Source organism: Benincasa hispida, chromosome 12 (assembly GCF_027475165.1).
Source record: "Benincasa hispida cultivar pf3 chromosome 12, pf3_genome.v1.1, whole genome shotgun sequence".
NCBI lineage: Eukaryota > Viridiplantae > Streptophyta > Magnoliopsida > Cucurbitales > Cucurbitaceae > Benincasa > Benincasa hispida.
In genome coordinates, this window is record NC_143489.1 from 18,771,252 (window position 1) to 18,833,051 (window position 61,800).

The 61,800-nt window shown below is 34.4% G+C and overlaps 1 protein-coding gene, 1 long non-coding RNA gene and 1 other non-coding gene across 7 annotated transcripts; all 3 read left to right on the top strand.

Moving 5' to 3' along the window:
* Window positions 1–27,089: 27,089 nt before the first annotated feature.
* LOC120067791 (uncharacterized) lies at window positions 27,090–28,394 on the top strand. Its single transcript, XR_005479019.2, has 2 exons — window positions 27,090–27,451; window positions 28,031–28,394. It is a non-coding gene; the product is annotated as an uncharacterized LOC120067791 (long non-coding RNA).
* A 5,450-nt stretch (window positions 28,395–33,844) lies between these two features.
* On the top strand, window positions 33,845–39,042 carry LOC120066982 (LUC7 N terminus domain-containing protein). 5 transcript variants are annotated; one of them, XR_005478898.2, is made up of 10 exons: window positions 33,845–34,062; window positions 34,459–34,587; window positions 34,958–34,997; window positions 36,469–36,544; window positions 36,635–36,835; window positions 37,148–37,360; window positions 37,442–37,829; window positions 37,923–37,980; window positions 38,136–38,203; window positions 38,515–39,042. XR_005478898.2 is itself a non-coding variant. In XM_039018320.2 (8 exons), exons 1-7 carry the CDS (start codon window positions 34,020–34,022, stop codon window positions 37,781–37,783), a joined length of 1,044 nt encoding a protein of 347 aa, XP_038874248.1. In that variant the 5' UTR covers window positions 33,845–34,019; the 3' UTR covers window positions 37,784–37,829; window positions 37,923–39,042. The 5 variants fall into 5 exon arrangements, 1 of the variants encoding a protein (XP_038874248.1); XR_005478896.2 differs by having other exon boundaries at window positions 37,923–38,203; XR_005478897.2 differs by having other exon boundaries at window positions 38,136–39,042.
* A 2,665-nt stretch (window positions 39,043–41,707) lies between these two features.
* On the top strand, window positions 41,708–41,788 carry TRNAL-AAG (transfer RNA leucine (anticodon AAG)). The gene has a single exon. It is a non-coding gene; the product is annotated as a tRNA-Leu (tRNA).
* The last annotated feature ends 20,012 nt before the right edge of the window (window positions 41,789–61,800 follow it).

Consider the following 61,800-nt stretch of genomic DNA (forward strand, 5'->3'; position numbering starts at 1 on the left):
GATAACTGGCAGAAATGTTAGTTATTATAATCCTTTTATTTATAATCATGACGTGCTTGGTGCCTACTTGCATTGTCATCTCACCAGCCTCCAGCTATCGCCAAGATCTAATCCCCTGAAAAGAAGAACAAACGTGATTAGTGGCGCTCGAATCAATTATCCAGGCTAAATCATCATTATCTACTAAACATGTTTCTCATACAAGTAAATCATATTTACCTTTGTCTGCCTTGACCTTAGCCTTGGCAGCCTTCCTTTCTTTCAACCATTGAGGACAATTCCTCTTCAAGTGCCTGTCCTGGTTGCAGTGGAAACATTTTCCCTTTTCAATCAGTGGCAGACACCTCCTTAGGGCGACAGGTGGCGGGTTAGCAAGTGCTTTCTCTTTCCCCTTACCACCCTTCTTCTTCTTCCCCTTTGCAGAGTTAGAAGTAGAAGTGCAGACTTAGTTCCTAAGGTCGAACCTCGATGGAAAGTCCTAGAAGATGAAGTAATATTTGCCTCACCCCTTTTCCTCTCCTTACTTTTCTGTAAAGATTGGTATGTCTACAAGTCGTTGAGGAGAGTTGTAAGGATATATTTCACTTTGTTAAGAATCACATTGCTAACAAAGTGGAGAAAGCTCTCCGGCAATGAATGTAGGATTATGCTAACCTGACTGTCCTCATCGATTCTAGACCCATTCATCTCTGCCACATTGAAGTGGACCATCATATTAAACACATGTTCACGAACAGAGGTGCCTTCCTCCATTTTGGAGTTGAAGATGTATTTAAGAGCGTCGTACTTGAGTTGTTCAGACGGTTGTCCGAACATCCCCCGCAAGGACTCCATGATCTCACGCGCTTAGATTATGGGTTCATGCTTCTTGGCCAACACATCATTAAGAATGGCCAAGATATAGGCTCGGGCCTTCTTGTTTGCCCGTGTCCATCGCTCATATGCCTTTCGAACATTTCGAGTAGCGTTGGGAGTTAGAATAGAAGAACAGACCTTCGTAAGGGCAAACATGAGATCCTCGATGATGAGTATCGTCGTGATTATATGTTTCCAACTAGAAAAGTTGTCACCGATAAGTATGTTGGCGCTAAGCAAAGCTATTGTGGCTGTAGCCATTTTAAAACTTGTTGCTGAAAAACGAACAAACTTTTATAAGATCTTGCTAAACCGCATTTTAACAAATTAATTTTAGCAAAACAGTTTTCAAGTACCCTAAGTGTTTAAGACTTCTATTTTGCAATGATGCCCTAGCGAGGCAGGACAAACGTCACCGGTAGGGTGATCAGATGCCCTTTCACTGGGATGAGACATTCTCAACTATAAGACAGAACCAACTCTTCGAACTGAACATAACAGCCACTTGGTCCAAAACTATTAACCCTTAACAATTCCGCGTAAGTGTGACCCCTAGCTTTTGGCGCCAGAGTCCCGCTCTAATGAGCCCATCGTAAGGAAGAAGCAGATTAAGACAAAAGACTAAGTAACCTTATCCTCTTACAGGAGATTAAATAAAGAAATGCGCAAAACTGCCATCCTATAGGGGGACACTCCCAGGGTGCCTCGAGGCGATGCGCAGAAACTTTGTTCAATCTAACGAGGGAGGCCATGGGATATGCTGTCGCACTTCCCGCTCCCATTTACTAAGAACATTCTCTCCATCTACCTTAATACTGATCTACCCAAACACCATCCTTTAGGGAGACACTCCCAGGTGCCACGAGGCAGATGGTAGATCTCACGGTGTGAACTATAAGGGAGAAACATGAAAGGTTTAAATAAAGCATCATATGCCTCAACTACCTCTCACTGAATGTTCTTCCTAGAGGTTCATTAACCTAGACAATTCGACTACTGATTTTAGTCTAAGTCATCTTTTAAGTCGGCTCATAAATAACTTTTGTCTATGAAATAAACAAGTTCAAGTAGTCACATTTAAACAATTTAATGGACTGTTCTTAACTTGCATGCATGCATCAAATCTATCTAATTCACCTTTCCAGTAAGTTCCCAGGTAGGGGTGTTACGTTTCTGTTAACTTAAATACCCCAGCCTAGACAGAACCCGCGTTAGACAAAAGGTCCCTTATAGATAGATTTACTACACTTTAACCTTTGATTAATCAATTTAATCCTATTAAACTTATTAAAAGATTAAATTCTAAGGGTTGTTAATCATATTAGAACCGTGATCTTAGGTCTATGTCATCCAAGTTTTAAACATTTTAAGTGAGCATGCATATCTTTCTTGTTGCTTTTAGTTCTAATTTCTCTTTAACTTTTAAAAAGAAACAACTAAAACACATTGCCACATAACAAGGTATTTATAACGCTTATAAAGTAACCTATGTGTCATACTTCATGCCATGTCCAGTCATTACTATACATAACTTTTATATACAAGCAACAACCAAGCAAACATGTTTTCCATACACCCTTATACTATAACAATTATAATATAAAGATGATGCATGTCAATGCTTTATATGCATGCATAATATAACTCTTATGGTATATGATGCATAAGTATGCTCTTACGTAATTCAAATCATGCTTCTCTAAATCATAATATTTATAATAAAGAGATGATGCATGACCAATGCATAACCTAAGGTGGGATTTTTCTATACGTGCATACCATATGACATATTATTAAACATACATCTTATGTATTAAAACCACAAATTAATGGACCGGGATGAATCAACACAAAACCATAATGAAAAATTCTATCTATTACATTTTTTCATCGAGCAAATCGGTTTACAGACGAATCGGGTCTTGAACCGCCGAGTGAAGCTCCATCGTTTAGTAAACGCCTCCAGGTAAACGATCGTGTAGCGCACACTAGACTATAGCACAAAATGCTAAATGATCGCTTAGACGACAACGAGGCTGCAAAGCCTGATTGTCTAAAAGATCGCTTAACACATAAAAGGTAAACGATTTACCACGCCTTTACTCTGCGATTGTATAGTCAGTAACTAAGCGATGAGGCTTGTTGAGCTATACGATCATCTAGTGTGCACACACATTAAACGATACCCGACCATCCGATACTCAACGGTCATCTACCTTATCGTCTACACGACCCAACCAACACTTGGTCATCTTCTTCCTCGAAGAACGGAAACCCTTGCTCCGAACTTTTTCACGAACGACTCAAAACTCAAACTAACTTTGAAATTACAAACTCGATAGCAATTAATTATGCCCAAAAATGCAGGGGCCTACAATTAATTGGAAATGTAAAATAATTTAACAAACCGAGGTTTCATCCAAGAAAACTCCATTAATTTAACACATCCAAAAAAAATTAACAATTAAAATAGAGAGTAGACATGTTGCACCACCGAGAATGTAAATGCAATTCTTTAATGAAACTGGAATATCAGCAACCTGGCTCTGATACTAATTGAAAGAACTCTTATACAAGAGTACCTATGAGTGGAAGCAAATCTTTCCAATTCATTGTGATATAATTTCCATATATACATTCGAACAAACAGATATACATTGATAACGCTAAATTACTGGCATGCTTAAAAGATAAAAAACAAGAGACCAAGAGAACATACTAGTTGAAGACTTTTCTTCACTTGAAATCCCTCTCTCTCCGTGAATGAACTCCCTTCCCTCTCGCTAGTCTAGCAAGTAATTGCCTAACAACACCTCGGTCATCTACACGAACAGCTTCGCATGAGCAACAGGCCACGGGGATGACACCACCACTCGAAGCCCTTAGTATTCTCAGAGTGAGAATCCAAAGGGTGGGCTTTGATGGAATTGGTAGAGGTGAGGAGGAAAGGCTATGTGTACTAAGATAAAGCAAGTGGGAGAATGAAAAGGCTATCGTATAGTCGGGTGCTTGATCGTTTAGTGCAAGGTACACGATCATGTAATAAAAGCTAAGCGATCATCTATACGATCGTTTAGTTCAGCTCAAGCACTAAGTGATTGTTTAGTAAAGGTAAGCAATCGTTTAGGAAAGCACGGGCGCGGGTGTGCGATCGTTTAGTTAAGTTGGTGCTATCGTATAGGCACTAAAATCACTAAGCGATAGAATGTTAACACATCGTGAGCGATTATGCGTGTGTCTTGCAAAAATGAAAACTATTTTCATATTATTCTTCAGTTACTAGAACTGAATTGAACTTCCCACTAACGCACGAATTCAGAGAAAACATCGGCCAATATCTCACAATCGTCCAATTAATAAAATAATAGATATAATCATATTATATTCATAACCTATAGTTTGATATCATATATCAACTATAATGTTTTCTCCTCTACATGATATAAATCATATTTATATCAAATTTCCTCCAAAATAATGTATCTCATACATGTAGTCAATCATATCGTATATAATTAACCAGTTCAATTATATCATATATATTCGAACTCCCTCTTGTTAATTTGAACATTTCAAACTGACCTAAAAACTAATTCTCAACTTTTATCCAAGCTACCAAGTAGACCTGTGTGAACCTCGAATCCCAATTTTACACTTAAGTGTGTTTTCTTATTTAAATTGTCTTAATATTCCACTTAATTGTGTGTCCCTATTTAAATTTTTATAAATAAGTTGAGTAGGTTGATGAGAAAGTTAGTGTGAAATGATGAAAAAGGAATGGGGATTTGAAAAGAAAAATATGGACATTGAGTTTGGGAAATTTGGGAAAAATTGGCCAAGTATGAAAAAATTTTGTGAAATGCATGTTGTGCACAAAGCACTAGAAGGAAAGTGACTAGTGGCACAATCGTGTAAAAATTGCATGGAGACGAACAATATTCGCAGTAGCTAAGAGCGAGATCATTGAGATTGAGACCAGCGAGATCATTGAGAGCAAGACCAGCGAGAAAGTGGGAGAGAGCGAGAGTGGAGGGAAAAGTTGGAGAGAGCGAGAGTGGAGAGAAAAGTTGGAGAGAAACTGGGAGAGAGCAAGATTGGAGAGAAAATGGGAGAGAAAGTTGGAGACAGCGACACTGCCGAGAGTGGACAGAGCGACACTGTCGAGAGCGGAAAGAGCGAGAGCGCCTATGCATTAGCCTTGCTTTGTCCGATTCGAACGTCACGCCTACGCCTCGCCTATGCATTGAACGGCCGAGTAAGCTTCTAGGCGATGTATTTGGACACGTTGGGGTGGATTATGCATTAAAAACCCTAATTTGAATACAAACAAAGCTTGAAGATGTAAGGGCAAACGTCAATTAAAATTTAGGTGTCCGATTAAGAGAAATTCTTAAACCCTAAGAAATTGTGTTGGATGCGTTTGGGAAGAACACATTGAACCAAGGTGAAGTCAGTTTACGTTGATAAAGGGAGGATTAAACATTTGGCCATGCAGCCAAGTAGGTGTTATCAATCCCACGAGCAATTTGAACGCCTATAAATAGGGAGTTGGGATTTCATTTTCAAATCACACAAAAATCATAAATTTCGTAGAGAAAGTAGAGGGTTCAGAGGAATGTGTCAACTTTGGATGAGGAGATCTTCCAATCTACTCGTGCGTTTGGAGAGATTCCAAAGCCATCTGAAAGCTTTGGAAGTTTAGTTTTCAGAGTAGGGCTGCCGGAGGAAAAGGCTCAAAGGAACTGGGCTAGAGGTTGAGAAGAAGGCAGAAGGATCAGACTATCGGATCAGTCTGGGCCAATCTTGAAGATTTTGAGATTCCGGCCAAACCACGAGGAATTCTGAGCTGAAAGTTTAGGGTAAGATATTTTAGAATAAGTTTGTAGAAGGAAGTATTTCCAAATAAGGTTCAGAACTATGAGTAATCTAAGATGAAAATTGAATCTGGATTCTAGGGGTGAAAAAGGGACCCGAGGAGCTACTAGAGTGAAAAGTTCCTAAGAAATCGAGGTGAGTGGCTAAAATTTTTTCGAACTAAAACGTTTTTAAATTGTTTTGATTACAAACATTTTATAGAAAGCATGTTTGCAAAAATAATTCTCATGCCTACTAGTTTTATAAAGTGGTTTCCAAGCAAGATCTGAATTGTGTTGTGAACGCATGCCTATTGTTGAAAAACTATTTACATATGTTGATTTTATCCAGCATGCATTACCATCTTTAAAGCCATGTTGTATATGTGTTATACTGTACATGCTTTAAAGATAAAAGTTGTTTATAAATAGTTTTGGTAAAATGCGATGCCAAAGTACAAGGAGAAGGCATCCACCCAACTAGATACTAAAGTACAAGAAGAAGGTATCTATTGGTACTAAAGTACGTTTGAGAAGGTACCAAGCCAACGGGATACTGAAGTACGTTGGATAAGGTATCCTAGTAGCTCGATACTGAAGTACAAGGAGAAGGTATCTGAGCAGTAGTACCTAATGTGGCCACAGGTGAATAAAGTCAGAGATTAAGCAAAAGGGTTCTCTCTGGACTAGTAGTTGGTGTTGGGATTATTTTACCAGTTATAAACTACTTTAATTTGAGAAATGCTTTTATTGTTCTATGTTTAAAACAGCTTTACATGTTTTACGCTTGGAAAATGTTTATGCTGCAGTACAAGTACTGTAAAAGTTTATGTTTCAGTTAAAAACTCATTACTGAAATCATGCAAGAGAATTTACCATGTTTTCTTGGTCACTCACTGGGCGTAAGCTCACCCCGTTTTCAAATGTTTTGTTTTTCCCCCCCACAGGTAGCGGTCAAATCCTCTGAAGATAGCTCAGTATCTGCTCTGCCACTAAAAGACGAAAAGACTTGTAACCGTTTGCTAGGTGGTTACTGTTAATATTGTAGACTTACTATTGTTCATATAGGGACTAGGGTTTGTGGGTTTTGGGACTTGTAAATCTAATGTTGTAAATACTCTAAGCATATTAAGTTTCTAAGTTAATAAATTGTGGGCCTACAGCCGTCCCATTGCATATAATTTGTTTTTGGTATCAGAGTTATTCCGCAAGAGTTTTTAGGCAGTGAGTGTCAGCCTAAGGGTTGATAACTGCTGTAGTCACGCCCTTCTCTAGGATAAGAGGGTGATCTGAGGTGGGGTGTGACAACCTGATGAACCTATGGCTCGAAGTTCCAACAGTACGTGAATAGCTGAGTAAACTTTTAAGCTAAAAGATCCACCATTCGTTAACTACCGACATTTCATTAAAGACCGACAACTGAACTCTTTTTACCACAGATATATTTCTGTGTCCATTAATATAACCAATCATGAGTACGATAACCCTTCATAGATGCTCATAAGTACAACTGGGCCAATTTACTGTTTTGCCCATGTAGCTACATCTCACTCCTTAAGTACCACTGATCCCTCTAATGAAGAATACAACATAGTCTTACTATGTGTGAACACCTCTTGGGCCATGAGAAGGTGTGTGGCACTACATCGCTCATGCCTTGGAATCAGCCCTTAAGGGAGCTATCTATCTACTTACCCCTGCTTCGGGGAAGGAGTGAACTCCATCTTGTGCAGCTGAGTTTCCAGCTCCCAAATCAGACGAATCTCAAAGTGGTAGGTTTAAGTCGGCGGCCTAGCCAGTCGCACCTATGCAAATCAAAAGATCGCCCTCAATGGCAGAAGTTTCCAACTCACTCAGGATTGAGGTCATGTTACCTATGGTCATCTTACTGAAGTGAAGTCTCTGTCATGAACGGTGTTATATAATGAAACGTTAATACTTCGTGGTTAGGTCTTATACAAACTCTTTGTATAGGATGCCCCCGTTCACATGTCCCCTACACGAATGATTAGGATCAGACCATCTATGACAAGTCACGACACTTGTAACTATTCCACTAAGCAGGCCACATCCGTAGCGTTACAAGGATAAGGTTTCCCTCCTATATCCATATACTACAGACCATTTTGGTTATCACTTAAGACATGATCCACTTGTATGTCACCACATACATGCTTAAGTTACATAAAGACAACCAAGGATTTTAGTTTATTGGTTTGTGGTAAAGCAAATAAAACATCCAAATGAGCAAAAACAAGAAGTGAAGTAAATATCATATATTATACATCACAAGCGTTCGTACAAACTGTTTACAAACTACAAGATAGGAGACTTTAGGGCATCATCCCCAACAGTATTATACAAACTCCTTTGTATAAAATAACCATGCTCGCATGTATAATACATGAATGATGAGGATCAAATTATTTGTGGCACTTTACAACATTTGTAACCTACAAAGCAGGCCATACTCGTAGTGTCACCAAGATAAGGTACCCAACCTTATCCATATACTACAGACCATTTAGGTTATCACTTAAACATGATCCAACTGTATGTCTCCACATACATGTTTAAGTTACAATGATAACCATGGATGTTAGTTTATTGGTTTATGGTTAACGCAACTAAAATACCATATATTTCATAGACTAAAGTGAATAAAATAACAAATATTATTAATCACAAAATTTACAAACTATTAGACCTTATGATATTTAGGACATCAATCCCAACAATCTCCCACTTATCCTAAAGCTAGTGGGGTGTACAAGATAATCAAATTACAATTACATAAAACAATAAACGAGGGCACTACACACCCAGTACAAAATCTCCCACTTACTCTAGTCCAGCCGTGGTCTGTCCCATAGACCCATACTTTGTAGGTAACCCTCAAACACTGTAGCTATGAGGGCCTTCGTAAATGGATAAGCAACGTTATGCTCCAAAGCTATCTTTGTAACAATCACGTCCCCTCGATGCACAATCTCTCGGATGAGATGGTATTTCTGCTCAATGTGCTTGCCGCGCTTATGACTCCGAGGCTCACGGAAATTCGCCATAGCACCACTATTATTACAATAAAGTGTGATGGGTTTTGACATATCTAGAACACCTTTCAGATTAGTCAGGAATTTTTTAAGCCAAATGACCTCCTTAGCAACTTCACAAGCCACTACATACTCAGCCTCCATGGTGGAGTCCGTGATGCACCCCATGCTTGGTGCCTATAGCCCCTCCATTAAGAGTGAACACTGATTCTAAAGTGGATTTTCGAGAATCCTTATCAATATCCAATAAGGATTAAATCCTTAGAACCATACACAAGCATGTAGTCTCTTGTTCTCCGTAGATACTTGAGGATATTTTTTATGACTATCCAGTGATCATATCCTAGATTAGACTGATATCTACTGACTATCCCTATTGCATAGCAGATGTCAGGTCTAGTACATAACATCGCATACATCAAACTACCCACGGTAGATGCATTAGGGACCTGTCTCATTTCCTCAACCTCTTGAGGTGTCTTAGGACACTGTTCCTTAGACAAAGTAACTCTATGCCTAAAAGGCAACACGCTCCTCCTAGAGTTCTACATCGAATATTTGATCAACATCTTGTCAATATATGATGCCTGAGATAGTGCTAGCATTTTGTTCTTTCGATCCTGAAAGATCTGAATACCAAGAACAAACTGAGCCTCTCCCAAATCTTTCATTTGGAAATGGGTCACTAGCCAGTTCTTAACTAAATTCAGTAAGCCTACATCATTCCCAATGAGTAGAAGATCATCTATATAACACTAAAAAAAACTATTAAACTGTTGATGATCTTCTTATAGACACAAGGCTCATCAACGTTCTGATCAAAGCCATAAGATTTGATCGCAATATCAAACCTTATATTCCAAGATCGAAATGCCTGTTTCAGTCTATAAATTGACCAATTCAGCTTGCAAACCTTTTGCTCTTAACCTTGGACTATGAATCCCTCAGGCTGTAGCATATAAATAATCTCCTCAAGATTGCCATTCAGAAAAGAAATCTTGATATCCATTTGTCATATCTCATGGTCATAATATGAGGCAATGGATAGGAGGATTCGGATAGACTTCAGCATGGCAACAGACGATCTCCTCATAGTCAACTCCCTCTACCTAGGTATAACCCTTTGCCACCAGTCTAGCTTTGAAGGTTTGTACCTTTCCATCAGCACCCCTTTTCCTCTTGTAGATCCATTTACAACCTATAGATTTAACCCCATCTGGTTGATCTACAAGATCCCAAACTGAATTGAAGTACATAGACTCCATTTCGAGATCCATGGCTTTTATCCATTCATCTCTGTCAATATCCTCCATTGCCTTCTTGTAAGACAATGGATCCTCAACTTCGCCATCACTACCATAACTAGGATTTCAGTTAAACCAATATAACGAATAGGTGGGTTCGCAACCCTTCCACTACATCGAGGTTCCCTTAACACTTGAGGTGGATTTGACCTACTAGATGAACCTACGTCAACAACTCTTATTGAGGCAGCCGGCTCTTTAACAACTCTTGTTGAAGATTCAATAGTTTTTAGGGAAAGCTCATTCAACACGATTTTTCTTCTAGGTCTGTGCTCTCTAATATGATCCTTCTCAATAAAAGTAGCATTTGTCGATGCAAACACTTTGTTTTCTTTAGGTTCATAAAAGAAACCTCCTCTCGTTCGCTTGGGGTAGCTTACAAATAGGCATAACCTTGAACATGGTTCCAGTTTCTTAGAATTATCCTCAAGCACATGTGCTGGGCAAACCCAGATCCTAAAATGATGTAAACTAGCTTTATGACCATTCTATAACTCCAAAGGTGTTCTGACAACACTCTTAGAGGGAACACAGTTTAGGATATTAGCTACAGTCTCTACTGCATAACCCAAAAAAAAGTCAGGTAAGAAAGCGTAACTCATCATAGACCGAACCATGTCCAACAGAGTTCAATTTCTCCTCTCTGATACACTATTCTACTGAGGTGTACCGAGTGCTGAGAGTTGGAAAACTATTCCATGTTCTATCACATAGTTCTGAAAATCAGAATCCAAAAACTTTCCACCTCGATCATATCGAAGTGTTTTAATCGTTATATTTAATGCGTTTTCAACTTTAGCCTTGAACTCTTTGAACTTTTCAAAGGATTCAGACTTATGTTACATTAAATAAACGTACCCGTACCTTGAATAATCATCAGTAAAAGTGATGAAGTATTAATACCTCCTCTGGCTCGTACATTCATTAGACCACAAAGATCTGAATGCACTAGCTCTTGAGGCTTTTTGGCCCTATGTCCTTTTCCAGTAAAAGGCCTTTTAGTCATTTTTCCTTCAAGGAATGATTCACACACAGGTAAATATTTTTCTTGTAGCTTGCTTAGAGGTCCATTCTTCACCAACTTCTCAATCCTAGATTAATGTGTCATAATCTTAGATGCCAAAGTTGGTCGTTTTCTTTAGGAGAAATTTTAAGTCTTTTATTTTGAGTTACGATTATTTTAAACATCTTTATATTATGGAGGGCATTTGTTGCTAACGGTCTTAACACATATAAATTATTTTCCAGTTGAGCTAAACATACATTAACACCATTTTTTGAAATAAACACTTTATTTACAGAAAAATTAAGTTGATAATTACATTTGATTAAAGACTTTATAGAAATTAAGTTCCTTTTTAACTCAAGAACTACATTTACATCATTCAAAATGATAAACCTATTATGTAAAGTCAACCAGAGACCTCCCACTGCCATAGTTGAGACGACGTGGCCAGTTCCAACTTGTTGGGATTGGTGTCCTAATTCTCCCGGAGTGTCGTTATTTTGTAAAGATACACATTGTTTAATGAATAAAATAAATGTTATTTAATTCTGGCATTTACTTATATCCAATAAACAAAGCTCCTTGGTTATCTTATGTGAACTTAAGCATGTATATGTGATATACAAGTGGATCATGCCTTAAGTAATAACCTAAATAGATCTATAGTATAAGGATTAAGGAGGGATAGTAGGACTATGACTTATGTTCATTAGAGGGATAAGTGGTACTTAAGGAGTTAGATGTAACTACAGGAGCATAACAGCCCAACTGTACTTACGAGCGATCTGTGAAGGGTTGTCGCACTGCTGATTGGTTAAGATGGACACATAATATATCTGTGGTAAGGAGAGTTCAGTTGTCAGTCTTTAGTGGAGTGTCTGCCAGTTAATGGATGGTGGATCCCGTGAATAAAGAGTTTAGTCAGTTATTCACATACCGTTAGAGCTTCGAGCTACATGTCCATAAGGTCCCCTTGATAGCTCAATAGATTCAATTGAGGATCAGTTCTTGATGTTGATTTGAAGTGTTCAAATTGACAAGAGGTATTTTGATTATATATGATATAATCGGTATGATGTATGAGATACATCTAGTAAAGGATTAATGTAAATGAGATTTATATTAAGTATCATGGAATAGAAAAAGAATTATGGTTTATATGTTTCATAAGATGAAATATTAAAACTATAGGTTATAAATATAGTATGATAAGTTGGTTATCAATTATATTTATAATAATATTAATTATTGGATAATTAATTCTTTTTCTCTAATAACCAATTGAGTGGGAGGTTATTGGTGGTTCATGGTAATCGTGAGATAAAAGGAAAATTGTTTTCCTAATTTTAGTAAGTTTTTACAAAAGGTTGAAAAATTGTTTTGAGTTTTTCTCTCTCGCAAAAAGTAACTCACGGAAGCTTGTCAAGTAAATACAGATTTACTAAGCAACAGCTTAAGTGAAGTAAACGATCATGTAGTGTTTTGTAGGCGACAGACACTGAGCTAAACAATCGCTTACCTTTTGCTAGACGATCACTTAGCTTTTGCTAAACGATTGGGCATCGACCTATGCGATAAGTTTCTGTCTTCTCCCACTTGCCCAATCATGTACACGATTGTCCATTCCTCCTTCATCTACCTCATTCCAAGTCCACACAAAGCCCACCCTCTAGATTATCACACTGAGAATACCAAGGTAACCTTCTTGGTGGTGTCATACTCAATTCGACATCGTCGAGGTTTTGTAGAGGTCGTTCGTGTTACTGGAGTGTTCATGATTGAGGCAATCACTGAGGATGAGCGCGAAGCGTTCGTGCAGTGTTGCGGTCGTGTTGTTCGAGCGTTTGAGGTTGCTGTGTTCGAGCGTTCGTGAGCAAGGAGCATGGAGACTAGTTGACAAACGTTCGTAGCGTTCTCCTTGTTTATTTGATTGTTCATGCTGTAATTTTTGTATTGATTGCATTACTGTATTTTTTGTTTACGACTGTAATTTGTAATGTTCATTCATGATTGTAATTTGGAATGATCTTGTTTCCAATGCTCATGGAAATCTCGAGTTCGGTTTTCTTCACAACTCACATCGTCATCTCACTAGCACTAAGCTGCCATCAGGAACTAATTCCTTGAAATGAAAAACAAACATGGTTAGTGGCCCCATAGTCAATAATCCAGGCAAAATCATCATTCTCTACTAAAGAAGTTTCCAAAACTAGTAAATCGCATTTACCTTGTTTGGCCTTCTTCTTCTCAGCCAAATAACATGGGCAGTTCCGCTTCCAGTGCTCGTCCTAGTTGCAATGGAAACATTTTCCTTTGTCAACCCTCATTGGTTGCCTACCCCTTAGAGTAGCAAGTTGTAGGTTAGTGGGTGCCTTCCCCTTACCACCCTTCTTCTTCTTCCACTTTCCAGTGCCAAAAGTAGAAAGTGCAGACTTAGTTTCAGACGTCGAACCTTTATGGAACTTTTTGGAAGATGAGGCAACACTTGCCTCACCAACCTTATTCTCCTTGCTTTTCAGCAAAGATTGAAAAGTCTGCAACTCATTGAGTAGAATTGTAAGGTTGTAATCAACTTGGTTCAGAATAGTGTTGCTTACAAAGTGAAAGAAGCTTTCAGGTAACGACTCCAGAATGATGCTAACCTGGCTGACCTCATCGATGCTCGACCCGTTTATCGCTGTCATGTTGAAGTAAATCATCATGTTGAGAACATGTTCCCGAACAGATGTTCCCTCCTTCATGCGTGAGTTGAAGATGTACTTTAGAACGTCGTACCTGAGTTGCGCAGACAGTTGTCCGAATATTCCCCTCAGGGACTCCATGATCTCGCGTGCAGTGATCATGGGCTCATGCTTTTTGGCCAAAACTTCGTTAAGGCTGGCCAAGATATACGCTCGGGCCTTTCGTTCACCCGTGTCTAGTGCTCATACGCGTCTCAAACATTTCAAGCAGTAGGAGGAGGTGGAATAGGAGAACACTCCTCCGTAAGGATGAATCTTAGGTCATCAATGATTAATATCGTGTTAATAGTGTTTTTCCAACTAACATAATTTTTGCCAGTCAGTTTATCGGCGGCAAGTAAAGAAATAGTAGCGATAGCCATAATAAATTGCTAAAAAATCAACAAACTTAATAAGTCTACTTGCATTAACCACTTTTTAAAACCAATCAAGTTTTAGGGTGTACCCTAAGAGACATCTATTTTGCAATGATGTTCCAGTGAGGCAGGACAAAAGTCACCGTAGGGTGATCAAGTATCCCTTCATTGAAATGAGACAATCTCAACCATTAGACAGAAACAACTCCTTGTAAATGAATCTAATAGTCACCATTGTTCGATCTAGAATTTGTTAATATCCTTAACAATTCTGTGTAAATGTAACCCTTCATTTTAGGCCCTAGAGTTCCGCCCTAATGAGCCAACCTTAGGGAAAGGTCGATTAGGACAAGAGACTAAAGTAACCCTATCCATTTCTGAAGATCAAATAAAGAGTTTTGCAAAACTGCCATCCTTTAAGGGGACACTCCTAGGGTTCCACGAGGCGATGCACAAAAACTTTATCGAACCTAATGAGAGAGACCGAGGGATATGTTGTCACACATCCCACTCCAACTTACTATGAACATTCTCTCCATTCACCCTGGTATTGATCTACCTAAATGCCACCCGTAGAAGGACACTCTAGAGGTGCCTCAAGGCCAAGGATAGATCTTATGGTGTGAACTTTTAGGGAGAAACGTGTAGAAGTAAAGTGAAGTATCATATACCCCATTTACCTCCCACTGAGTGTTCTACCTAGGGTTCATTAACTTAGAAAATTCAACTACTGATTTTAACTAAGTGGTTTGTTTGATTTGCTAAAAAACAACACCTGCTTTTGATGATTAAACAAGTTTGATTCAAGTCTTATTAAAATCTTTAATAGACTTTCATCAAATTTGCATGCATGTAACAAATCTAATTAATTCACCTTTCCAGGTAGGTTCCCAGGTAGGGGTGCGACGTTTCCATCGATTTAAGTACCCAGCCTAGCCAAAAGGTCCCTTATAGATTCATTTGTTACATATTTAATCTTTTATTAGAATCAGTTTAATCCTATCAAACCGATTTAAAAGATTAAACTTAGATTTCTAATCTCAATAGAAGCATGATCTTAGGCCTATCTCAATCAAATTTTAAACACGCTTTTAAAAGATGATTAAAACCTAGGGTTTGCATGAAATTTTTTATTATTGATTTTAATTCTAATTTCATTAATTATAACTCTTATAGAACATGAAACAATTAAAACCATACAACATTGCAAGCTAGACATAAGGTATTTATAACACATAGAAATAAACCTAAGGTGTCATGCTTCATGCAATGTTTATTCATTACTAGTACATATAACTTTTATATAATAAAGTAATGAACTAAGCATACATTCCATACATACATACAACCTTATATTATAACATTATAATATAAATTATGCATAGATATGCTTTAATACATGCATATATTATAGTTCTTATATTATATGATGCATGAGCATGCTTTATGTAATTTAATCATGCATACTAATATATTATAACACTTATAATATAAAATGATGCATGAAAAAATGCATAACCTATGGTGGGTTTTAAAACTATATGACATACATTATGGTATATATAACAAATAAACATCACATTCATATTTAATAAAAGTTGATGGACCGGGATAGTATATCTCAAAAGCGGAAAGAAGAAAAACTAATCTATTACAAAAGGTTGAGCCCTCCGGTTCGAACAAGTGAATCGGGTCTTGAACCACTCGCCTTGAAGGCTCACAGCTGGATCGTGTAGCAAATGCTCTGATCGTCGAGTAACGCGAGTCGAGTGTAAATGATCGTGTAGCAATGATCGCGTAGCTTTGGACTATGTGATGAGCATGAAAGTCCATGCGATCGTGCAGCGTGCGTCGAGCAACACATGCCATGCGATCGTGTAGCTAACGACTATTCGATGAGCATGATAGTCTACACGATTGAGTAGCAAGCATTAAGTATCGTATACCATGTGATCGTGTAGCTATTGACTATGCGATGAGCATGTTAGTCTACACGATTGTTTAACGCGCATGCCTTGTGTCGAGTATCATATACTATGCGATCGTTTACACTTTGAGCGCCTACGTGATCATGCAACCAACGCAACACGATCGTATAAACCCTTTACACGATCGTGTAGCATTAGCTATCGATCGTTTATCAAATGCTACACGATCGTGCAAAAAACTCTACACGAACGCATAGTCAAATCTAAACGATCATCTAGCTTGAGTTACACAATGCGACCATCGTTTCGTCTTCTCCATCAAAACGAATTGCAACTCTAGCGTCTGCTGCTTCACGAACGACTCAAAACTCTAAATGAATACAGACTCTATTGCAAGATTTAATGCCCAAAAACGCATGGGGTCTTACAAATAACTTTTGTAAATGTAAACAGAAAGCCATAAAAGAGATATCCCGAAACATTCATCAACAACATCCACACACATTTAACAGTTAAATGCAATGCAGAAGTTAAAACCCACCAAACTGTAAACGAAATTCAATACAAAAAATGGAATTTGGAAATCAAAACACAACCTGGCTCTAATACCAATTGAAGGAACTCTTTTGACAGAGAACCTTTGAGCAAAAGCGGATCATTCAAATGCCATTTCGATTGAATGCAAACATTTACAGTAAAACAGACAGATTATGCATAAGACATACAACATGATTTTGAATAAATAAACAAATTTTAGAGATTATACCTTTGAATAACTTTTCTTCAAGTAAATCCCTCGAACTAAATCGTTCACGAACATGTCGAACAAGCACGATCTCTCCTCGAACAAGTAGCAACCAAACTCGAACCAAAAAGGGACACTACCACTTGGTTACCTTGGTATTCTTGATGTGAGAACCCAGAAATGGTGGGCTCTGGCTATTTTGGTTAGAGGGTGTTTTTGGAGTTGGAGGAAGAAGACGATCAAGGAGGCAAACTCTATATCGCATAGAAAGACAATCTCAATCATTTAGAGAAGCAGGTCTATCGCATAGGCTCTCCAAGAAATCATGTAGTAGAAAAAAAACGTGAATGCTTGTCGCTCTGGATAATAAAAATCATATTTCATTTATCCCATTTTTGTCATAAAACTAATTAACTTCCCACTAAGGGTGGCTAGAGAAAAAATGGAATAATTATCCAACAATTAATAATTATAAATAAATATGATAACCAACTTATCATATTATATTTATAACCTATAGTTTTAATATTGCATCATATACAATACATAAACCATAGTTCTTTTTCTCTATTTTATGGCATTTAATATAAATCATATTTATATTAAATTTAACATCTATGAATCTTATTCATAGAAAATATATTTGAATCATATTCAAATATTTTTTCATCCAATTAAACTATAATGTATCAAATACATTATATCAATTATATCATATATAATTGTATTAATTTAATTATATCATATATAACTAAATTCCCTCTTATTAATTTGAACATTTCAAATTAACCCAAAAACTAATTCTCAACTTAAATCGTTTGAGCTACCAATGGGACCTTATGGACCTGTAGCTTGAAGCTCCAACAGTATGTGAATAACTGATTAAATAGCTAATCCGGGTCTTGAACAATGTGGAACTTAATTTCTGTAAAGTTTTTACTCAAATGTAATAATCAACTTAATTTTTCTATAAATAAAGTGTTTATTTCAAAAAATGGTGTTGATGTATGTTAGGCTCAACTGGAAAATAATTTGTATGTGCTAAGGTCGTTAGCAACAAATTCCCTCTATAACATAGAGATTTTTAAAATTGCCGTAACTTAAAATAAACAACTTAAAGTTTTTCCTATAGAAAACGCCCAACTTTGGCACCTAAGATTAGGGCACATTAATCTCAATAGGATTTAGAGGTTGGTGAAAAATGAACTTCTAAGCGAGTTAGAAGAAAATTCTTTACTTGTGTACGAGTCATACCTTGAAGGCAAAATAACTAAAAGACCTTTTACTGAAAAAGGTTATAGAGCCAAAGAGCCTGTAGAGCTAGTGCATTCAGACCTTTGTGGTCTGATAAATGTATGAGCCAGGAGAGGCTATGAATATTTCATCACTTTTACTGATGATTATTCAAGGTTTGGATACGTTTATTTAATGCAACATAAGTCTGAGTCCTTTGAAAAGTTCAAAGAGTTCAAGGCTGAAGTTGAAAACACATTAAGTAAAGCAATTAAAACACTTCAATCTAATCGAGATGGATAGTTTTTGGATTCTGATTTCTAGAACTATATAATAGAATATGGAATAGTTTTCCAACTCTCAACACCTGGTACACCTCAGCAGAATGGTGTATCAGAGAGGAGAAATCGAATCCTGTTGGACATGGTTCGATCGATGATGAGTTACACTTCCTTACCTGACTCGTTTTGAGGTTTTGCAGTAGAGACTGCAGCTTATATCCTAAACTGTGTTCCCTCCAATAGTGTTGCCATAACACCTTTGGAGTTATGGAATGGTCATAAAGCTAGTTTCCGTCATTTTCGTATCTGGGGTTGCCCAGCACATGTGCTTGAGGCTAATTCTAAGAAATTGGAACTATATTCGAGGTTATGTCTATTTGTAGGCTACCCCAAGGGAACGAGATGAGGTTATTTTTATGATCCTAAAGAAAACAAAGTATTTGTATCAACAAATGCTACTTTTCTTGAGAAGGATCATATAAAGGAGCACAAACCTCGAAGCAAAATCGTGTTGAATGAACTTTCCAACGAAACTATTGAATCTTCAACGAGGGTTGTTGAAGAGCCTACTACCTCAATAAGAGTTGTTGACGTAGGTTCATCTAGTAGGTCAAATCCACCTCAAGTATTGAGGAAACCTCGACGTAGTGGGAGGGTTGCGAACCCACCTATTCACTATATGGGTTTAATTAAAATCCTAACTATGGTAGCTGATGGCGAGTTTGAGGATCCAATGTCTTATAAGAAGGCAATAGATGATGTTGACAAAGATAAATGGATCAAAGTCATGGATCTCAAAATGGAGTCTATGTACTTCCATTCAGTTTGAATCTTGTAGATCAACCTGATACAGTTAAACCTATAGGTTATAAATGGATCTACAAGAGGAAATGAGGCGCTGATGTGAAGGTGCAAACCTTCAAGGCTAGACTGGTGGTAAAGGGTTATACCCAGATAGAGGGAGTTGACTATAAGGAGACTTTCTCGCCTGTTGCCATGCTGAAGCATATCCCTATCCGCATCCTCCTATCCTTGCCTCATATTATGACTATGAGATATGGCAAATGGATGTCAAGACTGCGTTTCTGAATGGCAATCTTGAGGAGACCATTTATATGGTACAACCCGAGGGATTCATAGTCCAAGATCAAGAGCAAAAGGTTTACAAGCTGAATCGATCTATTTACAGATTGAAACAGGCATATCGATCTTGGAATATAAGGTTTGATACTGTGATCAAATCTTATTGATTTGATCAGAACATTGATGAACCTTGTGTCAACAAGATGATCATCAACAGTTCAGTAGTTTTTCTAGTGTTATATATAGATGATATCTTACTCATTGGGAATGATATAGGCTTATTGACTTCAGTTAAGAACTGGCTAGCGACCTAATTCCAAATGAAAGATTTAGGAAAGGCTCGGTTTGTTCTTGGTATCCAGATCTTTCGGGATCGTAAGTTCAAAATGCTAGCACTGTCTCAGGCATTGTACATTGACATGATATTGATTACTCACTACAAAACTTCAAGAGGGGCCTTTTTCCTTTTAGGCATGGAGTTACATTGTCTAAGAAACAGTGTCCTAAGACACCTCAAGAGGTTGAGAAAATGAGATGGGTCCCATATGCATCTGTCGTGGGTAATTTGATGTATGCAATGTTATGTACTAGACTTGACATCTGCTATGTAATGGGGATACTCAGTAGATATCAGTCTAATCCAGGATATGATCACTGGACAACCGTAAAAAACATCCTCAAGTATCTATGGAGAACGAGGGACTATATGCTTATGTATGGTTCTAAGGATTTGATTCTTACAAGATACACTAACTTTGATTTTCAAATTGATAGGGATTATCAGAAATCCACTTAAGGATTAGTGTTCACTCTTAACGAAAGGGTTGTAGTATGGCGAAGCACCAAGCAGGGGTGCATCGCGGACTTTACCATGGAGGTCAAGTATGTAGCGGCTTGTGAAGCTGCTAAGGAGTCCGTTTGGCTCAGAAAATTCCTGACTGATCTGTGAAGATCTTGTACTGGGCTTATTTGTGCCCTAGTTTATTATTTTGTGTACTTGTAATTTGATTATCTTGTACACTCTACATCATTTAATAATATATGATATTTTATTCACTTCTGTATATGAAATATATGATATTTTAGTTGCATTAACCACAAACCAATGAACTAAAATACATGATTATCATTATAACTTAAACATGTATGTGGAGACATATAAGTGGATCGTGTTTAAGTGATAACCTAAATGGTCTGTAGTATATGGATAAGATTGAGTATCTTATCCTAATGACACTACGAGTATGGCCCGCTTTTTAGGTGTTACAATTGTTGTAAAGTGCTATAAATGATCTGATCCTGATCATCATGTATTAGACATACGAGCGAGGATATTCTATATAAAGGAGTTTGTATAAGACCAAACCACGAAATGTTTAGTCTCGTTATATAACGTCGTTCATAATCGAGACTTTCATTTCACTAGGAAGACCATAGATAACATGACCTTAATCCTAAGTGAGTTGTGATCTCCTGCCTATGAAGACAGTCATTTGATTTGCATGGGTGAGAGTGGCCAAATCACCGACTCAACAAGCCTACCATTTTGGGGAATCGTCTGATTAGGGAGTTGGGAACTTAGCTACACAAGATGGAATTTACTCCTTCCCCGAAGCAGGGGTAAGTAGATAAATTGCTTCCTTAAGAGTTGATTCCGGATCTTGAACAATGTGGCGCCACACCCTCTCTTGGCCCGAGAGGGGTTTAGTCATAGTGGGACTATGATCTATTGTGTTAGGGTTGATGCCTTAAATCTCGTAAGGTTCTGTAGTTTGTAAACACATGTATGAACAAACATTTGTGATGTAATAATACGAGATATTTTCTTCACTATTGTCTATTAAATATGAGATTTTTTAGTTGCATTAACCACAAACCAATAAACTAAGATCCCTGGTTATCGTTGTAACTTAAGCATATACGTGGAGACATACTTATGAATCATGCCTTAAGTGATAACCTAAATGGTCTGTAGTATTTGGATAAAGGAAGGAAACCTTATCCTGGTGACACTACGGATATGATCCGCTTTGTAGATGTTACAAGTATTGTAAAGTGTTACAAAATTAGTCTGATCCTGATCGTTCATGTGGAGACATGCGAACGGGGATATCCTATATAAAGGAGTTCGTATAAGACCGAACCACGAAATGTTTAGTCTCGTTATATAACGTCATTCATGATAGAGACTTTCATTTCACTAGGATGACCATAGGTTACATGACCTTAATCCTGAGTGAGTAGGGAACTCCTGTCTATGAGGGCGATCCTTTGATTTGCATGGGTGCGAGAGGCCAGATTGCTGACTCAAATCTACCACTTTGGGGATTCGTCTGACTAGGGAGTTGGGAACTCAGCTACACAAGACGGAATTTACTCCTTCCTCGAAGTAGGGGTAAGTAGATAAATTGCTCCTTTAAGGGCTGATTCCGGGACTTGAACAATGTGGCGCCACACCTTCTCATGGCCCAAAAATTGTTCACTCATAGTAGAACTATGATATATTGTTCATTAGAGGATTCAGTGGTACCTAAGGAGTTAGATGTAACTACAGAGGCAAAACGATAAATTGGCCCAGTTGTACTTACGAGCGATTTGTGAAGGGTCATCGTATTGTTGATTGGTTATATCCAATGGACACAGAAATATATCTGTAGTGCGAAGAGTGCAGCTATCAGTCTTTAGTAGAGTGCCCAGTAGTTAAAGATGGTGGATAATGTGATTAAAGTGTTTAATCAGTTATTCACGTACCATTGGAGCTTCAAGCTACAGGTCCATGAGGTCCTCTTGGTAGCTTAATGGATTTAGGTTGAGAATCAGTTTTTGGGTTAATTTGAAATATTCAAATTAATAATTGATATAATGTATTTGATACATTATTGTTTAATTAACTATGAATCTAATTCATAGTTAATTTGTTTATATGTGATATAATTAAATTAATTCAATATATTTGATATTATTGATATAATGTATTTGATACATTATTGTTTAATTGGAGGAACAAATATTTGAATATGATTTAAATATATTTTCTATGAATTAGATTCATAGTTATTAAATTTAATATAAATATGATTTATATTAAATGTCATAAAATAGAGAAAAATAACTATGGTTTATATATTGTATATGCTGCAATATTAAAGTTATAGGCTATAATTATAATATGATAAGTTAGTTATCATATTTATTTATAATTATTAATTATTTGACAATTATCTTTTTTCTCTATAACCACTCTTAGTGGGTAGTTATTTAGTTTTATGGCAAAAGTGGGATAAATAAAAATTTATTTTTATTATTCCAGTGATAAGCTTTCACAACCGAGTAAGAGAAAGTTTTCTACACGATTACTTGAGAGACTAAACAATCGAGTAACATAGTCTACGCGACAGACTTCGTCATCTACATGACAACGTTGTTCTCTTCTCGATCGTCTTCTTCCTTTAACTCTAAACTTTCCTCTAACCAAAATTAGTCATAGCCCACCACTTTTGGATTCTCACACCGAGAATAGCAAGGTCACCAAGTGGTAGTGTCCTGTTTGGTTCGAGGATCAAGTTGTTGTTTGCTGCTGTTCGAGGGAGTTCGTGACTTGTTCGACACGTTCGTAAATGAGTACGATCGAGGGATTAACTTGAAGAACAGTTCTTCAAAGGTATAATATCTAAACTTTGTTTTTAATTTAGAAAGCATGTTGTAATTTATGACTTATGCATAATTTGTTCTTGTTGACTATAAATGTATGCTTTCAATCGAAATGGGATTTGGACGATCCGCTTCCGCTCAAAGGTTCTCTGTAAATAGAGTTTCTTTAGATTGTTGTGGCTGGTCTTCCTGCAAAATAGTCTTTTCTTTGTCATTGGCTTTGTAGCTGGAGATTGACTCGACTCAGTAGTTTCTCGAGCCTGTATTTGATCTTTTAAAATAGCGATTTCATGATCTCGCTCTTCTATAGCTTTCATTAGGAAATTTATCTCTCTCTATCTTTGCCATGACCGACTCAACCATTACATCAGTTACCATGACAGACACTGCATCAAAGTGCGATTCTTTATCTGATGGATCAGAAGTAGAAGCATAGCTGTCGAACAAGGAAGTTTCTCTGATGACGATCCCACTTTTAGGAGATTCCATCAGTTGTTCTGTTTTGACAGAGCTTATGTAAGTGTCGCTTGTGGCGGTAGCTTTAGATGCGGTTTTCTTTGGTGCCATTTGTAGATTTATTGACTTAGATGACGAGAGAGATGAGAGGTAGAGATGTCCCACTGGACGTGCCAATTTGTTCACATGAGATTTCAAGAGAAATTTACTTCCTGGAACTTGAACTTTGTATTTGTATTAATTTTGTGGAAAGTGAATACAATCTCTAATACATAATATTTTGATGATTCCAAAATGAAATATAGTCTTAAGTTGGTTGATCTTCTTGAATGATCGGCCTTTGGGCTTGTTGATCTTCTTGGATGATCGATCTTTGGGCTTGTTGATCTTCTTGGATAATCAGCCTTTGGGCTTGTTGGTCTTCTTGGATGATCGGGCTTTGGGCTTGATAATCTTCTTGGATGATCGGCCTTTGGGCTTGTTGATCTTCTTGGATGATCGGCCTTTGGGCTTGTTGATCTTCTTGGATGATCGGCCTTTAGGCGTGATGATCTTCTTGGACGATCGAATTTTGGGCTTGTTGATCTTCTTGGATGATCGACCTTTGGGCTTGATGATCTTCTTGGAGGATTAGTGTTCGCACAAGGCTTTCGTAGAAACTTGTTTCATGGAGTTGAACTTGAGTTGGTGTTGATGTTGATGTTGATTTGATGCAACGTGGTACAATCTCTAGTACTTGATCCTCTGATTCTCTCTCAGTTGAATGTGTACGCAAGATGTATAGAGGCAGAGTGTGTGGATATTCTTGAGCTTGGAGTCTTGGAAGAATGCTTGTATCTTCAAAGGACTTCAGTCTTTAAGCATGGTCAGAATGCATGTATCTTCAAAGGACTTCAGTCTTCAGAATATTTGTATCTTCAAAGAACTCCAGTCTTCGGAATACTTGTATATTCATAGGACTTCAGCCTTCAAACATGGTCAAAATGCTTGTATCTTCAAAGGACTTCGATTTTCAGAATGCTTGTATCTCCAAAAGACTTTATTCTTCAAGCGTGGTCAGCTTCAAGAGTCAAAGAGTCTTTTAATTGTAGAGAATTTCCTTTAAGCTCTCTAGAGTGTAGAATTGTTGACCCCTACAAATGAAGAGAACTCCTCTATTTATAGGACTAGCTTGGGCTTGGTTGATCTATGGGTCTGGCCTTTGGGCCTAATTAGTTGGACTTGGGCATTCTTTGGCAACAAATTAAGCCCATTTTTGGGCTAACTGGACTATAATCCAAATTATAATATCAAATTAGGCCAAATTAATTTTACTCAATCTAACGCTTGTGATAAAAACACATGGCATCATTTGAACTTGTCTTCAACTTCAATTTGGGACACATGTCAACTTCTAATTGGTCCCAAATTCGATTATTTGGAATTTTGTTATTAATTTTGAGAAATGACGTGGCAATTTGTGATCGACCAAAAATTTCTCATTCAACAACGAGTTTTCATGTTTTGAAACCGATCCATGATACTTCATTATCTAACTTATCAAATAAATCCTTTTCAATATAGGTTAGAAGACAATCATTCATCTATTGACCTCCCATTTGATTACGCAATCAAGTCTTCATAATATTTATAGTAGAAAATATTCTCTACACTAGTTGTGGCAACAGGTAAAATCAATGTCAAAGTGAGTAATTTGTAAACTAATGGATTTAGACATGTCACACAGAGAAGCAATTCAGTATTTATTTTTGTAAAATGATTATTCAGCTCTTGAAGTTGCATATCAATGATGACATAGAAAACTTCAACACGATAATGATGTAAATTTGTAACTAGCTGAGAATTTCGCCTTTGCCATCCTCAAATTAGAAATATGATATCTATTTTAAGAACTTCAATATCATGGCTATGACATAAATTATGAACCATACTCAACAACGAATCCTAATCAAATTCTTTTGTTTTTTGCAGTATTTCTTTACAAATTTTGACTAAATTCATTGCATTCACAATATCTTAGACCAAAATCTGTAGGTAGTTCTTCTAGATTTATTTCTGTATAAGATTGATCAGAATCCAAAACATTTTTTTCTTTGAAAACAATGCCTCTACAAATTTTTCTTTTATACTCTCTTCATATTAATTTTGAATTGACTCTACAAAAGTATTAATAATAAGAATATTACATTCTATTATATAGATTTAAAATCATCAAAACTTAAAGTCTAAGAATATTTTAAAACTTACTTGTCAAGCTTGTATATCCATACGAGTGACAACAGATAATCCTCTAGCTTGAACTTTGACATTAATTTTAAAAACTTATACGAGTAATGTGAATGTAAAAATAACATGGAAGCAAATGAAAATATATATAGCGTAATGTAAATATAAAAATTATGTAAAAAAAATGAAAAAATCTTTTTAATAAAATGTTCTTGAGAGTTGAGATTGAAAAATTAATTTCGAAAATAAAAAAAAAAGTTTATAAACTATTCGGTTTTGTTGCCGATAAAAAAGAAAATATTGTTTGACTATTTATTTATTAAAAAAAAAAAAGACACATTATATTTTAAAGAGCACATTGTTTGACCAACTTTCCTTTTATTAGGATTTACAAGAGTTTAAAATTTAAAAATCCATTAAAGATGATGGTAAAAAGTCATTTAAAATTCAAATAAAATGTTAATAAGGTATAGGAATTGAACCCTTACATTTCACCACACACTCCACACCAACAAGATAGCACCAATATTGTTATTTATGTTAAACTTATATATATATATATATATATATCACTTTATAATTTATACTAAAAATACAAAAGATGGATAAATTGAGGGGGTCACGTGCCTCCGACCTCTACGTAGCTCCGCCCATGTTTACATCCATACGAAGTTGCAAATGTGCAATGTCAAATTTTAATATATTGATAAAACATTCAAATAATTGGGATTCCAATTCACTTAAGTACCATAGATACAATCACCCAATTTTATGTTTAAAAAATAAATCAACAGGTGGAATGGGATTAAAAACGAAACAAAAACATAAAATAAAAAGTGGAGAACACACAAGAGAGAATTATCTTGAAGAATTTATTTCACCTAATCAACCAATACTTCTATTAATTAATTAAACAGTCGAGATTGATCATGTTAAAATCCCATAAGTTAAGAAGATAAAGATTATATAACTGCAATATTATGGAACCAACATCCTTATTTATAGCTTTTAATAACATGGGAGAAATTAAGAATAAATATGTCAAGGGCCTTGGAGCCAAAACTTACCGCTAAACGTTAATTTATAGCAACACGCCTGAAAATATGTCACAAAAAACAACTATTAGCGGCAAAGTCGAAATCAATGTTACTAAATTTTTTTGTGACATTTTATCGTATGTCACAAAATGTTTTGATCTTTAACAATATGTTACTTCGCCAATAAAGGTTTTTTTTTTTTTTTTTTTTTTTTTAAAAAAAAAGGGAAATAGTTAAAAACTAAAATGATATTTTACCTCATTAAATTTTCGTTTCCCTCCCCCTTTCCCCTCACATTGTCTTTTTCCCACCCTTTATCTATTTTTCCTCTCTCCCTTCCTCTCTATTGAAGAAAGAAAGAAAGAATCCAAACCCTCTCCCCCTCCCTCTCTATTGAAAGTTCCTATGTTATCCTCTTTGCTTAGTATCTTGTTCTCCATCAATCCCAGATTACTTGCAGATCGATGAACCTACGATGAGTTGCAGCAATGATTTACAAACTCTAGCAACCAATTTTTATGTGGCCTAGTCTACGCGTTGATGGTGTGCTTAACTAACCCACGAATCTCCCTCGCTTTCAGGAAGTGCGACAACAATGAAACCTCCAGATCTAACTTTTGACGCGAGTGCCCACTTCATTTAGGTTCGTAGCATGGTGTCCTTTCTTTTCAACGAGCTCTAGCATCTTCCATCGACGTTTTTAACCTTGGGTTCGACTTCCTGGTGCTACTCACACTCCAATTTCAGCTCAAATCAAATTACCCATAGCGTTTAAGGTTTAAATCTGTGAGTTTGGATGCTTTCGAATGCTAGCCAACAAGTTCGAAGTTGTTCTTAAGATTCAATGAGTATCATTACCCTTTCGCTCTTTCAAATTGGTTTTAAGCGTTCAAATTAGTTTATAAATACTTGCAATTCTTCTTTTGTTATGTTTCGGTCAATCCTGGAATATTTAGTTAAGGTTCTATAAGTATCTTACGTTTTTTATAAGTTTTTCAAGTGAATTTTTCGTTAAGTTTTTTCATGGTTTCCATTGAGTTGGATGTATTTATAAGTTTTTTGGTTTATGTTTATATATTTTACAAAATTCTAGTTATTGTGTTTTAATTTCATGAGAATCATTAACTTGTTGAGTTTATGTTAAGTTGTTTATGTGTGCCTTTGTGTTTATGTTTATACATTTTGCCAAATGAATTTGAAATTTATTAGTCTTTCCTCTTAGTTTAAAAACTTTCAGGACGGAAGTAGGAAGATGCTTGAGTTCAAATTGGGTGTGGTGAAGTCGACAACTTCATTAGAAAAAAGTAAGTGTGGTGAAATTGACGATGAAACTTCTTGAAGTATGTAAGCTAAAAAAGACAATTATTTAGGATCAACAAGTAATTTCAATTTACAGTTTTAGAGTCTTATACTTATTATAGTTACCACTTTTTTTTTTAATCTTTGTAAGTTGACTAGCTTATGGAGGGACGAATAATTATATTACTTTTGTTGAAGCAAAAGAGTTAATTGTTATGTTTGTAGAAAGTTGTGTATGAAAATATCTTATTACTTTTATTATATCCATATAGATATTTGTTAGTCAACCTTCTTCGATATCGATCAGTAACCCTATAATTTTGGTTTTCAACAGATATTATAGTTTAGTTTTGTACTACTCATAACATGTTTACATATTAAATTGAAAATTAGTTCTTTAATTAATCAAATACTTTTTCCGACACTTACATATATTGCAAAGGATACTTGCAATGACCATTGATCCAGATTTGACAACAATCTTATATGTTACTAAAGCTTAACTTTTAGAGACGAATCTTCAACATCACTATATAACACAAATAACGACAAAATATGTGTTGCTAAAAGTATGCTTTTAGTAACGAGTTAGCATCAGTAAAAGTCATGTTTTAACGGCGCATAGTATATCACTGAAACTTTTGACTATGCGGCTACTGCAACATTCACATCGACACGCTTTTACACATTGCTAATACTTTTAACGCAGTTTTTTTACTTTTAGCAATGCGGTTACTCGTCACTGAAAGCTATTTTTCTTTTAGTATTCAGAGAGTCCTGAATATATAAGTTACTTAAACTCTTAATATTTAACTTTTATAATCATGTTATTCTAATGTTTTAAACTATTTAGAGGATTAAAAGTTTGATAAGCTAAACATGTTCTCCAACATCACTCTAATACACTTTGGAAATCTATAAAGATAAAATTGTTTTGGCTATATTTTAATATACTCTATCAAAATTGCATTGATCAAATCGATATCTAAAGTATATTGTTTTCTAATTTTTTTTATATATAGTGTTTTCGATACTATGTGTAAAAATATATACAAAATATTGCAAAACTCTAGTACACATATATAATGTTGTAAGTGTTTTTTTATTCATCCTTATGTTATAATGAAATTTATAATTTATTCGTAGGTTATGTTTATTTATTTATACACAAAATATTGCAAAACTCTAGTACACATATGTAATGTTGTAAATATATACACAAAATATAGCAAAACTATGCAATGTTGTAGGTGTTTTTTATTCATCCTTATGTTATATGGAATTTATAGTTTAGTTGTAGGTTATGTTTATTTATTTATATGTAGGTTAACGGAAAAAAAATGCATATGAACAAGAAAGAAATTTACAATGTTTGAATAGAATAGTGTGTATATATTATATGAATATATATTTTAAATATGTGAAGGGCTACTCTTTTATGTGTTTGTTCATAGAATTGATGTAAGTATGTGAGATCTGTTAAATTCAGGGTTTTTTTTTGGCATTTTTTATTCAATAGAATTGTTAGATGTTGCTAATTGTGATTTGTGTCTAATATAGAAGTGTTGAATGCAATATGTTGGGAGTGTGATGTGTGTGCAATAAAAATATTGAATGTCTCTCAATATAGTTTATTGGAACTGTGGTTTATGCTGAATAGAAGTGCTAAATATTGATTAATGAAGTTTGTTGGTGTGTTATGTATATAATACAAGTATTGATTGTTTCACATATGGGTGGAAAAGGGAGAAAAAAATTGTTCGTTAGAACGTGTGCAAAGTTCTTTTTTATTAAATTTTTAAGAAAAATGATGACGAACATCTCTAGGTAGGAAGACCTCAACTCTTTCCACACCTCTAGATATTGGTATCCATGACGTACATATAATAACTTAGTAACTAATTTTTAATGTCAAGCATACATTTCATGTCGATCTGACATAATATATGACTGTCATCGTATGATAAAAAACCTATGTTGATCAATAACAATCGATACAATGTTGGTTGTCTGATTGACACCGTATCCCTAATTTTGTAGTTGTGGATTCTTAGGTTGAGCCAAAGACATCTCTACATAATTTTGAAATCAGAAAGTTATTTTTTAAGTTATTCTCTTTCAGTCCTTAATAAATTTTTCTTTTTAGACACTCCCATAAGATAAACATCAATGAGCAAAGATTATATACGAATCATTCTATAAGATTTTTATGCAAAATCGTTAAATCACATGATTTGCAGTCAAACAAACAAAAAACAAAAAAAACAAAAAAAAGGCTCCATTTCAAACACAAGTTTGAGTTGTTTAGAAGCAAAAGTCGTTATTTGCTAAATAAACGATGAAGTGGCCATGGTCTCCTAGGAACAAGGCAAACTTGAAATGATGTTTATAACTTCTTTGTTGGACTCCCATTTATGATCATAAACCCTAAAAATAGAGTCCTCAACGACGAAAAACCACTACCCATTTCTTTTATTCTTCAAGAGCTTTGTTTTTTATACCCAAGTCGACAGAACCTACAAATTACAATGACAACTACAAATTACAATGACAACTATAAGGGGTTGTTTAGAACACTGAATTGAGATATAGAATTATGTGAAGTTCATATATCTGTGGAGTTCATATGTTTGTATTTGAGGTGTAGAATTGTTTTGTCTGAGTTTATATGTTTGTGTTTGGGGTGCATAGTTGAGTTTATAATCTACTTTTACGATTATTATTTTTGTTTTGAAACTTTTTTTATTAAATAATTCTACCTTTTTTAATTAAATATGATTAGCAATTTTTCAACATATATTTTTTTTTAAGTTTGTGTTTCTTTATTTTATTTGTTTTTATTATTTTTCTTTTTGTAATGAACAACAATTAACTAACTGCATTTCTTACAAAAATATGGTTAAATAAAATGGGAACCAAAGAGAAATCAAAACCTTTTATTCCTAATTTTTTTCTATGAATTTCATCTTCGTCATTCTCTTATTCTTTTTCTTCTTCCTTCTATTTTTGCTCTATATTTTTCTTCTGTCATGATTTTTTTAGTTTAATCTCTCCCATCATTTTAGTAATCAATGTAATGTTTTAAAGAGATCTTTGAGTAGAAGCTAAACGTCCAAATTCTATTTTGATTGAAAAAAATTATATTTACAGTAAATATACAAGATATGTATTCAATAATAAATTACAGTATGCTTGTTAAAAAGAAATAGAGTTCAAGAATACTACTTTTGAAGAACCCTTCTTCTTGTATATCTCTCGATCTATCACGAACCTCGAAATAACAAACCTTGAAAATTTTCTTCAAGAACTTCACGAACCAAAACAGAAGACACAACCATTAGGAGCTTTCGCTATACTCAGGGTGAGAGTCTGGGAGTTGTGGGCTCTGACTATTTTGGTTAGGAGGATGAGTTTTAGTCTGAAGGAGGAAGAAGATTAAGGAAGAACACACAGAATGATTCTGTGATTTTTCTATCGTATAGAAAATGGCCTTCAATCATGTACTGTTTCTTGATTGTATGGAAGAAAAGAAAACTATTTTCCATTTATTCCAATTGCCACAAAAATTAATTAACCATCCACTAAGGTGGTTGGAGAGAAATTAGGAAAATTTTTAAAAAATTAACATAAATAAATATGATAACTAACTTATCATATCTTATTTATATTAAACTATATGTTATATCAAATATAATACATAATCTATAGTTGAACTCTTCTTACCACAACTATATTTTTGTGTCCATCAGATATAACCAATCATGAGTACGATGACCCTTCACAGATGCTCGTAAATACAGCTGGGCCAATTTACCGTTTTTCCCCTATAGTTACATCTCACTCCTTAAGTACCATTGATTCCTCTAATGAACAATACAACATAGTCCAACTATGTGTGAACACCTACTCTCGGGCTAAGAGAAGGTGTATGGCGCCACATCGTTCAAGCCCTGAAATCAACCCTTAAGGGAGGTATCTATCTACTTGCCCCTGCTTCGGGGAATGAGTAGATTACATCCTGTGTAGCTGAGTTCCCAGCTCCCAAATTAGAAGAATCCCCAAAATGGTAGGTTTGAGTTGGCGACCTGGCCACTCGCACCCATACAAATTAAAGGACCGCCCTCAATGGTACGAGTTCCCAACTCATTCAAGATTGAGGTCATGTTACCTATGGTCATCCTAGTGAAGTGAAGTCTCTGTCATGAACGTTGTTATATAACGAGACGTTAACATTTTGTGGTCAGGCTTATACAAACTCTTTGTATAGGACGCCCCCGCTTGCATGTTCCCTACACAAATGATCAAGATCATACCATTTGTGACAAGTCACAATACTTGTGACCATTCCACAAAGCGGGTCGCATCTGTAGCGTTACCAAGATAAGGTTTCCCTTCTATATCCATATACTATAGGCCATTTTGGTTATCTTTTAAGACGTGATCCACTTGTATGTCACCACATACATGCTTAAGTTACATACAGATAACCAGGGATTTTAGGTTTATTTGTTTGTGGTAAAGCAAACAACTGAGCAAAATCAAGAAGTGAAGTAAAATATCATATATTATACATCACAAGCGTTCGTACAAATTGTTTACAAACTACAGGACAAGAGACTTTAGGGCATCAACCCAACAAGTTGGCCATGTCAAAGTGTTCGTCAAAGTTGGTTCTCGGAGTGTAGTCATTCAAAACATTGGAAGAAGGGAGAGTTGAGATGAGTTGATAAAATATACCAACTCAACTCTAAAGTTAATGGACCAAACAATTAGTTGGTATATTATACAAACTCAATTAACTCATGTTGGTGAGTCAAATACCTCCTAAGAGACTTTCACGAGGGTCCCCCCCACGTATATTTTATATATGGTTTGCGAGGTTGGGGCTTTTGTTTATTCATTACTGGTATATATGGTCAATTCAATGTAAACAGTGTTTTATGGCTTGCATACATAAGGGGCTTGTGGATTTAATGCATTGTTTTTATATATTTATGAAAACTAAATTTATAAACATTAACTCCCAATATTTTGGTGCATCTCAAATTGTACTGGATGAGAAATGTCACTTGATTTGTCAGTTATCGAGTGTCTTCAAGAACTAATGCACCATCGATGGAAATAATCGTTGTAGTTGTGGATGTCACCGTTGCATGTTGGTGATGTGGGTGTTGGAATTGGAGGAAGAGGCTCGGGTAGATCTATAATTTTAATTAAAGGGAACCTTATTTATAATTAGTACAAATAATTTATAAGTAATTCTAAAATATCATAAATTAATTGACTTTGGTACGTCATAATTATCCTCAACAAGATTATGAAACATCTATATAATAACTTCATTTTTCAGTGAATCTTCACATTATTTTAAAAATCCAAAAAAAAAAAAAAAAAAAAACTGAAACATAGAACACAAATGACTTAAACTAAATGTATAAAAATAATTGAAACAGGAAAAGTATATGTATAACCAAAAATAAATAAAAACATGAAAAGTATGCACACAAATGAAATAACAAACTTCAAAAGATAAACAAAAAACAATAAAAGATCTTACTTCACAAGTTCACAAACTAAAAGAAGTTGAAAAATGAGCTAATAAAAGTTGGCAAGGCACAATTAACCCCTAACCGAGTCGGCTAAAGCCGGACCGGTTCGGTCTATCAAACTCTAAACCAGATCCGAACCGTCCGGTTAGTTCGGTGCTCTTCACCCCTATTATTAGATATAAAAACGTAGAATTTTTGTATTCCTTATTTTTGTTCTTGTTGGCGTTCAAACCCTAGCATCAGCACCACACAATTTCTTTTCCATAGATTCTCAAAACTTCAAAGAGTTGCTGAATTAGGTTTTTTTTCTTCAAGTCATAGATTTCCCTTCTTCTGTGTTCCTTTGGAAAATATTTCCACAACATGGATGCTCAGAGAGCTCTTCTGGATGAACTCATGGGTTCAGGTTCTCATCTGATCAAACTCGTCCTTTTGATTTTGCGGAAAATTTCGTTCCAATTTGATTCCATTATGTGTTATTGATTATTGATTTTATGGAGTATCTAGTTAGAGAGGAATAGAAATGTCTCTGTTAGTATAGAGGAATTTGGAAGGGAATGTGGGTACTATCCACCAGGCGTGCAATTTTTCACTTTATGTTTCCCTTTTTCTAATTACCAACATGGGTTTTCTTATTTGTAATTTTCTTTTTCGTTTTCTTCAGATTTCTTGTTGCCATTTGATCTTTCTTGTTGCTTTCTTGTATTTTCGTGTGTCTCATCTCCTCCTTCAAATTTCTGTGGTGAAAGTTGTCTTTGCTTCAAACTAAGTGACTAATTTTGCAATTGTTTTGGTTTTCTAGCGCGTAATTTAACAGAGGAAGAACGAAGAGGATACAAGGAAGTTATGTGGGATGATAAGGAGGTCTGCGGGTTCTATATGGTTCGGTTTTGCCCACATGATCTTTTCGTAAATACTCGGAGCGACCTTGGTGCGTTGTTTTCTTTTTTATGTTAAAAGCATAACTCTGGTCTATGTGAAATTTCTAAGTGAACAAAGTCCAATAAGGAGAAGTCAGTAGCAGTTGTTGAAGATAATGGTAAAATGCTTATTCTGTGTATGTTTTCATATGCTGTTTTATTACTTCTCAATGTTTATTCTTATCTGATAAGATTCTGATTTGTGTTTATAGGTCTGCTTAAATAGTAAAGACAAATATATGTTGGTTTATCTTTTCTTTGCAGAATTTTGTTTTCCCTCCCCTATTTTAACTAAGAAACCTTTTCCTTGCAGACTATCGGTTTATACTGTTGAGTAATTTGTATCTAAGATTGAATTCTTGTTTCTGCTTTTTGTATCAGGTCCTTGTCCTAGGATACATGACCAGAAATTGAAAGAAAGGTGACAACCAAGTTCCAAATTTGAGTGCTTGTATAACCCCTCTGCTAGCTTTGTGTCATGAATCTTTCATAATAAAAAAGCTTCGTGTCATGAATTTTTATCTTCTTTATATAATAGATTTAGTAGTTGTTATTGCATGTGGTCATAAAACAAAGCTTCTGTTTTCGCTATTTATATTTTGACTACTTTCTTTAGAGGTCTGCAAATTGCACTTGCTATATTCTGGGAAATATAAGATAATAACATTTGATGGGCTTGATTTTCATGGGTGGTGATTGTCTGTTGTTTTATACATCCACGTTCCAGTTTCCTGTTCGTGATGTCGTTTTATCAATTCCTGGTTGTATATTACACTATTACTACATTCTTACATGTTGTATGCATGTACATATCTTCCCCTCGTGGAATTTAAAAAATCATCATATGGTCTTCTCTTAATAGAAAAGGAGTATCTTGTTGTGAGATTTGTGCTTTATTTTCCAATTGGAGCATTATGGACTAATTATTTTCAATCTTCATGAATGTTGTCGATGAATTTTAAGGTCGGAAAAATATAGTACATTGAAGCAACTTGGAAAGAAATAGCTTGCAAATAGAAATGAGTCCTAAATTTATATGCTTAATTTCAAGCCTATCTTATGATGTATAATTTCTTAATTGTGTGATACCTTCATCTCTTTTCAGTTACTTTTCTTTGATAGTATAAAGTGTTATTATTAAGGTTCATGCTATGGCGAGAAGTGGGTTGCCTCTCACTTTCATTGCCAACCCCAATTATGGTGCGCATCTTTATTAAGGTACACGCCATGGTAGCAACTTCATCACCATGAACACGATGTTCGTGAGGGCATGGTGATGCTCCTTTGCATTTGGAGGATGTGGGCAGAAGGCCTTTGAGTATCCTCTGACAAATGCAAAGAGTAAGGACATTAAGGAAAAAGGCAGATCAACAGCTTCAGCTTGTGTTAATGTTCTCTGTGTGAAGCTTGAACCTGGGGCTTCTCCCTCTCTCTACATAGTTTGTGAATCAATTGAATTAGTGGTTTCTATTATATGTTGCCTTATTTGGAGCTATGAATCTGAGAAATATCTTTCTGATTCCTTTGACATAAGTATCGCGTCATTTTTATGGATAGAAGAGCTTCACTTTACTAATTTCTTTTAAACTGGAAGAGTAATGTTCCTGAAAGGAAGTAATCTTCTTGGATGGCTTGAGCAGCATTATTGACATCTAGTATGGGCATCTTGAAACATTGTTTGGTCTTACCGATGTGCTTATTTTGAGCGTATCTTTGGTTTTCCAGGAATAAAAAGTTTCTTCAGATTCTTATCCGTTTCTACATATGGAATTAGTTAATACATGCTTTGAAATATGTTTAAAATGAATGCATTTTAACTGTAGTTATAAAAGAAATACACAAATTCTTATCTTTTATTAATGTTTTCTTAATTTTATTTTTGAATATCTCAGCTTTGAAAAGTCACCCAGGCATGATGCTTACGTTCCCAAATTTGAGGCTGAACTTGCTCAGTTTTGTGAGAAATTGGTTAGTGCTATATGCTTAAGATTGATGGTGTAGGTCTGATGTCTGTACTCTATTTCTCTCTTTTAATGGAAACTACAATCATTTAAACAGGTAATGGACTTGGATCGACGTGTTAGGCGTGGACGAGAGCGTCTTGCCCAAGAGGTTGAACCTGCACCACCCACTCCACTGTCAGCCGAGAAGTCGGAGCAATTATCTGTGCTGGAGGAAAAAATAAAGAATTTATTGGAACAGGTGGAGGCCCTTGGTGAAGCGGGTAAAGTTGATGAAGCTGAAGCACTGATGAGAAAGGTGCTTATCCAAGCTGGGTTCCCTTCAGCATTCCAGACACCATTGAATAGACATTATTTGAAATGAATGACTTAAATGAGGAGCAATTCCTCTTATCCAAAAAAAATGAGGAGCAATTCCAGAATCTCTCCCATTAAACATTTGCATAAATCACAAATTCACAATGTAGTTTATATTACTTAGTGTATATTGGTTACATTCCACATTGAAAAACAGGACATCTCTAGAACTACTCTATCCAAAAAACAAGAAATTAGTCAGTAGGGGATAGAAACAGTTATTCTTATTGGACTTATATTTTCTTCTTTTCAGGTGGATTCACTCAATACTGAAAAAACAGCCTTGACTCAACAAACCCAAAATGACAAGGTACTGATGCTTGCTCAAGAGAAAAAAATGGCCCTTTGTGAGATATGTGGTTCTTTTCTTGTAGCAAATGATGCTGCAGAGAGAGTTCAGTCTCACGTCACAGGTAAGCAGCACGTTGGTTATGGTATGGTCAGAGATTTCATCACTGAGCACAAGGTAAGGCATTCCTAAAACTAAATGAGAGTTAAACCATTTTTCTTTTTGATGAAATATGTTTAAGTGGGTGTCACCTGGCAGGAAGCAAAGGAGAAAGCAAGGGAAGAAGAAAGATTAGTTAGGGAGAGAGAGGCAGAAGAACGGAGGAAGCAGAGAGAAGAGCTTGAGAGAAGAAAGAGAAGTGGCTCTAGTGACGACAAATATCGTGACAGAGAGCGAGACAGGGATCGAGATAGGTATCGCGAACGAGACCGAGATCGTGTAAGGTCTAGAAGAGGTGGCCGTGATGAAATAAGAGGAATGGATTGGAGGTCTAGGAATGGAAGAGATGGAGGTAGAGATAGGTATCGCGATCGGAGCAGGTCAAAATCCCCTGTAAGACGTGGTCCCAGGAGATCATCTAGAAGTCCAGTGCGCCCATAACTATGAACTGTGTTGGTGGGAGGTCTGAGCTTTGGGACTAATTGAGGTAGATCTCTTCATGTTCGAAGCTTATGAATGTATGCTTTGGTCCTCAAGTTACTTTGTTAGTATTGGTGAAACTTTTTTTGCTATCTCACAGCTGTGTTGACTGTATCATCTCCCTTTCATCATTATTATTAGAGGAGAAAAGGGTTGAGGTAGGTACTTTTTTTGTGACTTCTTCAAGTATAGTTTGACTTTTGATTTGCACATTTTTTATAATAGATTCTTATAAAAGACAGTTCAACGTCTCTTCTACTTTTTCATATTGGGTGAGCTTGCACTACTTCGGTGTTTGTCACGTGTTTAATAGGCCAGGACAAAATATATGCATATTTGACTACTGCTGAGAGGGCCGACGTTTATTTTCTCATTTTTGAGGTAACATTATAAATCTTATCTCTTTCTTAAGACCATTTGATCAACAATTCATGTTATCAACCCTGCATCCGAGGTGTATTTTGGTCTTCAAATGATATGTATATTACTAGTGAGCGTGATTATTTGTTGCCCATGTTTTCTAAAGTATATATATTATCTGGTGTTGAGAATAGAATCTAGGGGAACGTGGGTAGTATTAGCATCATGGTGGAACATGCCTTGTTCTTTTTTTAGCAGAATGGAAGTTTGTATTACATAAATGGAGCTCGATAATACCTACTAAAAGGAGGTATAACTTTTATTGAGTACAGTGCTTTCCGCATCCAAATTCTGGTTTCGTGAAAGAAGTGGGAAGAAGTATGAGATAGCTTCATGAAATGTGCAACTTTATGTGGTGCTTGAAGGTAAAATTTGATTGTTAATCTGTAAAATAGCATGATCTTTAATCCATACAGTTTGCAGGAAGTGTATTGGGCATTTTTTTCGGTAGCCTGCCTGTGGAACAAACTCGGTAAGGAATGATCCGTGCAGGGAATTTATTTTGCGAAGTAGATGGTATTTGCTGAACCATTTGAATGCGCCAATATGGTAATTTCCAAACCATTTGATTCGCGTTGATATGGGAACTTTGGAGATATAGGTTCTGTGTCACGTGTTCGATACTTGCTGAAGTTCATCCCTTTATTGATGGGAATCTGAGAAATTGTTTTAGAACATTGGGGACAAGTTAACAGAGCAACTGTTGTTTCTTTTGTTCTCAAACTTTGTCTATAGTTGTCCATTTTCGTCTTCAATCAAATAAGTAAGAAGGCCAGATGGTTGATTTCTTTGTTCTTAAATTTTGATTGAGAGATGGCTTTTAAAAAAACTATCCGTCAAGCGGGAATGCCAAAACTTGGAAATTAGTTTTGATCAAAACTGACGAGATGCATATTTGGAGCAACTATACTTTGAAATACAGCAGATTCCTTCATGATATTAATATCATACATTTTTAACCCTTCTATACTTTTGGTTTTATGAGTAATATATATGTTCTGTTAAAAAATACTTTGGCGCCCCCAGTCTTATGAAAGTAGCACATCTTTAAAAGAAATTTTAGTCAAGGCTAAAGGTTAAGTTACAGAAAATATGTGACATTTGTATTTTTAATAGACAGTTTTGAATTTTCTAAAATTTCAATGATGCCTTTGAATTTTAACAAAATGTTCAAAAGCACCTTAGTTTTGGATGGAATCGAAAATTTCAATAATACATTTAATTTTTGGAAAATTTTTATAGATAAAAAAAAATGTAAAAACTATCTAAAGAAATAGCAAAAAGAAAATATTGATCGATACTAATAGATTTTTATATATATGTGGTTTGGTTTGGTTTCAAATTTGGTTTTGGTATTTTTAAAAAATCTATGTTATATTTTTTTAAATTAAAAAATGGTTCGATTCGGTTTTAAATTTGGTTTTGTTCTTTAAATTAAAAATGGTATGGTTTCTCTTTTTTTAATATATATATTTATGTATATTAGTTAAAAATTTGGTTTGGATTCAAATTTGGTTTTTAAAATTGAAATCAAATCGAATCAAATTAATTCGGTTTCAAAATTTCTTCAAATTAAATGGAATCACATTTTTCTGTTTAGTTTTTTGTTCGATTTGGTTAAGTGTTTAGAAACGGTTTGATTTGTATGGTTTGAATGGCCGCTCCTAATAAAGAGTGTTACAAGATGGAGGTTAAAATTGTTCATACTTATTTTCGAAATATGTTCCATATCTTGAGTGAGCTATTCTAATCTATTCTAGTTGGAGCTCCTAACGTCCATTTATTCTTTATGTTTTTTTCATATTTCAGTATTTTTCAATTAAATAAATAATTTATTTATTTAACTATTAATATTTGGTTAGTTTTGCATCATGCCAAAATAAGTTTAGTTCAACCGGTATAGAGTATCGTTAATGATCAAATGATTTATGGTGTTAAAAAGAGGAAAAACCAAGCCACATAATATCAGGGTTGATTATCACTAGTTTTTTTAATAGGTAAAATATCATTTAATCTCTAAACTATAGGTCTTGTTCTATTTTATTTTATTTTTTCAATTGTCTAAATGTAATTCTATTGTTTTGATCAATTGTAAAATTAGCTCTTATATTTTGAGAAAATATCAAGTTGTATTCCTAAACTTTAGGGTTTGCATCAATTTAAACAATGAACTAATAATTGTATCAATTTAAACTCTAAACTTTTGTAAGTGTATCAATTTATACTGTTCAATTTAGGAAAACTTGGTGGGAATTTTATAATTTTACTAATTAAATCTCTAAATTTTTATAAATTGATAAATTTAGACTTTTAGTTAGAATTTCTTTTGAGAATTGTTCATGCATTCATTGTAATCGTCTATTTTAAAATACAAAAATTATTTGGAGTAGTGTACACACGTTTGAGACAATGCATATGTGATTTGCAAACTTAACCGTAATGAAATATTATTGATTGATTTATGAAAATTAAGGAGTTTAGTTGACTCAAATCAAATGTTTTGGATGATAATAGTGAATCAAATGTGGAGGAGGGTGTAATTTGATACAGTTACAAAATGTCAGGATTTAAATCGATATAATTATTAGTTTAATTGATGCAACATGTATCAATTGATTATTGACATTTGTCCCTATATCTTTTTTCTATGAGGTTGATTTCTACTAAAACTCAGAAAACAATAAAAGTAATTTTCATTCAACAGCACAATGTGAAAATGCACTTAAAATTTATAGCTACATTTTATTGTATTATTGGAAAAGTTAATAATAAAAAAGTGAATTTGATATTTACTAAAAGTTCATTGAATAAGATATAATAATAGGGAATAAATTGATACATTATTTATTATTCTTGATATCGTGATTATATGTGATAGGGGTGTTTAAAAAATCCGATAACGTGAAAAAATCGATCAACCCATTTGGGTTGGGTTATCAACTCATTTGGGTTGGATTGAGTTCAAATAAATGAACATTTTATGGGTTGGGTTGGTTTATGGGTTTACCTAATATAACCCAAATCAACCCGAATTTATTATTAACTTTAAAATATATATTTTTTAATATTTATAACACGATTATTTATACATATATTGATTTTAATTTTATTTAATTCCAATATTTTTTGAATAATTTATTCTTCAATAACTCTTAAAAATAGTTTTTTTTTGTACTTTAGAAAGAAAATTTTCACTATATAAATTGAAATTGAGTTGTTAATCTTAATTAAATATATGAAAATAATTATATTAGAATTTTAGAACAAAATTTTAGATAAATGATCCGATTAACCCGAACCAACCCAATCCAACCCAACCCAACCTAACACAACCCAAATATTTCATGGTTGGGTTGGGTTTATTTTTTAATAAAGGTTATTTGGATTAAAAAAATTTATAATTCGAACAATTGGGTTGAAAATAAATTAACTATATATTTATAGGCAGGCAACGTGTAACAAAGAGTTGAGATGGCCGAGTTGGTCTAAGGCGCCAGATTAAGGTTCTGGTCCGAAAGGGCGTGGGTTCAAATCCCACTCTCAACACTCTTATTTTATTTTATTTTATTTCAAATAGTTTTTATCTTCTCTTTCTTGAATAATCGAGAAGCCCCCGTTTGGGCCAGGCCTTAAACTCTTTGCTTTTATGTTGGGCCGGCCCAATTTCCATTATGCTTAACTCACGAATCTAACATGAGAAATTGAAATGTATTGCTAGATTTGAAATCCCACTCTCAACAAACGTGGTATGAAATTTGAAAAAGGACTATTTTTCAATTGTTTTTTTTAAAAAATCTACATTTAAGGTTTAAATACTACTATATTTTCTGTACTTTCGATTTTGTTTATTTTAGTTCCTATATTTCTGAAATTGTTTCAAACTTTTTTTTTAATTCTTATACTTTCAATTTTGATTCATATTGATTCTCGTACTCTTAAAAAGTTACTTTGTTTTTGTTACTCTTTATAAGTGAAATAAAAGTAAAAATAAAGAGACCAAAATGTTCCCTTTTTAAAAGTACAAGTATTAAAATAAACATTTTTAAGATATACAGGCCAAAATAAACTGAAAAAAAGCAAACATTTTGAAAGTATAGAAACAAAAATAAACTAAAACTAAAAGCATTGAAACCTTTATTATAATATGTTTTGGGTTAACACTTTCAATTATGAAAAAATAAATTGTATATCGTTCTTTATTAAGTTATTAAGGTTATGGATTTTCTATTTTCTATTTAACAAACATTTTAATTAGTTTTTTACGCATCTATGTTTTTCATTAATTAGAAGCTTATTATTTTTAAAGTAAAATATACAAAAATATATTTTTTCAGAAGTATACAAGTATAGCAATTGCCAAACGATTCGAAATTTGTTCCTATTAAAAATTTATAGACTAAAGTTTGGATTCTAAAGTAAACTTGAGCTGAATATAGACTAAGATTGAGTGAGTCTTTAAACTACATCGACAAGACTCATCTAAAGTTAAATGGTTGTTTTTAGAAAAAAAATCAAATCAAGTTGCAAAATATCTTAAAAGATTTCTATCTCGACATAAAGACGAATTGATGTTTAGACTAGTCTTCTTAAAAAAGTAATTTTATTTTCCTCACTTCTTCAATATATATATATATATGAGGAATTATTTTAAATGATAAAACTACTGAAAATATTTACAATATAATAAAGTATCACAGTCTATCTGCGATAAATCACGATAAGCTATTCTATATGTCTATCATGATACAGATAGTCACAAATAGTAGTTTATCGCAATCTATTATAGATAAACAGTGATATTTTGCTATATTTGTAAATATTTTGGTTCTTTTTTCTATATTTGAAAATATATCGCTTTTAACATAAATTTTAAAAAAATACACGTATACTCAATCCAATGCATGAATAAATTTCCTTAGCTTAGTTAAATTTTGACTTAAAATGAGATTTGAGTCTAATATATAGACTGTGACTATAGACGAGTCTTTAAATTAGGTATGAAATCAAATAATTTCCAACAAAGTCTAAAATCAAATAATTTCCAACAAAGACTAGAAAGAAGGGATGAATCTTTAGAATAATCTTCTCGAGCAAATTGAGTAGCTTTATTTAATTTCCATTTAAAACAAATAACCCAAAATTGTAAAGAAAATAACTTTATACTTAGTGGGCACAATGGATTTTCCATTTAAATAAGAATGGAGGGCTCAAATTTATTAAAAGATTCACCGCCAAACAACTTTATACTAAAAACGTGGATGACCTTCTTTTAAATTAATCAAATCTCATATGCAATCACTAGTTACCACCTAATTGGATACTTTATTAAATTAATTAATTAACTAATAAAGTTTAGGGTACTAATGTTTTATCTTAGAAAAATTAAAGTTTATGCTTTATTTTAAGTCTAAATGCTGATAACCGTTTGGATGGAAAGAATTTTCCAATTTCTTTATTCGAACCTCTAGGTCGAATCTGATTACTTAGAGATGATCAACTTGTAAAAAAAATAACTGTAGATGATATCACCGAGGTCTCTTACTTTATTGACGAGGCAAATATTATATTGGATATTACTTCTTTCTCTCATGTTTGTCGATGGTAAAATATTTTTGCACATTTCCTTGAGTCTAAAGCTTTAGAGGAGCACGAGTCTTTCTTTCTTACTACTCTTTATCCTTAGTGGTTTTCTATATTTGTTTTTCGTGATGTAATCTTTTACTTTATTCGTTCTATTTGGATTGTATTGTCTTCGATAAATAAATAATAAATGTTGATGATCGTAACTATGATTTATAATAAATAATAACAAGGTCTATTTGTTTGCTTCTTCATTTGTCTTTTATTACAAATGCTTGTTTAATAAAATATACGTTGGTGTTCTTTGTTTTTCTAGCTTGATTTTTTTCTCTTATCTTTAGAATATTTAGGTCACGTTTTAAAACAATTCTTATCTATTAATATTTCAAAAATAAAAATAATTAATTATCTTTTCTATTCCTCTTTGAATATTTAAAAAATATTAGCCAACTTCCATAAATAAACAATAAAACAACTTTGAGTTTTGTTTAGAAGGGCTGCTTGCAACAATATCAAAATAAATCAGCAAAACTGCATATTGTAAATATTATTTTTCAAGTTTACGAACATTTAAAAAAAAAAAAAAAAAAAACGCACCCAAATCACTACTAAAATCGAAAGATCCAAAAAGCCCTCGAGAAATATTGGTGATAAATGTAAAATATATCATTTGTATAATTGATATACCAAATTGGATAATATATTTTATTGATGAGTATTAGTGACATACCAACATATCAAGGTATCGACCAATTTAAATCCTTAAACTTAGTTGTATAAATTAAAACTTTGAACTAATAATTGTATCAATTTAAATTTTGAACCTTCGTAAGTACATCAATTTACAGCTCATTTAGATTTATAATCGTTTGAATTAAACTCCTAAATTTAGTCATCTAAGTTAAACTATTTATTAAGTTTACATCTAAAAATCATCAATGCTTCAATTATTATACATGTATGGACTTCTTCAAATATCGAATTAATAAAATGGACGATTAGAATTAATGCATTTTTAATTTTTAAAAGTAAATCCTAACTAAGAGTCCAAATTGATTTAATTATTATAGTCTAGAGATTTAATTGATAAAACTAGAAGCCACACATAATGTATAATCAAATAGAACATAATGGGAGGTAGATACATATAGGAATCGATAGGAAAAATATCAATTTATATTCTTAAATTTTGATGAAGCGCTTATTTTTTTTACCTCTTTCTCCATCCTCTACAACAACTCTCTCTATCTCTCTCCTTCTCCGTCTTCTTAAATATCAAAACTTTAAATAAGCCTTTGCAAAAGAAGAAAAAGAGAAAGATGAGTCATCTCTTTTTTAAACAAATCCCAACATAAATATAAGAAATTTCAACACCTTAGACTTGTTTAATAGGAAATCTAAAACAAAAATTTGAAAACAAAGAATTCAATAGAATCCAGAGTTGTATTTCATGTTTTAAATATGTATTTGGTAATAGTTTTAAAATTTGGATTCTAGTATAAACAATTGTTTAAAATGTGTTTGATACTATACTCATAAATTGTAAAACTAGTTGTAATTACCCATTAAATATTAGGGACAATAAACTATTATTAATTTATTTATGAACATGTTTTATGTTAAAAAAATTGCATAATTATTATTTTGTAATATTATATAATTTATGTTGGATTATATATATATATATATATATATAGTGAAAGAAAGCGAAACAATTGAATATTGAAACATAAAAATGGATTTAATTGTGTAGATTAAATTCATTATTTGGAAACTTTCAAATTGGATTGAAACGTCAAATTAACATGATATTTCATGCACAAATTATTCAACACATAAGAAAGTTAAATTTGTAGTTTCTTCAAATTGGATGAGTTTTGTTTGATTTTTATCAAATAGCAACTCAATTGAGTTATATTTGACAAATATTTTAATTTTTGTATTTATTTGACTTTATTTATAATTTGGAGAGTTACTAATTTACTAGCCTATAAATAACAAGTTAATTCTTCATTTGTAGCATCTCATTCCAAAGTAAAAAGTTCTCTTTTTTTTTTCTTCTTCTTTTTTTCCCCTTTTGTTCTTGAGTTGAATTGAGAGCAAGTATCCAAGAGTTCTGTCAGATACGAGTAATTCGAGGTTGTAGTTCTATCAGAATTAGTCATTGTATTCTGCTGAGACCATTGTTGTAGTCTGCTTGCAGCCCATGCAGAGTGAATAATTAACTTCAGGACAACGCTTATTAGAAGCGTGCCTCGATTATGTTTTAGAGTCTCCAAAGTTTTTAAGGTTCCATCAAGTCTTAGGTTATTTTCATATATAAGCCTCTTTACACCATTTGTCTTTTGTTTGAGTTTGAATATTATACATTGAATGTATTGTTTCTAGTATTGAGGTGTAATCAGTTTGTATTCAGTTTTATATATACCATTTTCCCCCAAGAATCTGAAGACAATTAGCATTATCAAAACTGATGGCTGCAAACTCCTCAACCAATGTATAATTTCGCTGTTACTATCGTGATGGGATCACCCATTGTCAAACTCCATGCTGAAAACCAGTGAAGTTTAAAGGATACAACTTCGTGAGATGGTAACGAAAGATTATATGTTACCTCACCACATTGAATCTTATTATTTGAAGGAAGATTGCACAATTACCTTACTCGAAGCTATAACTCCTGAAACAAAAGCTGTGAAGCAAGCATGGATGTATTCAAACTTCCTGTGTCGTAATTATATACTTAGTGATCTTGATAGCACTTTGTATAATGTCTATTGCAATGCCTATAGTACATCAAAACTATTGCAGGAGGCACTAGACAAGAAGTACAAGCTAAAAGATGTTGGTATTAAGAAATTTCTTATGGAAAAATTCATAGATTACAAGATGATTGATACCAAGTTAGTAGTCAGTCAGAAGGAAGAGTTGCAAATTATCATCAGTGATTTACAAAGTGAATGAATGATTATCAGTGAGCCATTCCAAGTTGCTAATGTGAATGAGAAATTGCCTCTTTTCTGGAAGGACTTTAAATGCTATCTCCGACAGAAACGAACAAAGTTATCTATAGAGAACCTTAAGGTGAAACTCCATATAGAAGAGGATAATAGAAACTGAGATAAAACTCCACTGGAAGTCAAAGCCAAAGCCAAAGCTCATATTGTTGAAGTTTAAAAGTATAAACCCAAGAAGCAGAATTTCAAAAAGAAAAATGTGAAGCATGGGTCAACGAAAGATGCTTGCAACCACATTTGAGGAAATTGTTGGGTTTATAGTAAAAATGGTCATACTGCTGCGATGTGCAGACATAAGAAGGGATAAAGTTCCAACAATCAAGTTAACGTTGTGAAAATTGACGATTTGGTTGCCGTCATTTCTGAGGTAAATAGGGCTTCAGACACCAAAGGTTGGTGGATTGATACTGGTGCTACTAGGCACATTTATAAGAACAAGACATTGTTCATTACATATGAGAAGCTAGATGGCAGTGATAAACTGTTCATGGGAAATGCTTCAACTGCCTATGTTAAAGGCAAAGGGAAGATCCTACTGAATTAGACTTCTGGAAAAAAAACTTACCCTCAATGATGTGTGGCATGTGCTAGAGATTCGAAAGAATCTAGTGTCAAGAAATCTACTTAACAAAAATAGGTTCAAGTTTGTATTTGCGTCAGATAAATTTATTCTAACAAAGTGGAGTGTGTATGTGGAAAAAGACTACCTAAGTGATCACATGTACAAACTGAATGTACTGACACAAATGCCAAAGAATAATAATAATATCAACTCTTCTGCTTATACCGTTGACTTGTGTGATGTTTGGGATTCTGGATTGGGGGCATGTCAATTATCGTTCTTTAAATAGAATGGTAAGCTTAGGATTATCGTCGAATTTTAGCACTGATAATAGACACAAATGTGAAATTTGTGTTGAATCAAAGTTTACCAGAAAGTCATTTTCATCTATGTAAGCCTTTGTTCCTTTTCCTCTTCTTTAAACGTAAGATTAACTTAAATAAGTAAGTTTAGAATTTACCTAAATGAATAATTTGAAATATATGACCTAAGTGTGTTTTGTTACTAAGTGTTGAAGTTGGTAGTTAGAGTTTTTTATACAAGTGCAAGTTCTTTTTATTTATTTAGTAACTTAATAATTTGTTTGAGTGTTGAAGTAATTGATTATGAGCGGATAATTGAATACTAATTATGAGTGGATAATTGACTAAGTGTTAGGAAAAGAAAGGAAAAAAAATTGTAAGAGAAGAAAGAGGACCTAAAAGTGTCTAGAGGAGAAATTGTTTTTGTTGGAAAATTGTTTTAGATTAATTCTCTAAAATTAAAAATTAAGTTAACTTGATAAAGTTGTTTAGGGATGAAGAGGATAAAGAAAAAAGAGAAAAAGTCATGTAAATAAGCAAGTAAGCAGTTGGTTGGTTGAATATGATTGGAGGAAGAAAAAGCAGATTTTGGCTAGGCATAAAAGGTATTTTTGGAAGGCTAGTTCTTCCAATTTACCTCTAGAAAATTCATGATTTTTGAACCAAATGAAAGTTGAATGAGTGTAGAAAACATCTGAGGCTGCCGAAGTGATTGGAGATAAAAAAAAAGTTGAGAAAACTTGATAAAAATGAAGTTGTTTGGAATTCGGGTAAGACAAAGCTTGTTGTATTGAAGGATATTTTAAGGGACTTTGGGGGAGGATTTAGGCACCAAAATTTTTGGCAAACTAGCTAAAAGGTTCCTATTGAGTTTCATAAAATTTATTTGAATTTTATTTGATTAGAAATAGTGTTTTGAAACTCTGGAAAATCGAGTTAAAATAGGGAAAATGCTACCGAAGACAACATGCTAGGCACCCCCATGCATGCCCAGCTCTATCACTCAGCCTGCCCATCCGTGCGTGCCTATCGCTCAGCATTGCCCAGGCCTCCTGCCCAGTGTGCACGTCCCATGCCCATCCGCCCAGCCCCGTGTGCGCATGCCTCATACTATGTCCAATGCCCCCTAGCACGCGTCCCACACCTAGCCCAGTTCCCACACGCCCCTACAGTGCACCTATGCCCATTTTTGCTGCCCATTGGCCTTACCACAACCATTTTGGGTGTTGGTAAGCATTTTTAAGCCCAATTAAGATTTTCTTGATATTTTAACACTAAAATGAATAAATTTGGATTTTAAAGTGATTTTTGAGCTATTTTGGATATTTTAAGGAAAATGTGCTTAAGGTGCAATGTGAAAGTTTATGGCTCAAATTGAGTTCAATTGGTTTTATGGAATCATTATGGGGTTGTTTAGGGTTATCTTAACAATCTCTCATGAGTGTCTAGTAATCCTAAGACCTTGCTTCAGGTAAAATTGAGATCGGAAAGGCCTATAAGCCAAGGAATTTATGCCCATGACTGTGAGTGGGTTTATTTTAAGTATTCTGATATGAAAAGTATATAAGTATGGTAGTATGTCATGATTTGTGAAATATGTTGGCATGATCTGTTTTACTTGACTATTATTTCATAATTGCATTGAATCATGATTTCTGAATCCTCATTGATTTTATATGAACTGAAGTTATGAAAATGTAGTTTGGAACTTGATTTTTCTTTACCATGATTTGTATGGTTTTGTAAGAAACCCTCTTGATGGTGGGATAAATGATGTTGAATGATTTTTAAAAAGTGGTTTCAAACTACTAATTCTTGTACCCGAGAGATGGTTATTTTTTCCATGCTACTTGAAAGTGTTTTAGTAATACTACTCAGGTTATTAGGGGGCTACCGGGCTAAAATATGATTAGAGTATATTGGGAAGCCCAAAAGATACTGAGCCTATAATGCCACCCAGTCGTTCAGAGGACTACCGGGATCCAGTGAGACCAGAGTATACTAGGAAGTCCAGAGAAACCTGGGCCTGTGGTGTGTATCCATATTTAGCCTTGAGGCAGTCTTGTATGCACGTATGACCAATGGTTTACCACCACAGAGGACATTTGATGTTTGGTATGTCTAAAATAACCATATATTTGTTGGGGTTGATGCCCTAAATCTCATAGGGTCATGTAGTTTGAAAACACTTGTATGAACAAACATTTTATGATTTATAATATATGATATTTTATTCACATCAGTCTAAGAAATATTTGATATTTTAGTTGCATTAACCATAAACCAATAAGCTAAGATCCATGGTTATCGTTGTAACTTAAACATGTATATAGAGACATACAAGTGGATCGTATTTTAAATGATAACCTAAATGTTCTGTAGTATATGAATAAGGAGGGATACCTTATCCTGGTGACACTACGTGCATGGTCTGTTTTGTAAGTGTTACAAATGTTGTAAAGTGCTACAAATGATCTTATCCTGATTAGTCGTGTATTAGACATGTGAGTGAGGATATTCTATATAAAGGAGTTTGTACAAGACCGAACCACGAAATATTTAGTCTCATTATATAACACGGTTCATAATTGAGACTTTTATTTCACTAGGATGATTATAGGTAACATGACTTTAATCCTGAGTGAGTTGTGAACTTCTGCCTATGAGGGCAATCCTTTGATTTGCATTGGTGAGAGTGCCCATATCGCTGACTTAACAAGCCTACCATTTTGGGGATTCGTCTGATTGGGGAGCTGGGAACTCAACTACACAAGATGGAATTCACTCCTTCCTCGAAATAAGGGTAAGTAGATAAATTGCTCTCTTAAGGGCTGATTTCAGGGCTTGAACAATGTGACGCTACACCTTCTCTTAGCATGAGAGGAATTTAGTCATAGCAGGACTATGATTTATTATTCATTAGAGGGATCAGTGGTACTTAATGAGTTAGATGTAACTATAGGGGCAAAATGGTAATTTGGCCCAACTGTACTTACGAGTGATTTGTGAAAGGTCATTATACTATTGATTGGTCATATCCAATGGACACAGAAATATATCTGTAGTACAAATAGTACAGTTGTCGATCTTTAGTGCCTTACATTATTACTGGTCGAATGAATATATGATAGCATCGAGTTTACTAGACGATAACTTGAGAGTCTATACGATCGAGTATCTAGTCTATGTGATAGACTTCCATCTTCTACACGATAGTTCACTCGCTTACTTGATTGTCTTCCTCCTTCACTCAAATCCTTCCCTCAAACCAAAATAAGCCAGAGTCCACAACTCTTGGATTCTCACACTGAGAATACTAAGGCAATCTTGTGGTTGTGTCCAGTTATTCGAGGATTGAGTTTATACTTGTTGGTGTTCGAGGGAGATCGAGTTCTTGCTCGTTGCGTTCGTGACTGATCGAGGGATATACTTAAAGAAAGTGTTCTTCAAAGGTATTGTCTCTCTAACCTTTTATTAGCATGTTGTAATTTATGATTTATTGCATAATCTGTTTAGTATGACTATAAATGTATGAGTTCTTTCACAATGGAGTTTGGACGATCCACTTCCACTCATAGGTTCTCTATAATTAGAGTTCATTCAATATCCTTGTCCAGAGTAACCCACCCTTGTAAACGAGTATTTAGGTACATAGTTGGTGTGGTTTTCTGAAGACTCGTGAATGCTTTATAATGTGCTTATATTTGATATGATCATGTCATTGTTTTACTAGTATATGTATGAAATGTTACTGAATATTTTATACTTCATCAATTATTTACTAAATGACTTGACAAACTTCATTGATGTTTTAGGAAGAGTAAACTTATGTTCATATTAAATTACCACTCATTGAGCTTTAGCTCATGCTTTCAATGTGTTATGTTTCCCCCTCTCCCCCAGGTAACAATCGAGTTCTAGAGACAAGCTGAGCTATCCACTGTCACACAACAAGAATCTTCTGCTACATTGTAGATTTACATATTTTGGAGTCTTGTTGTAAATAGACTACATACCAGGAACTATATGTATATGAGTTTTGGGAACATAGGATTGAAAGCAGTGTTTTGGTTGTGTGGTTGTAAAATTATTCTAATATACATAGACTTTGTTGATGGTTTGTGTATTTATACACTTTCAAATAATGTGTTTAAACTGAGTTTTAGCAAAACAGGAAAAGAATGGAGTTATGAAGTGAATTTATGAATGTTATAAAATTAATATGTTGAATGGGATTTAAATAAATTGAATGATCAATGTGGAACTATACAAGTTCATATATAGGTGGAGTTGGTTAGTTGGATGCTAAATGTCATAAAGGGAGGTGACGTTTAGCGTCTTCACACCTCTTTTTAGGCTAGAAGGGTAATATGGTAAGGGGTGTGACATTTGGTCATTTTGAAAGTAAGCCAGCTCTTACTCCTTAAAATTGTAAGTTGAAGAAAAATAATGATGAAGGTGTGTCTTTTTTAGAATATTCTAGAGTTATTGGTAGCTTAATATAGATAATGAATTATAGAAGACCTGATATTTCCTATTCAGTAGAAAGATTAGCAAGATACACCAACAATCCTAGACATGATCACTAGAATGCGTTAGTTAGAGTTCTAAGGTACTTGAAGTACACTCTAGACTACGGATTGCATTATACAAGGTATTCACATGCATCGGAAAGATTTAGTGATGCTAATTGGATCTCTGATAGCATGGAGACTAAATCAAATGTGTATATTTCTACCTTAGGTGAAGTAGCTGTATCATGAAAATCTTTAAAACAAACGTGTATAACATGTTCTACTATGAAATAAGAATTTATCTCTTGATAAAGCAGGAGAAGAAACTGAATGGCTTCGAAGTTTTCTTGAAGATATTTCATTATGATCAAAGCCTGTAAGTGCAATATGTATTTACTGTGAAAATTTAGCAGCTTCTATGAGAACCATGAATAACGTCTATAATGGCAAGTCACGACATATTAGAAAAGCATAATTCGATAAGGCAATTACTCAATAATGGAATAATTTCCATTGATTATATGAAATCAAAAGAGAATATTGTAAATCATTTGACGAAAGGATTATCAAGAGAGCAAGTCACATATACATCAATGAAATGAGTTATCTAGTGGTAATCTAACCTAGTTGATTGGAGATCCTAAGATCTTGGTTCAATAGGCAAATTAGCTTGATAATTCATAGTTGATACTCTAAGAAACTTATAGTTTCATCTCATCTAAGATGTTGTAGAGTGTGTGATCTATTGATGTTAAGGTAATGTTGATATTATGTTTTACAAGAGGAGTAACGACAGACTACTCTTATTGAATATTACCTTTGAGAGAGTAGAAGGTGGGTCACTTCTATGAGAACTTTTCAAATGGCTCATGTTCTTTAAAACTCTCATACATTTAGGATTTTGTCTAGGACCAAAATGGATACAAACGTATAAAACTCAAAGATACAAGATGAGTGTGTGTGATATCTGTTGTTCAATTCACCAATGAGAAAGATAGTTTCAGAGTTTAGTCTCACTATTTTTTCAATAAATTTGGTGAATATTCACTAAGGAAGGTTCAATTCCAGAAGACACCTCTCTTGATGCATAATTTGGTCTGTTTGCTCTCAACGGTTTTTGTTTGATTTTTCTCACTTTCTTTCATGTGGCGGATTGTTGGATATATATATATAGTGAAAGAAAGTGAAGAAAGTGAAACAACTGAATATTGAAACATAAAAATAGATTTAATTATGTATATTAAATTCATTGTTTAGAAAACTTCAAATTGGATTAAAACATCAAATTAATTGTTGGTATTGAAAATCAACAAGTGGAAGCAATTAGGATCTTAAGCACTCTAATTCCATTAATTTTAGAATCAAAGCATGCTTGTTCATAATAAAGAAGAGGGTTTCTGAAAAATACCTTTGAAGAACTCTTCAATTTCTTCAAATCCAGCTTGAGTATCCTTTCCAACACCTTGTAGACCATCACTTGATCTTCCCTACTATTCTTTAAGAGCTTAGATCAGATTGTGGAATTCAAAATGAGAAGAATTTAGGGAGTTTTGGAGAGTAATTTTTGGTTTTGTGTTCAAGAGCTCAAAGAACTTGTTTTCAGCAAAATCCAATTTTGCACGTTCTTCTCTTTTTCTCAGTAGAAAAAAAATGATTTTTTATCTTCTTCAACATGCAATGTGGGAAACCCACTATAAATTTATTTTTCATTTTAAAATGAATTTTCTTAAAAAAAAAATTTAAGTTTTAATTTGAAATCTAATTTCAAAATTTTAAAATGAAAAACTAAATTTCACAAAAATTAATTCAATAATTAATAATAAATAAAAATTTATTAAATTTAGAAAAAATTAATTCTATAATTAATTTTAAATAAAAAAATTCTTAATAATTAATTTAATTAATTTAATATCAAATATTAAATTAATAAAACACTTATTCCAAACATGAATCTATATTCATGTAATTTAGTATTTAAATCATATTTAAATATTCTTCAACTCTCCAAATTTGTTTAATTCAATAATTAAACATTTAATTATATCGTATATAATTAATAATTCTCTTAAAATGAATTTGAATATTTAAAAAATTATCATCATGTTATTCTATGGTTTAGTCTGTTTTTGAGCTAGTAGTGAGACCTAATGGACCTACAGATCATGAGTTTCAATGATTCGAGATTAATTAACTAAACTCTTTTAACCGAATTAATCAACATCCGTCAACTACCGGGTCATTCCACTAAAGTCCAGTAGTTGCACTTTTCTCATTGTAGAATATTTTTGTCTACTTGATTTAACCATGATCAGTAAGTCGATCCTTCAAAGGTTGTCCGTATTAACAGTGGGTCAAAATTATCGTTTTACCCCTGTAATACATCTTACTTCTTATGTCTCCACTGATCCACTAATGAACAATTGGTTTATGGTTCTACCAATATACTAAGTCCCTCTCGGTCATAGAGAGGGCGAGGTCCCTTTGTTCAAGACTAGAAATCAGTACATAAGGGAACAACTTATCTGCTAATCTTAAAACGGGTAGGAACTTATTCCATCTTACAGGACTATGTCTCTAGCTATCTACCCAGTCTTACTCCTAAAATAGGAGGCTTATTGAGTGGCGTTGTTGGGTTGATGCCCTAAAGTCTCATGTCTTGTAGTTTGTAAACAGTTTGTACTAATGCTTGTGTTGTTAATATATGATATTTACTTCACATCTTGTATTTTGTACAGTTACTTGTTTATTTGCTTTACCACAAACCAATAAACATAAAATTCCTAATTATCTATATGTGACTCAAGCATGTATGTGGTGACATACAAGTGGATCATGTCTTGAGTGATAACCAAAATGGTTTGTAGTATATAGATATATGAGGGAAACCTTATCTTGGTAACGGTACAGATGCGGCCCACTTTGTAGAATGGTCACAAGTGTTATGACTTATCACAGATGGTCTGATACTGATCATTCGTGTTGGAGATATGAGAGCGGGGGCGTCCTATACAAAGAGTTTGTATAAGACCTGACCACGAAGTGTTAACGTCTCGTTATATAACACCGTTCATGACAAAGACTTCACTTCACTAAGATGACCATAGATAACATGACCTTAATCATGAGTGAGTTAGAAACTCCTGCCATTGAGGGCAGTTCTTTGATTTGTATAGGTGCGAGTGGCGAGGTTGCCGATTAAAACCTACCATTTTGAGGATTTCTCTGATTTGGGAGTTGGAAACTCAGCTACACAAGATGGAATTCAATCCGTCCCCGAGGCAGGAGTAAGTAGATAGATAGCTCCCTTAAGGGCTGATTCCGGGGCTTGAACGATGTGACGCCACACACCTTCTCTTAGCCCGAGAGATGTTTACACATAGTTGGACTATGTTGTATTGTTCATTAGAGGAATCAATGGTACTTAAGGAGTGAGATGTAACTACAAGGACAAAACGGTAATTTGGCCCAGCTGTACTTACGAGCATCTGTAAAGGGTCACCGTACTCATGATTGGTTATATCCGATGGACATAGAAATATATCTGTGGTAAAAAGAATTCAACTGTTAGTCTTTAGTGAAATGCCTGATAGTTAACAGATGGTGGATCTCGTAGCTAAAGAGTTTAGTCAGCTATCCACAGACCGTTGAAGCTTCGAGCCACAGGTTCATTAGGTCCCCTGGGTAGCTTGGATAAAATAGGGAACCAGTGTTTGGGTTAATTTGAAATGTTCAAATTGACAAGAGGAAGTTCGATTATATATGATATAATTGGACTGTTAATTATATATGATATAATTGGCTAAATGTATGAGATATATTATTTTGGAGGAAATTAGATATAAATATGATTTATATCAAGTAGAGGAGAAAATACTATAGTAGATATGTGATATCAAGCTATAGGATAAAAATATAATATGATTATATTTATTAATATTTTAATTGTTTAATTATATGATAATTAATCCAAAAATCACGTTTGGATGTGGGTTAGTGGGGCAGCGTCGATTATTGTAACCGATGAAATAAAAATGAAATTGTTTCATTTTTTGAATAGTTCGTCAGTCATCCAAAAGAAAAAGTGAAGTGCGCGTTGATAGAATAGAAAATGATCACTTAAGAAATTCGAGAGCCTATACGATAGTTACTCTCTACCTAAACGATCATCCTCCTCGCACCTAAGCGATCGCACACTAGTTCCTACACGATCGCATAGCTTCCCTAAACAATCATATAGTGTATCGAGTTTGCTAAATGATCGTATACCATTTCCTAAACGATCGTTTAGTAAAACCTACACGATCGTGTAGTGTCTCCTAAACGATAAGCATCATGCTATGCAATAACGCCCTTTGCCCTCCCACTTGCTTATCGCCTACACGATTCGTGCTTCCTCCTTCCTCTACCAAATTCACTAAATACCACGCTTTAGGTTTTCACTCCGAGAATACCCGGAGCTCTTTTCTAGTGGTGTCATCCCTGCGGCGTTCGTGTTTGTGTGGTTGTTTGTGTTGCTGTAGTCGATGCTGCTGCTGGGCGTTGGCTGATCGGGTGGAGGGTTCCGCTGCGTTGAGTTCTAAAGATTTAAGATTGTCTTCAACTGGTATGGCACTCATTCCCTTGTAATTTTCCTATTCTTAGCATGCCGTTAATAAAGATTTGTTTGTATAACTGTGTGTATGAATGTATAATACGTATTTCGGTCATGGTAAGATCGGAGCGATTCGAAAGTGTGATAACGGGCAGAAATGTATTGTGACCAACTTGAATGCGGTGATAACCAAATACCCGCTGACCTGTAGTTTGGAGAAGCCCGAGAAAAGAGAATGTGAAGTTGCGTCCACCCTTAAACCTCTAGATCTTGAGACAAAAGAAGTCCAACCACCAATAACTCCGTAAAGATTCAAAGAGGAATAAATTGAGGTAGAAAATATCGCAATAATGGCTGCAACAAAAAATGTTATGATCCCACCTAAAATGGGCGACCCGGGAATCTTCACGATCCCATGCTCTATCGGAGGGACCTTCAGTGGCCAAACACTATACGACCTTGGGGCAAGTATAAACATAATGTCGTTGTCAATCTTCAAACAATTGAATGTCGGTACACTTACGCCCACAAAGGAAACTCTCCTGCTTGCAGATAGATCTCGAGTACATCTTGAAGGAGAGTTGAAAAATGCCGCAATTTCAATCGATAAATTCATCTTGCTGGCAGACTTCCTCATTTTAGATTATAAAGCGGACGAAGATGCGCCCATCATATTAGGATGACCATTCCTTTCAACTGGTCGCGCTCAAATTAATGTGCGCAAGGGGGGAAATCATAATGAGCATTCATGAGAAAAAATTCCGAATTAAGGCATTAAAGATCCCAGAGGACAAAGAAAACAGAGAGAAGCCACCATGGACATGAATAAACCAGCCAGAAATAAGTGGTCCCTGCGTTATTAAATGATCGCAACCTCTCAGGGACGCAAGTTTTGGAAAACTTCAAGTCTTCAACTCTTTTCTCCACTACTTAGAATCTTTACTATCTTTTCAACTATCTTTTCATTTTTCAGTACTATTTAAGAAAAAGGAAAAAAAAGCCTTTTTCTTTTATTTAAAATAATTTGACCCTCTCTTTGTTTTTTTTACAATGATCGAGGCGTTGGATTGCGGGAACGTACGCGAAGCAAAACTTATCTTATTCCATCACCGCAACCCAACAAAGAACGATCGCCGCAAGTTGGATGTGTCAATACAATGCGAGTGACAACGTTAAATTTGGGGGTGTACTCTTCCTTATATTGACTTCAAATTTTGCGCTATCATATTGCATATTATTTTCAAAGTTTTATCACCGCATCCTTCTTGATTACCGCAATCATATCACCAATAGATAACTTTAGTAGTTTACCACATGTTGCTCTTTGCCAAGTATGATTTCAATGATGAAAAATATGCTTCTATCTCTTTCGTATATACTAGAGTCAACGTAAATCTTAGCATACTCACCTCATGAAATATTTCTCGAAGTTAGGGGTTTGCTAGCTTTCTTTCAAACTCTCTTTACAATGCATTTTTTTTTACCATCGCAAGACTTATTTTAATCTTTTGGCAATAAGGACATTGCTGTATTTTAAATTTGAAGGTGGGGTATTTTTTTTTTTGACCTTGCTACAAAAAAAAAAGATTTTTGAGAATAACAACTCCACTATCAACACAATGGGAAACCCATGATTGATAAGAGTTAAGTTGTGAAAGGCACTTACCCGTAGTTGTATGTCCGTATGACACATGTGGGGGCAAGCTAAAACGAAAGTAAGTTGCCAGGATCAACGCATAAATAAATGACCGCAACTCCACTGCCAAATTGGTATGAGTTTAGTTTGAGGAAGAGTGCATTGCTCGTAGTTAGATGTCCGTATGAAACCCGTGGGGGCAATCCAAAACGAAGACAAGACACTCGGATAAGTGCAAGGTCAGAAAAAATAGCAGTGAAGAAAATTTTTGTACAAGGATAAATCATTTGACACCCTGGTAGAAAATTTTCTGTTTGAAATAAATCATGCTTGCAATCCCTAAGTCTTAGAAATATTTTAGGAAGAGATTCGAATAAGACTTAAGAAAATTCTATCATATAGGATCTGAACGAAGTATCCTTGAGAAATCTAGGAAAGAAAACTTTGCGGCTAACTTGCTAAAGGAATCTTTAGCTTGTGCTTGAGGACAAGCATTATTTAAATTTGGGGGTGACTGCCCGTTATCACAATGCTAAGTTCTTAAACAATGTTGGATTGCGTTGATAGAATATGTTAAATTGCGTCCATTAAGCATAAATTCTATAATTTTGCGATTGCATGCGTCCAACGCATTAGAGCAGTTGATCTTTATATTTTTATGCAGAATAATGCGTTAACGCAATGCAAAGAATGCGATCATAGGAATACATCGGTCGAGCGCAACTTTGCCGCAAGACTTTGCATTAATCGTTCTCGCAAACATCCACCCAAGAAGAATCACCGCAACATGGTGGACGCATCCGGACGAAAGGACAATTAAGATTGATGGAACAAAAAGTTGACGGTAGTCGGATCCAAATTAAGGTGACAGCCGATAACGGTCACAAAGTACATCTAGCTTTATCGGTGATAATTATCCGGAGTGTCAGTCAGGAATTAAAGCTGTCCCTTTGATGCCCTATAAATACCAAGTGCATTCTTCAGAGAAGGGGTTAAGCAGTCGATTACTTCACATCTCTTTAGAAGTTCACACCTCTATTCATAGTTTTCTTTTTCATTTTACGGCGGAGCTAGAGAAGAGTGGTGACACCGGAGATCTTCCAAGGTAGCTCGAAAGAGAACCTTGGGGCGTAAGAGCAGAGAGCGGGTTGACTCTCGCAAAAGTGAGAATATCTTTAGAGCACGAGTAGAAACAGTGTAACGCCTGGCAGTAAGAAATTGCTCCAGGCTCTTTACTATACTTGCATTGTTATTTTATACTTCATCTTACATCTATTCAATGGAATAAACTTAGAACAGTATGATAGAATGATTCAAATTGTTGGAATTAGGTGAAGAGAGAGAAACTAACAAGTATATGTGATATAGTGGTCGATTTTCAATTAAGAGGTACAACTTTAATGATTAAATGTGATTTAAATATCAAGAATATGAATACGTTCATATTCGGAAGCTCGGAAATAATGGAAATGGTCAAAGATGTAAAAAGTCAAAGAGTTGACTTTTGACTTTGAAAAGTCAAACTTTGACCGACCTTATATTCAAATGTGATTTGAATTTTGAGAAAATGAATGCGGATTCATGCTCGGGAGGTCAAAATTAGTCAACACGGAAAAAATCATAAAAAGTCAAAATGTTGACTTTTTGGTCAAAGTTTGACTTTGACCAAATGACTATTTTGCCCTTTGACTAAAGTTAGTGGGAAAATCCAAACTTTTGTTGGATAATTCCACTAACAAAATAGTGGGCTAGGTGTTGGCTTATAGTGAGACATTAAGCCCACTTAGATAGTGGATTTTGAGGTGTTGGGTTTTTATGAATTTGTTTCATGCAATTTTGCATGGTTTTTTCTATAAATTTGGGCTTTCAATTTGGATTAAAGAACTTTTGACATTTTGCCAAAATTAGTTTTTAAATTTGGGGAAAAATCACCAATAAAAAAAACCCAAACCCAACCCAAAAATCCATCTTCTATTTCCATCTCTTTCTCTCTCTCGGGTTCTTCATCCATCGGGTCCCACAACCCGGTTCTGAGTCCAGAGGATAGTAGGTCAGCTCTAGTGGTTGTTCGGTTCGTGTTCGAGCGGAGATAGAAGAGTTTCGGGAGCTTCAAAGGTAATATTTCAAAAAAACCCCTAACTAATTAATTTAGGGTTGTATGTTTTTTTGTGCAATTAGAGTAAAATTGATCCTCATTTCCGCTGCGCATGCCTATTTTTCCATCATGTGGTATCAGAGCATGTTTTAATTTTACTCAATTGCATGTGGTGGGTATCAATTTATTAGATAAAATTGAGATTGGAAACTAAAATGGTTTTTAGGTTTTGGCAATTAAATTAAGTTTTTTTTGTAGTATTAATTTGTAATTGCTCACATGTTTATGAGCATTAATGTGTGGCAAAGGGTCTGTAAATTTGCTAGAGTCATTAGAGTTGAAATTAGACTGTAATTGCTCGGTTCTGGGAAAGAAGACAGCTTCAAATTTGGAGAAAAATGGCTCATAGACCCGAAATAGCCACTAGAACGGAGAGAGTGCTCTCGCCGCGCACCCGGATCCGACTCACACGCTCCGTCCGTCCATCTGACCGCGCTCCAGCGTCCGTTGACCGCCCCTGCAAGCGTTGACCAGTCGGTCCAGACGATCTGGACCAATCCAGTTAAGCCGGTTTGACCGGTTCAACCTGGTTTTTTGGAGTTTTTGGGCCGATTCGAGAGTTTTTTTGGCCAGTTCAAGTTGGTTCAAAAGTGTTTGAAGCTGGTTCGAGAGCGGTTTTTTGTACTACACCAAATTATTATTGTAATAATTTAGTTGTTTGCTTAATTTAAGAGCCAAAACCAATCCATTTTAGGGTGTTTAATTAATTATGCATGTTGATGTATGTTTTAATTAAATTTTGAATCTTGTTGTGCATATAGTATGCCATATAGATTTAAAATCCCACCATAGGTTAACATGTACATGCATTTGATATATGTTATAATTGTTATAATGTATATAGTATGCATGTTAAGTTTTTTTTAATATAAAGTGTTATATTAAAGCATGATCATTAAGTATGAATGTATGTTATAGATGTATGATTCTAGGGTTATAATGGTTATAATTTTATTTTATAATTGTTATAAAATAACCTAGACTTTAAAATCTATAATAAAGGTAAAAGTTGCATGCTCACCTAGGATTAAATTAGTGCAATTTCAATCAGCTTTTCTAAAGAGTTAGAATAGGTCGATTACTTGTTAAACAAAGAGTTATTTACTTACCCGGGGAGATCTTGTCTAAGGTTGGGGGTTCTTAAGATGACGGTTTATGGAACACCTCCTACCTGGAGATCAAACTGGCGTCTAAGTCAAAT

Excerpts from the sequence above, each read along its gene's own strand:
- LOC120066982 (XM_039018320.2), top strand. The coding sequence starts at position 34,020 with ATGGATGCTCAGAGAGCTCTTCTGGATGAACTCATGGGTTCAG. Across the intron at positions 36,836-37,147 it reads CTGAAGCACTGATGAGAAAG|GTGGATTCACTCAATACTGA; the intron begins GTGCTTATCCAA and ends TCTTCTTTTCAG. Across the intron at positions 37,361-37,441 it reads ATTTCATCACTGAGCACAAG|GAAGCAAAGGAGAAAGCAAG; the intron begins GTAAGGCATTCC and ends GTCACCTGGCAG.